The 72,089-nt window shown below is 38.1% G+C and overlaps 1 protein-coding gene and 1 pseudogene across 2 annotated transcripts; one reads left to right on the forward strand and one right to left on the reverse strand.

Annotated features, from left to right (window-relative positions):
* Window positions 1-38,558: 38,558 nt before the first annotated feature.
* Window positions 38,559-38,646, forward strand: LOC113931717 (annotated as a pseudogene).
* Window positions 38,647-45,034: 6,388 nt separating this feature from the next.
* LOC113931421 lies at window positions 45,035-45,723 on the reverse strand. Of its 2 annotated transcripts, none has more exons than XM_027609366.1 (2): window positions 45,562-45,723; window positions 45,035-45,365 (listed from the first exon to the last, which is right to left on the reverse strand). In XM_027609366.1, exons 1-2 carry the CDS (start codon window positions 45,700-45,702, stop codon window positions 45,168-45,170), a joined length of 339 nt encoding a protein of 112 aa, XP_027465167.1. In that variant the 5' UTR covers window positions 45,703-45,723; the 3' UTR covers window positions 45,035-45,167. The 2 variants fall into 2 exon arrangements, with proteins under 2 accessions (XP_027465167.1, XP_027465166.1); XM_027609365.1 differs by having other exon boundaries at window positions 45,035-45,371.
* Window positions 45,724-72,089: the final 26,366 nt, after the last annotated feature.

Consider the following 72,089-nt stretch of genomic DNA (forward strand, 5'->3'; position numbering starts at 1 on the left):
GAACACTGTAAAGGAAATCTCAAAATCTCAAGCCTGAGCTCATTAGTTATATCACTTAAAAACTGTGATCTTGACCAAAGTGCAAATAAAATATCAGTCTATGCACTTTATTTTTTAAAATATTTTTATTTATTTATTTATTTATTTATTTATTTATTTATTTATTTGAGAGACAGAGAGGGGGAGAGAGAGAGCGAGCATGAGCAGGGAGGAGCAGAGGGAGAGCAGATTCCCCGCTGAGCACTGAGCCTGAATCAGGGCTCGATCCCATAACCCTGAGATCATGACCTGAGCCAAAATCAAGAGTTGGACGCTTAACTGACTGAGCCACCCAGGTGCCCCTATATACTTCTAAACAGGAAAATTGGGGATAATGGATGATGAATAGAACACATAGAGATATTGCTAGAAGAAAAATAAGTATAATAGCCATGCATATGCTCTGAGAAATAAAAGCAATTGTAGGAATTTCACAGGAGACAGATCCATTCTGCTCAGAATCCTGTGTCTGACTGCTGTGGTTCTTTTTTTTTTTTTTTTTTTTTTGACTGCTGTGGTTCTAATGGACAGGGCTAGAACACGGACAACTCTCAGCTTTCATGAGAAAAAGGGAATGAAGAATCTTGGCTAGAGTAAAGAGGAAGCAATAATGGTCTTATGAAAGGAATAGTGAGCTGGGCAGCTGCCTGTGGACAAACCACAGGGCTAAGCAGCTTTGTGGAGGGAGGGGGGAAAGGAAATTAGTCACTGCCTTGTGATCACAGAGTAGTACGGGGGAAAGGATATCCACATTGCAGCTTATCCAGTCCCTCCCAGCCAATCCCCCTCTCCTTGGTCTAGGCAGAAAAGCCTCAGGGAAGTCAATGCGAAAACAGCAACCACACAGGAAGGAGGGGATGAGCTCAATGACCTATGGAGTAAGTCAAAACTTGGCAGGAATCCAACTTACTGTAATGATGATTCCTCTGGAAAGGGACCAGAATTCCCTCAGCTCTGCAAGTAGCGCACTTCCTCACCTCCATAGCAAGTCTTTGTTCAAATGTCACCTTCTCAATGAGGCCTACCCTGACCACCCTATTTAAAACTACACCTTTCCTCTCCATATCTTCCCCACTCCTTATCCCTTTTACCCTGTTCTATTATCTTTTTTTTTATTTTCCATAGCATTTATCACATTTTAATATACTGTGGAATTTACTAAGTTTGTTTGTTTTCTGTACCCCTCTCCCAATGAGGGCAAATATACTGTCATCTGCTTTGTTCACTGATATGTTTGTTCACTGATGCATCACAAATGTCTAGCCATGAGAAAGAGAACAGCAGGTCCTGACATCCAGGAACTGGCCTGACAGTCCCAGCTAGGCCTTGGTGTTCTGTTGAACACAATTTCACAGAATGTCAACATCCAACAAGGCAACTCTGGGGCCACAATGGATCGAGACAAAAACAAGAACACTCTGTAATCATGTCTGAACACAGACAGAACATGAACATTGTCCAGATCACAAAAATAACCAAACTTCTCTAATGTGAGTAATTGTGGCTTCTTCACCAATTACAGCTTTACGCTTGCTTCAGTTTTTTCTCCTTCTCTGAGATTTATTGACATAATCAATCATAAAACTGACCCTGCTTCCTGACATCATCCAACCCAGAGCAAAGCCCTGCTTCCTTTTTTTTTTTTAAGATTTCATTTATTTATTTGACACACAGAGAGAGAGAGAGAGCATGAGCAGCAACACAAACAGGGGGAGTGGGAGAGGGAGAAGCAGGCTTCCCGTGGAGCAGGGAGCCCGATGCGGGGCTCGATCCTAGGACCCTGGGATCATGACCGGAGCCGAAGGCAGACACTTAACGACTGAGCCAGTAAGGTGCCCCTCTTTTTTTTAAGATTTTATTTATTTATTTGACACAGAGAGACACAGTGAGAGAGGGAACACAAGCAGGGCGAGTGGGAGAGGGAGAAGCAGGCTTCGCACTGAGCAGGGAGCCCAACGTGGGGCCCGATCCCAGGACTGTGCGATCATGACCTGAGCCGAAGGCAGACGGCCAACGACTGAGCCACCCAGGCGCCCCATCCCTGCTACCTTAAAACATCCTCCAAATCACCCAATATAAGCCCAAATTCTATCAAAAGTCCTTTCTGACACTTACTGAGATGCCTTATAGTATGCATTCCCTCTCCTTGCTGCAATGAGCAATAAATAAGTGGTTCAACTAAGGTATATTTCTGGTGGCTTTTGAATGGAAGGTATTGATAGTAGGTACATTAAAAAAATATTCAGTGGGGGTGTCTAGGTGGCTCAGTTGGTTAAGCGTCTGCCTTCGGCTCAGGTCACGATCCCAGGGTCCTGGCATCGAGCCCCACATCGGGCTCCCTGCTCAGCAGGGAGCCTGCTTCTCCCTCTCCCTCTGCTTGCCCCTCCCCTTGCTTGTGCTCTCTCTCTCCCTAATAAATAAATAAAATCTTTAAAGACTATATTCACTTTATGGATATTCTGGGCTTCCTGTTTAAACACTAGGTGTCTAAAGTCATGGCTATTCCAAGATATAGGCAAAGTTTCAACCCCATGCTGTTCTGCACAAAGTGATGTTAGAGCTGTCCTGCCTTACAGATTGCATTTCCTCATCTAGCAAGTGCAGCCAATTAGTGACAACAACCTTTGCCATTGTCTTAGGAGGATTTTCAACTTTCCTGTAGTTCATATGTAAATCTATAAGCCAAGATATGTGCCAGTTGACATAATGATGATGGGCATAAATCAGGGACTCAAGCACTAAGCTGTCTTGTGAGCCAGGATCCTTCAATGCATATGGGAAATTCTGAAGGACCCAGGGGCAGGAAAATGGGTGGAGCAGGAGCAGTGTGTGTGTGTGTGGGGGGGGGGGTTCCAAAAGACAGAGACAGAAGGTTGCAATGACAAAATTGTCATTTTCATCTTTCTTAATAATGTTCTCCTCTATCCCATTTTCCAAACATGGATTATTGAAGTTTACTGTTGATGGGGGGCTGATGTGAGGAGCATATTGTATAATATTGTGCTAAAAGACACACTTTTTATGGCATATAAAATTATGTCAAATGTTTACCACTTGGAGTGACTGAATGAATAAACATCTGTATCCAGAGACCATGCTTCTCTAATATCAGCAGTTATCTTCTGAAATAATAAAATATGGAATAGAATCTGGAGGCATACAATGGGTGATATAATCACTGGGTCTACATTACCTGAATACTCACAATTGTATGTTATTTATTTTACATTTTTTTTTCTTGTATTCATTTAGAATTTTAGCTGGACCAGGGAAGGAGATATCCCTAAGTAGTGTGAGAACTGCTTTCCAGGGCACCTGGGTGGCTCAGTTGGTTAAGCAACTGCCTTCGGCTCAGGTCATGATTCTGGAGTCCTGGGATCGAGACCATCATCGGGCTCCCCGCTCAACGGGGCGTCTGCTTCTCCCTCTGACCCTCCCCCCTTCTCATGCTCTCTCTATCTCCCATTCTCTCTCTCAGATAAATAAATAAAATCTCTCTAAAAAATAAAAAAAAGAACTGCCTTCCAATAATAGATTGGCTGCACAAGAAAGAGGACACTAGTTCTCCAAGGTCTCAAGAGGCAAAGCTAGGACATTAAGAGAGAACATGTGGAGCCAGATTTTGGCTCACCAAAGGGAGAATTTTCTCACAGATATGTCTGTCTCAAGCTGGTTTAGGAAGCTTTCTGGATATTTTGGGCACCTTTTCCTAGGAGGATATCAACAGAAGCTAGATGACCAGTTGGCAGGGGTAACGCAGAAGCAGTTCAAACACTAAAGCTGGAGTTGAGGCAGATGGCATATGCTGGCCCTTAACAGGCCTGGAAATCTATGAGACACTGAAAAAGAACAAAATGAAAAGCAGCACCAATTGAACAGAAGTGAAGTGATTACCCTTTACACTTGACCTCCTGCAATTAAGAAGAATGACTTTGAGCAGAGCAGTTACTTTTTCAGTTTCTCTGGCAGCTCTCAGGTGTCTAATGGCCAGAAGGTAAGGGCTATTACAATGTCCACTTCACTGTGGAGTTAAACTTTTAAAAAATGAGTCACTGCTCTAACGTTTTTTGCCTGAGAGCACAGCAGCTATTTGACAATTTTCCTCTTTACTTTTCTTTGATTTTTTTTTTTGGACTTCATTCAAAATCACCACTTTAAAGTTAGTTTTAAAATTATAGTATGGTTGTTAATTCACAAAAGCAAAAGTACATGAAAAAAAGTAGTCTTCAAACAGAATAAAGAAGTGTGGAATGGGGTGGGAGGAGGAGTTGGTGGGCAATGGGATTATATATTTTTTTAAAGATTTTTATTTATTTATTTGAGAGAGAGAGCATGAGCAGGGAGGAGAGGCAGAGGCAGAGAGAGAAGCAGACTCCCCACTGAGCAGGGAGCCTGATGCGGGACTCTATCCCAGGACCCTGGAATCATGACCGGAGCAGAAGGCAGCCGCTTAACAGAATGAGTCACACAGGCGCCCGGGACTATAATTTTTTGAATGCCCATATTTTGCCAGACCCTGTGCTAGGCATTCTGCATACACAATCGAATTTGCCTGATAGCTCTGTGAGGTCAATATGCTTAACTCCATCTAACAGAAATATACACTGGAGTCCTAATAATATAGCTCATGTTTATTACATTCTTATTACCTGCTAGATGCTATTCTAAGCATTTTGCATGCCATTTCAATTTTCCTTCTCATGGTAACCAGGGAGGTAGGTGCTTTTAATAATTCCGTTTTACAGAGGAAGAAACTAAGATCCAGAGGGATTTGCAACTTGCCCATGATTGCACAGCTCATAAGCAGTGGAACCGGGATTTCAATCCAAACATTTGACTCCAAAAATTATTGGGCTCTTACAACCAATGAAATCAGAGGTTGAAATACTTCTATTTTAATGACTGACGTGTCTGTGATAGAGGAGGTCAGAAGGTGATGGGCGGGATAAAGTACTGAAATGGGGACTAAGGTACAAAGGCCAGTGCTTTAAGGAAAGACATTTTTCAAATATAGCAAGATCACCCCCAGGCAAAGAGCAGAGACATGTCCAAGTATGAAAATGAATGCCTTACATCTGGGTCCAAAATGGACTTGAGAAAACACTTGTGAGGAGCTCCTAAGCAATTGCAGTTTTTTTTTTTTTATTCCAACTTGAGAACCAGAGGAAACTACTGAAGAATACAGAGCAAATGGTAGATTTGAAAAGATGAAAACTAGCCTGCAGTGAGGCCAGATTCACCGAGGTGTACATTAGGAAGGTGCCGGCTCCCTGTCTTTGGTAGAGCACAGACTATGAACTGTAAGGAAAACCCTGTTCTGCACATTTGAAAAGCATGTTATCCTGTTCTCATGCTGTTCTTTTCAAAGTGGTCATAAAAGAAAAATCCCTAATGATAACCTAGGTCAAGAAGCCATAAGAATTGTTTGGTTTTATGAATTGTATAGACAATTCTGTGCAAAGGAATTCTTACAGCAACCACAGCTACAGATGGCAGGGCCAGGTAGGTGTTTAAGAAGCTGTGGGATGCAGCATATGCTAGTTGGCCAGAAAGGTTCTCCCACTAAGACACCACATCCTTTGGGAATGTAAACTATCTTCAGCTAAACCACCCAAACCACATGGAGTTCTTCCTCCAGCACCTTCTCCACTGAGAGCAAGCGGGTCTTCAGTGTAGTTAAGCCTCCAAGTAGAGCAGTTAAAATGATAAAGTTTTCCATGGCTAAGGTGGCAGGATTCAAGCTAAGCTTTGATGCCCAGGCCCTCAAACAGCAGGAACAGCTGGAGAAAGCAAATCAAAAAGCAAATCGAAATTGCAGGAGCCTTGTTGCACCGCAAATAATCAGGGTCCTAGGGACCAAAAGAGAAAAGGCAGAATAAGGTACACAAAATTGAGTGAGCTACCTTGCCATTATAATCAGAAAGAGAAACAGATGGAACTAGGTGGAGTTTTGACCTCAGGCTACACATTTCTGTCTCTGGGCTTTGGTTTCATTATCAGTAAAATGATTATAAAACCTCTCCTGTATTGGTCTGTCATCAGGCACAAATGAAAATGCGTGTTAAAACGCTTTAAAAATTGTAAAGTATGTTAACATGCTAATGAAAACACTTGATCCTTATGGTTTTGGTCTATTAATTTCTTCTCATAGTTGTTAGCAGTCTTTTTTTTCTTCTTTAAGTGGTAATATTTATAAAAGTGCTAAAATTAAGTGTTGGTATTATTTTATTAATATGTGAGTCCCTCTAAATTCAGTAAGTGAGTGGTTAAATTTGTAGTTGGAGAATAACTCCGTGAAAGTTCTGTCCTTGAATGCCAAGAGAAGGTAAGGGAAGAGCTGAGGTATTGAAAGGCACGGAGCTACTCAGGTGGACAACCCTGTTGCTGACTGAGGAAATGAGAAAACTCAGTGGGAGAACCCAGCATACCCTGAAGAGATCAATGCAATGGGGTATGGAAGGGGGTTCTAATTAAATACACACACACACACACACACACACACACACTCACACAATCTAGAATCTATATGCCAGTCTGTTTTACTTAACCCCAAAGGAAGAAAACTAAGATCCGTTGTGAGAAGCTATAGGTCAAAAAAACATGATAGTTTCATAGAAAAAAAAAAAAAGCCTAATAAATCTGGAGTTATCATCAATCCATTCACAACTGAGCTCAGGGTTAGAATATCTGAAACAAATCTATATGAGTGATTCAATGTGCTAGGATCAGAAGCAAGTTGCACTATCCAATCAGCTTAAAAATCACATCCCAAGAGAAATCTTTCCTGAATAATTGCTCCACACAATCAGGTCCCTTGTAATCTCTCATTGCAGAGATTGCTTCATATCATCAATCAGGGTGTAATGTTTTCATGTGATTATTCATTTAATATATGCCCTCTTCCCCCATTAACCTGTAAGCTTCTTGTGTTTGCTGAATGAATAAATAGACTAATTAAAAAATTAAAAAGCCATGACCAAGGGTTTATCTCTTTCGAATTGACATCTCCTGGTTGGCAGAGACTAGAAAATAGCACAGAGCCTAATGCTTGCAGAAAAGGCATACTGCCATCAAGTGCTAATTACTTGAATTGCAGGCAAAGGTACTGGTCAAAACAAGTATCCAGTTCAGCGCTTCCTAAACTTTTCTGAAAATAAAATCACTTGGAGGTACTTATTAAAATTCAGATTGCTAGGCCTATAATTGACGGACTCAGAATCTCCAGGTAAGGGCTGGAAACATATATTTATCAATCTCCCCAGAGTATTCTGAGTAACAAGGAAATTTGAGCAACCCTGATCTATGCTAAAGTCCTTCTAAATTTGGTCCTTGGACATTCTGCTAGAGAATCACCTGGGGTCCCTGTGAAATATACAAAGACCTAAGACGCACTCTATATCGACTGACTTTTTTGTTTTCTTCTTCTTATTATTTTTTAAGGATTTTATTTATTTATTTGCCAGAGAGAGAGAGAGCACAAGCAAGGGGAGTGGCAGGCAGAGGGAGAAGCAGGCTCCCCGCTGAGCAGGGAGCTCATGTGGGACTCCATCCCAGGGTCCTGGGATCATGACCCGAGCAGAAGGCAGATGCTTAACCGACTGAGCCATCCAGGCATCCCTGTATTATTAAACCAGTGCCACTCCAGCCACCAGATAGATAGAAACTGTCTCTCCCATTATAATTGCAAAACTTCTGTGGTAATACCTCACATTTACCCATCTTAGGTCAACCCTTGACCAACCAAGTGTGGTTGCTCATGATCTTCAGGTGTGTGGGACAAGTTTCTCCGGGGCGGGGGGCAGAGGTGTTAGGCCAACAAGAGAGGGAAATGAAATAGAAGTGTGTAAGGCCAAATAGTTGCTGTATTCATAGTATTCTCAATTAATTCCAAAGGGGGCTTCTGTCAGAAACGAGCCAATTCAAGTAACAGGTTTATAAGAGCAGGGTGGTATAGTCCAGTTGAGATCTTAAATATATTTTTGGATTTTTTTAGCAGTAAGAATTTGGACAGAGTAAGACAAAATTTAAATAATACAGCAATAATATTTCCATTTTTAAAATTCCTTCCTATTTTTATTAAACATTGGCCTTGATTTCAAAAACTTGCCAGCATTCTACTTCTTGTTTACACGGGTCCTATGGAAATAGCATTAAGCAATTTATTCCTGCCAACTACCATCTTGCTCTTAAAATTCTAACATGCAACAGTATGGTTAGTCTTTCAAGCATACCAAGTCGACCTAGTTATCAAGCTTTACAGACCTCTGATCACTAAAGTAAATCCACAGCCTCTAATTTATGGAATAAAATATTTGGCATTAAATGGCAGTACCTGGAAATTCAGGTTGGTTCGAAAGCTGGTTAAACAAAATAACTTGTAAAAACATTTCGTGATTTTTAATTATTTTGTTTCAATCTTTAAGCAAAATTATTTTCCTAAATTGTACAGACAGTAACAGTTACAAAGCTAGAGTTGACACTCATGGTTCTTTGACAAAGACAAGTAGATGTTAAACTAATTTTAATCACATGGTCTTACCTTTATCATAACAACTTTAATTTTTTTAATGAACAGAAAATAAATACATTTTATGTAAGCAGCCATTGTGTTTTCTGGCAAATATAATTAATGTCTGATAAATAAAATTTATGAACTTTATAGCAATAGATCCAATGACTTCCACCACCACCCAGATTCAAGTCTTCATCATTTCTTACCTGATTACCCACTGTGGAATAGCCTCCCCATTTGTCTTCTTGCTGACACGAAAACCAGAGTTTTGTTTTTAAGTAAGTGACATTATGATCTTCCGAAGCCCAAAAACCATCAAATGGCTTTTTATCTTACCAAGAATAAAACTCAAAGTCCTCAATCTGATCCATAAAGATTTGCATGATCTGGTCCTTAGCTAAACTTCTACTCCTCATTTTCCACTACTTCCCTCACTCACTTTGATCCGATAGCACTGGACCCCTTGATGCTCATTGAACAAGCCAAGCACATGCCTATTTCAGGGCCCAGGTACTTACTGTTCCATGTGCCTGGAATTCCCTTTCCCCAGGTAATCACATGCTTCATTCCTGAGTCCTGCTCTGATATTACACTTTCAGAAAGATGTTTCTTAATCCCTCCATACAAAATAGCACCTCCCCCTCACCTTCTATCCCCTTAACTGCTTTAATTTTGTTCATAGTATTTATAGCCACCTGACATATTATTTACTTATTTGTTTGCTTATTTGTCTTTCAATCCTAAAAGGATATAAGCTCCATGAAGAGGGGTTTTTGTCTACCTGTTTACTGGTATGTCCCCAGTGTTTGACACATAGGTACTCAATAAATATTCACTAAATGAATGCATGGATAATTCTTAAAAGGGCAAGGAAGATATCTCACAGTTGAAAAAATACAGTGTCACAAAAGGATTTAAGCAAATAATGAAATTGCAGGATATTATAGATTTAACTGATAAATTGGTTTAAATGCATCAAAAGTTTTAAAACAATCCAAGGGTAAAACTGTGGAGCTATTAGCCAAAAATGTAAATAGTCACTATAAATTTTGAAAGGATGACATTTGGCATCCATAGAAAGAGTTTTAGTGGGGATTCCTATAGCTAAAGACTGACAAATTTCACCTGTATATCAGACAAGCTAATGGAAGATAAATGATAGGTAGATAGATGATAAACAGGTAAAATAACTGAGTTACTCTACAAGATATATTCATTAAGGAAATGTGGCTTCTACAAGGGGAATCATGTTCAGCTAATCAGATTGAATTATTTGTGGATAACTAATATGAACAAAATAGAACAAGCAGATATGTTATATTCATTCGCAGAGTGTGTTACATAATCTTCAACCAGAGTTACCATGAAGTTGAGAAGACTATTTTTGTCATGAATATAGATAAAGAAACACAAAGTAGGGCAAAATTGCCCTAGACAGAAACTACAAATGGAGAGATCTCCCAGAGGTCAGCCTCATCCAACAATTTTTATAAGTGATTTGAAGGACACAATGCAATTGACACTGGCTCTTCTGGAGATAGTGAGAAACCGAACTGGAAGGGACAAAATGCAAGAAAATTATGTGAAAATTAGAGATAAGGGCAGGGGAAAAATATACTACTTTATTTCAAGCTGTGTGTTATATTATTACTGTAAGAAGATTTTTGTGGGTCGTTGGGCCCGTTCCCTAGAGCCAAAATATGTCTAGAAAATACTAGGCTTTATTAGAAAATATATTGTAATAAAACAAAATCCAGCATTCAACTGACATACAGGATTGTGGTGTGTTCACACCAGGAGCATTGTGTTATCACATCTCAAATAAGACATAAAAGAGCTGAAGAAAATCCAGAGGGAGGCAACAGAAATGATCAGTGAAAAGGAGGAACTGCCATATGAGAAAAGAATCAAAAGATTCTCTTTCTTCAAACTGAAAGATAAAAATACTGAAAGCATATCATTGAAGTCTATAAAATCCTGAACAGGGGCAGAGAAGGAGGATGTGGTCATGTTCATCACATTGTAGTATATCAAAATCAGTGGGGTTCTCTTGAAGCATGAAAAAAATTAATTTTAGGGCAAAGAAAGAAGAATTCTACTATAGATAGCAGATAGCAAACCTATTCATCTATGTGAAGATTTGATGAGTGTCTGTCATTCCCCAGATACCTCAGGTTATGAAAAAAAATTTTTTTTCATTAAATATTCCCAGCTGGGAGTGGAAATACAGAGACGAACAAGACGTAGTCTCTCCCTTTAATGGGCCTGAGGCTGTAAGGGGAGAAAGGCAAGTAAACATATAGTTATAATATTCCCCTAATCAGATATACCTGCAGATATTTCTTTAATCCATTCATTTCTATTTCCATGGCCTGTATCTTAGCCTAAGCCACCTCCCATTCTTTGCTTGGATCACCTTTTAAATAGGCTTTTAAGAAAACATCATCCTCCTTCAGTTCTTTCCTCCCTCTAATCTATTCTCCTTATAATATCCAGAATAATTTTAAGAATTAAATCATATCAGGATACATTTCTGCATAAAAGATTTCAATATCATTCCACTTTTACACACTGGCCTATAAGGACCTGCATGATCTGAGCTCCTGCCCTTCTCTCCCCTGTCGCAGCTCTGTATTTTCCCATTTGTTTGAACATTGGCCTTTTCCCCCTGGTCTTACCATATACCAATCTCTTTACCATCTTGGAATATTTCCATATGTTGTTTCCTCTGCCAGGAATATTCTTCCTTCTGCTTTTTGAATGGCTAGCTCCTCATCCTTCTGAGCTCAGCTTAAATGTCAGCTCTTCAAAGGGTACTTTCTCTGTCCACTAAATTAGCTGTCCTGCCCCTGTTGGCCTCTATCACAGTACTATGCTTTCTTCTTTCATCATTCTTAATAAAATCCATCTATTTGTAACTGGACCATAAATTCCATTGGGAAAGATACTATATCTGCCTTGTTTGTCATTGGGTCCCCAGTATATAGCTCTAGTACCTGGCACATAGTAAGCACATTACAAATTGGAATGGAAAAAAATGAATAAATGAATATGATAACTTCTATAAAAATGATGAAGGGCATTTCAGCTACTTAGAAAAGAGCAAAATTCATGGTATATCCTTTATGTATCCATACATTTTGAATAGTGTTTCACATAAATTAGCCTTAAAGATGGGAATATAGAAGAAAGAGGAAATTGACCATCTTATGAAATTGACCATCTTCATTAATTTAAGAGGTGACAGAGCCTGAAAATAACCATGAATAGTAACTACGATGAGTTATTAATAGAAACTGTGATGTTTGTGATGACATCCTAGTCTTTGAGATTGGTATTAGGAAGACAGCGACACTCTTAAGTATCACTCTCTTAGTTCCCCATGGGTTCAACCCAGGCAGGAAGAGAACTTTTTATGATCGTATGCTCCTATTATATTTGCTACATTTCCTTTAAATTTTCAATAATTGCTGATATACCCTCAAACATTCATATCCACAACAAAGAACAAGGTTTTTGTTTCAATATAACTCTCAAAAATCTAAGATTTAAAAGACTTCCAGTTCACACTGTTGTTTTTAATGACTAGAGTCCTATTAAAATCTTAAAAATGTTGTTTCAATATCACACTAAAACAGATAACCCCTGCTCAAAATTCAAGCCACAGTCTCTCTGAGCTAGAAGAAAGCTCTCACTTCTGTGCCCTCTCAGAGCATTTGCATGCTCCTATATTATGAAATACATGTGTTCATTCATTCAGGAAATAGTATTGCCTATTTAATAAATAGACTTAACGGGTCTACCATGTCCAGGTCTACCTGGCTAGATCCAGTGCTGGGCATACTTTAGAATTTATGTAGATGGCCTAGCTCTGTGGCCCCTCTCCTTGAGAGCAGAGCCTGTAGGTAATTCTTCCCTGCATCTCTGACAGAACTTCTCAGTGCTTGACACATATGAAGTGACTGATAAAGGAAAATTGATTGAATCAAAGTAGTCCCTCTAACAAGCCTCCTGTTGATTTTGATTTCTGCAACATTGGCTCTATACTTAAACTCTAAAAATCATGTGAAAAACATGTGAAGCCACTACTGGTAAGCATCCAGCCTCACATTCACCTCTCAGTAAAACGAATTGAAAAGCAGATTCAATGAATATGGAATCCTCACATTGACATTGCAATTGGGTTTTCTGCCAAGAGAAACTTTATGAAGCCTTATAAAACTGTTACCCTAGCACAGCAAAATTGTTATTGTTATTCTGAATAGTCCTCTCTTAACCAAGGAAATGGGCTGGACCAAATTAGACTATGTTGTAGCACATTAAAATGACAAGGAAAAACAGTTTTTAAAGGTTCCTAATACATCTTCGTATGATAATAGTTAATAGCTCCTAAGATACTGCTAGAGACCTTCACATTTACTACTTAAAATGACCTAAAATTTGGATTTACATTATAAAATTTAATGGATCACACGGGAAAATCAAAATCCTATAGGTAAGCTATGAGCTGTTTTAAAAGTCTCTTGTTACACGTTCTGTAAAATGCCAGACAGGCACTTTAATTACTGACATGGTGCTTTGGACAACTGTGTACTTTTTAATAAGTACATCTTAATTGTTCACTTGCCGCTATCATTTTTAAAGTATTTCACAAAAAATAAAGGATGATTCTCAAAGTATTCTAAAACTATGGAGCGCTCCCAGTTTTGGTAAATCAGATGAACAATTTCCAACCACTCACAGAGACAATATGTTATAAAAGGAAACAAATAATGTTTTTTCCCTTTACCATTAAATAATTATGTGTATTGTCTCTTTTCAGAAATAATTTTATCTAAATTTAGGTGACCAGATAATTAGGTATACAGAGATTTGATGTACAGGTATTATAGAGAGAGAGCTGATTTTTAATTAGGTTATCTATTTTTCTCTTTTTTAAAAAACATTTTATTTATTTATTTGACAGACAGAGAGAGAGAAAGAGAGCGCACACAAGCAGGGAGAGTAGCAGAGGGAGAAGCAGGCTCCCCGCTGAGCAAGGAGCCCAATGTGGGGCTCAATCCCAGGACCCTGGGATCATGACCTGAGCCGAAGACAGACGCTTAATGACTGAGCCACCCAGGCTCCCCTATTTTTCTCTTAATAATCTTGCTTGATTTTCATTATCTTGATGCTTTATCACAGCTATAAAGTGGAGTCTTCATACTTTTCCTCCTCAAGAGCAATTAGTTTTCTTTTTTAAAAAAATATAATCACAAAAAATCCAGCTGTGCAGAAAAGACTGAGCACACTTCTTTTATTTTCTGTTTTACGGGTTATTATTCAAAATTCATGTACCTACTCTGACTAGAATTTACCTCAATTAACCAGGGTAATGAGTTGAAACTTCTTTCTGTTTTAATTACACAATCTCTGGTTACTAATATTAAACCACTCTTCAAATCACTCTACCTACAAGCATTCTGTTTAGGAATATTAACTATCCAAGAGCTTTAACACATATCATTCACTTGAAAACACTCTACTAGATCAACTCAGGGAAGTTTGCTCTTAATCGACAGAAAGATTTTTTTTATATTATGGTAAAAACATTTAACATGAAACCTCCCACGTCAACAAAATTTTAAATGCATAATACACTATTGTTAACTCCAGGCATGATGTTGTACAGCAGATCTCTAGAACCCATTCATCTATATAACTGAAACTTTATACCTGTTGAATAGCAACTCCCTGTGTCCCCCTCCCCACAGCCCCTGGCAGCCACCATTGTGTGCTCTGTTTCTGAGTTTGACTCTTTTAGATATCTCATATAAGTGGAATCATTCAGTACTTGTCCTCTGTAACTGGGTAATTTCACTTAGCAAAATGATTTTGCTCCAATTTTTTAAATTACAAGTTGTACTACATGTAGTATTGCTTTTCAGAGTCCACTAACCAAACAATAAGCTGGCCCAGAATTATAATTGTAGACTAGGAAAGATATCTTCTTGTAAGATTCATGCTGAGGCTGATTAAAAATCACTTCCCTCTGTAGAAGATTTGCAAATAAAACTCTCTCAAAAGCTCTAGGAAAAGCTCTTTGGTAGAAAGAAAATTCCTCTGAAGATAGTTCCCTGATGAGCATGCTGGTTAGGTCAGAATATCCTTAGACCACATTCCTGAACAGTCCTGATTAGTTCCTAAGAAGAAACAAGTAATAAGGAAATTGATCATCACCTCATGAAAATTTATTTTCATCTGTCTTCTCTTACATTTTCACACCCTAAGTGATGCATTGTGGGGCACAGGGAAGCTTGTTTCCAGTCAACTTTCCATTTTTGTTTTTGGTAATTGTCATTGGAAAATTATGTCCAGGGGCACCTGGGTGGCTCAGTTGGTTAAGTGTCTGCCTTTGGCTCAGATCATGATCCCAGGGTCCTGGAAATTGAGCCCCACATTGGGCTCCCTGCTCAGCAGGGAGGCTGCTTCTTCCTCTCTCTCTGTCTCTCCCCGCCACCCCCACTTGTGTTCTCTCTCACTCAAATAAATAAATAAAATCTTAAAAAAAATGATGCCCAAATAAATGCCTCTATCTTCTCTTTAGCAATTTCTCAGTGGTCTTTTCCCTCCTACTACCTCCATCCATTTGTCTTCTACTCTTCTCCCTGCCCTCTCCTCCAGCCTCTGCCTCTTTTCTCATGTGGATCAAAATCTCATGGACGTTGGAAAGAAATCACCAGTATTCCAGGTGTACATGTAATGGTCATGCTCTGAAGTGAAATGAGGGACCGTAGTAGAACACATGCTCTCATAATATGCCCACACAATGGAGACATACCACACCCATGCACTCCACTTAAGTGGCTCACCTCTTATGACAGCTATGAAGGCAAGCCCATATCGGAAGAGACAAATTTAGTGACCTGCAAATAAGGGGACACCCAAGACAAAGAGTCTCTTACAAATATGAGAAACAAGATAAATCAAATCATTCAACAATGCATAAATATTCCACAGAAATTGGACCAATTATGAATGGCCTGAAAATAAAAGAACACCAGAGAATTAGAATGAGTGAAAATGAGAAATGACTTTCTTTTCTTGTCCATCCTTCCTATTTATTTTTATTATTATGTTATGTTAGTCACCATACAGTACATCATTAGTTTTTGATGTAGTGTTCCAGGATGCATCGTTTGCGTATAACACCCAGTGCTCCATGCAGTACGTGCCCTCCTTAATACCCATCACCAGGTTAACCCATCCCCCCACCCCCTTCCCCTCTAAAACCCTCAGTTTGTTTCCCGGAGTCCATAGTCTCTCATGGTTCATCTCTCCCTCCAATTCCACCCCCCTCATTTTTCCCTTCCTTCTCCTAATGTCCTCCATGTTATTCCTTATGTTCCACAAATAAGTGAAACCGTATGATAATTGACTTTCTCTGCTTGACTTATTTCACTGAGCATCATCTCCTCCAGTCCCATCCATGTGGATGTAAAAGTTGGGTATTCATCCTTTCTGATGGCTGAGTAATATTCCATTGTATATATGGACCACATCTTCTTTATCCATTCGGCTGTTGAAGGGCATCTGGGCTCTTTCCACAGTTTGGCTATTCTGGACATTGCTGCTGTGAACATTGGGGTGCATGTGGCCCTTCTTTTCACTACATCTGTATCTTTGGGGTAAATGCCCTGTAGTGCAATTGCTGGGTCATAGGGTAACTCTATTTTTAATCTTTTGAGGAACCTCCACACTGTCTTCCAAAGTGGCTATATCAACTTGCAAATGACTTTTAATATATTGCATTCAAAATTACTTTAGAATAATATGATGTGAAAGGTTAGGCTAAATGAATGCCAAGTTCTCTTTCACTTTTTTCATTCTGCAGGTGAGGTCTTGAGGTGATTTCACCAATGTTTAAGCTGTGTGATCTTGATCAAATGACTTAGTCTCTCTAGACCTTTGGCTCTACATCCATAAATGAAGAGAACTGTTGGGAGAAATGAATGTGATAAATTCCAGTGCTTGACAGGTCATGTTATGGTGTTGGTGACTGAATGGTGAGTTCATAAATAGGAAGAGGTTTTATGCTTTAGTAAATTATTGTTTAGTGGATTCAAGGGCAATAGTAATTGGAGGGGATTATACTAAATGAAATAAGGCAAGCAGAGAAAGACAATTATCGTATGGTTTCACTCATATGTGGAACATAAGGAATAGTGCAGAGGACCACAGGGGAAGGGAGGGAAAACTGAATGGGAAGAAATCAGAGAGGGAGACAAACCATGAGAGACTCTGGACTCTGGGAAACAAACTGAGGGTTACAGAAGGGAGCGGGATAGGGGGACGGGGTAGCCAGGTTATGGGTATTAAGGAGGGCATATGTCGTGATGAGCACCTGATGTTAAACCCAACTAATTAATTGTTGAACACTACATCAAAAACTAATGATGTACTACATGTTGGCTAACTGACAATAAAAAAAATAAAAATAAATAAAAGATGATAGCACTTTGAAAAAATAAATAAATAATTTTTAAAAATGCATTTAAATTTTGCATGCTAGTTGTTTCCTAAATGCTAGTCACTTTGCTGGGTTATTGAAATATAATTATAGATAAAATATAAGCCCAGACCTCATCTGCCTCATTCAAATCTCTGTTTTGTGTCCTGATTCAATTATTTCCTTCTTTTCTCGCATCTACTTCTTATTTTGTTTTTCTTTTGGATAACCTTTTAGTTGTCTTAAATCCTTGCTGAAATAAATTGCAATATACATAAATAAGGAGATTATTTAGTTTGTATATACATGCATACACACACTAACTAGCCCTTTTGTAGGGAAGCTACACCATAAACAATCACATTGTATACATTGGAATCAAGGTATGTGCTATGAAGCACAGAGAGGGGAATTAGCTCATTTTGTAATTGGGGGTTGTCCATTAGAGGCTTCCCCAAAGAGGTAACATTAGAATGAAGCCTTGATGAATGAGTGTTTATCAGAAGGAGCAAGGTTTGCTACCCTCAGGAAACAAAAGCAAAGAGGCAGGAAAATGTGCAGGGAATGAAGAATTGTTCAATGTGGTAAAGCACAGGGGGCAGGGCACTGAAGTGTGGTAGTCTGATGGTGAGGGCATGGTGACTAGTGGGGGGAGAAAATACAGAATAAAACCATTAATCAAAGTAAAGCACAACAGTTTCCAGACAATAAACTCAGAGCCATTTATCTTCAGTCATCACTGGGTATTTTCCAGTGGCCTTCCATGTCCACGTAGCATTGTACACTAAGTAAGTACATTCTTTATCAAAGTAATTATTTAAAATGCCAGGTCCTTTTGCTGTTTAGGCATGAAACACCCAGATTTCCAGCAAGAACTTAGAGATTTCCAACTGAAATATATTTTCATAGTAAAATAGATAAAAGTTTTGCTTTACTGACCCTAAATGAGGGCATTTTAAAGAATTCTGGGAATAGTTAGAAGCATTTATGCTCTAACACCTTTCAGTCAAAGCACAAGTTTCCTCTCACTACACAGAGCTGACAAAAGGCTGTCAGAGGTGCTATGGTGAAAAAGGCTTGCTTAGTTGTGTGCTGCTCAAATGTTTATTTTTATTTTAAATCAACATGATCTTTCAGTCCCTCAAATGTTCATGTCCAAGGAAATCACAGAAACATAGCATATTTTTCCTTTTTTCTGTATTTGTTAATAACCCTCTAGCCTAAATTTTTGCTGCAAAAGGCATTACAGTTGATAGGGTGGCATTTAGTGCCTATTCCACAGCCTTGGGTTATCAGTGACCCATACTCTGACTTCACAACCAAGAGGATGGCTCATCTCTAGTAGCTTACCTTTTTTTTTTTTTAATTTTATTTATTTGAGAGAGAGTGAGTGAGAGAGAGAACACAAGCCGGTGGGGGGAGGCAGAGGAAGAAGCAGACTCCCCACTGGGCAGGGAGCCCGATGTGGGGCTCAATCCCAGGACCTTGGGACCATGACCTGAGCCGAAGGCAGTACTTACCAACTGAGCCTTCCAGGTGCCCCTCTAGTAGCTTACCTTTAAAGTGAAATTCAGGGACACCTGGGTGGCTCAGTTGGTTAAGTGTTTGCCTTTGGCTCAGGTCATGATCCCGGGGTCCTGGGATTGAGTCCCTCCTCGGGCTCCCTGCTCAGAGGGGAACCTGCTTCTCCCTCTGCCTGCCACTCCCCCTGCTTATGCGTGCTCTCTCTCCCTGGCAAATACATGAATAAAATCTTTTAAAAAATAAAGTGAAATTCAAACTAACATCAGGAGAATTTCTGGTTCACATGCAAGATTATAGCAATTATCTGCCAAAATGATGACCAGTACAGTATCTGGCAAAACTTCTGTGCTCTGAATGGTAAGAGTATCTTGGAATCCAACTGGATTCCTCTTAGGTTAAGCCAATCTATGCAGGAACAAATGTGTTTCTTCAGCGAAGAATTCCACATAAATAAATAATATGGAGTTAAGTAACCAGGTAACTAATAATGATATAATTCCTTTTTGTATGAACTTTTAAGTAAGTCATTTAACCTGTGTTTCAGTTTTCTCATCTTTAAGATGGATGCAATGAAAGGTTTGGGGAGGATTTTATAAGGTAATCAAGGAAAGCACTTAGCACTATGCCTGGCACTTAGCATGTGTCATGATCACTATTATTGCTATGAATTGTCTAGAGTGACTCTACAGAATCACCAGAAACAAGGCCACTACAATTACTTAAAAATTATCAAACCACAATAAACTAAGATATTTTGAACACTACTTGATTCAATAAGCATTTACTGTGGGTTTATAAATGCTGGCATTTATGGTAAAGACAAATGATGCAGATGATCTCTATTCCCAAAGAACTTACAATCTAAGGGTATACACAGACACATGCATAAACAATTTGATACAATTTGTCTGTGAAGGCTGCTATAGTAGATATGGAGAGGGATTATGGGAATTTAGAAGCCACAGGTCTTGACTATGATGACCTATAAAGTGTGACCTTGAAAGAAACATTTATTGAAAACCTTTTATGGGCTAGGTTCTGTACGAAGCACCGGTTATACACAGCTGAAAACAAGATAGGCATGATCACTGCCATCATAGGATTTCTATTAAAGAATGCAAGAGGATTTGGCTTGGTGGGGAGAGATGAACTCACTTTTAAACATTTTGAGTTTGAGCTTACTCTAGAACATTTAGGCATAGATACCCACTTTCCACTTAAAATAATGGAGGTGGAGCTCAAAAGAAAGATAAAAACTGGAATCTTCTCTAAAGCAAGAACTTTGCCATGTTAACTGTTGTATCCTCAGCTACAAAAAAAAGCTTGGCACATAGTAGGTATTTGGTCAACATTTGTTGAATGAATTAGTACCAAAAGACAAAGATATTATTATTATCATTCTTCATCTTACTATTATTATCAGTATTATTTCTCTATAGTGATCTGACAAGATAACCAGAAACAGAGACACTAGAATTGGCCCTGGTAAAATCCTTAGATTTAATGAGATCACTGGGGGCATTTGATGCTTTGTGTATGTAACTGTGTGTAGCTACTATTGAATTTGTGTTTTCTGCATTAATGCTAGTCATTCTTGGGAAATCATTCTAATCTTTATTTATTCATTCATTTATTTATTTAAATAACATGTCATGTTTCACTCAAACAAGCCAAGGGAAAAAAAGAGAGAGAGACAGAGGCAAACCAGGGAACAGACTCTTAACTCTAGAGAACAAACCGCTGGTTACCAGAGGGGAGGTGGGTGGGGGGATGGGTGAAATAGGTGATGGGGATTAAGGAGGGCACTTGTCGTGATGAGCACTAGTTGATGTATGGATTTATTGAATCACTATATTGTACACCTGAAACACACCACTATATGTTAGCTCACTGGAAATAAAGTAAAATCTTTTAAAAATAAAAATAAATAACATGTCATGAATACCATTTTTTGCCAAGTACCATGCTAACTGCTTAGAATGTAATGACAAGCAAGTTATCTGTCTGTCTGCAGGAAGCTTGCACTTCTCAAATGACATTGCTGACATCAAGGTCAGGGTGGCAGGAGAATGTAGCCAAAATATACAAAGAGGTAACAACAACAAACAGTATTATGTCTTACTAAAATTATTACATCTCTGCTTATTTCCATGCACAGTGATAATTTTCAATTACCAAATATAAAATCACTCCATGTATAAAATCCTCCAATCTAATGTCCCAATCTTGTCATCCAAATATAATAGAAGACCATATACAAATATGTCTCGCTAGACCTGGAGGGAGGGCTGTTTTTCATATACTGGAACAGAGATTCATTCTTTGGAAGAGACTCAAGATTCATCACAATAAGCTTAAGTTAATGGACTAAGACTTTAAGCAAAGGTAACAGCATTGATTAATGAAAATGATGAAGTGGTCTTATGTTTTTGCACCAGCCTGTTAAAGATATGCAAGTGATGAAAATGAGGAAAAGTGTCCAGCCTCCAAAGTGACCATGTATGCAAGCTTTCCCATTATCTGTAAAATGGCAAAAATAAAGAATTGTTTCTATTCTTCAGCAAACTCCTGTTCCGTTATTTGGGGACGGGGATAGAGGGTATGGAAAATGAACAGTTTCTATGAGCCCCATGGGATGCATTAAAATTTTGGCTGCTTAAGATTTTCTGGTAGTTGGCCTTGAGAAATGAGCTCCAAAAATATGATAATATGGTTCAAAAGAAATTAAAATAGCACTTCTGTTTTCTAGAAAGCTTTCAGAAATAGATGTGATTTACAGAGATTTGGGGATACAAATGTTTCTGTATAGCATAGGATCTAACACACCTGAATCTCAATCTAAATATGGCACCTAGATTATGAGATAGGCATACATAAATATATACACACATACACAGCCTCAGGGATAGCATGACCAATTTAACCCAATTTTCTGGGACTATCCTGGTTTTAAAACTGGAAGTTCCATGTCCCAGAAACTCCTTTACTCCTGGGAGAACTGACAGTTAGTCACTCTACCCACAGAATACCACAATTATGGAAATCACAATGCTACACTAAATTGAAAGTCCAGCATGCTTTTAAAGTATAAACTGAACAAAGAGTACTATAGAAACTTTACAAAACTGCATGTGTTCATCTTCATTTTCTCCTTGAGTGTCCAACAGTTCAGGATCACTAGATGAGCAACCCCTCCATGCTGGTTCACTTTCTTTTGGAAACATATCAAAAGAGATTGCAAAAAATAGTTTACAGAAAATCATTTACACAGATTTGCTCAACAGTGGCTGACACAGAGTAGGCCCTCAATAAATATTTGTTAAATGCAATATCTTAATATTTCTACTTCCAAGGATTCAATTTGTGGTAATAGTAATTTTCAAGATCACTGCATTGGCTAATCCACATAATCTGATTTATGGGAAAATGCATTTTTGCAATAGCTAGCATTAAGCTTACTATGCTCTGGTTTTCCAGTAATTTCTGGCACTTTATCTGATATTCATAATGATAATAATTTCCTTCTTTAATCACTTATCGTGCTAATTAATGTGTCTGAACTTTTACATATTCTTTAATCTGTGCAGTGACTCGTGGAGGATAGTTATTGCTACCATCCTTATTTTACAAATGAGAAGACTGAGGCGCAGAAAGAGATAAAGCAACTTGTTCAAGACCACTTGGAAGAAATTAAACTTAAGTCGGCTATATTCACCTAACCATTTAGATATACTATATACTGTCTCTCTAATGTATTTCTTCTATCCACTTATTCATTCATTCAGTAAATATTAGTTGGGCACCTACTGTGTTTCCAGCACTATTATAGACAGTGGACATGTAACATTGACTCAACTAGATTAAGTCACTATTCTCATGAAGAGGGGGTGGAGGAAATCAGGAGAGGTTGGTAAAAGGGTACAAACTCTCAGTTATAAGATGAAGTTCTAAGGATCTAATATATCACATGATGACTGTAGTTGATAACATTGCATTGTGTAATTGAAATTTCCCAAGAGAACTAAATGTTCTCTCTCTCTCTCTCTCTCTCTCACACACACACACACACACACACACACACACACACACACACACACACACAAAATATGCAAGTTAATGGATTTGTTAATTAACTGGATGGGGGTATCTTTTCATAATGTACACATATATCAAATCATCATGTTGAACTCTTCAAACATCTTATAATTTTATTTTTCAATTACACCTCCCTAAAACTGGGGGCAAAAACTAAATTGAGCAGAAAATTTGAACCAAGGAATAGAAATTTCAATAGAGGGAAAAGTAAATAGAGTAAGGTATATCCATAATACAGAAAAATATTCAGAAGTTGTTAAAAAATGAAGTTATATACACTAACATGGTTTGTTACCCAAAATATAAATTATATATTTTTAAATAAAAAGCCACAGAAAAGACTATATATTTTCTATATTGTGTGTGTGTGTGTGCATGTGTGTGTATCCACACTGGTCTACATTTTATTCCTTGAACAAAGCAATAACACCATTTTTTGTTATTCTTGTGGTTCTTGCTTCCCAGAATAGCTTTACCCCACTCATCCATCCTTCAGTTCTTAGCTCAAAACCCACCTCCTCAGAAGGCCTTCCCTGGCAGCATAAAATAAAGTAGGATCCAACTTTCATACTATTATCATTATCTAGCCTTTTTGGATTTGGTCTTCATAGCACTCACATTTAGCATTTTTAATAATTATGTCTTCCTTTTTTTATGTGTCTCTCCTCAGTGGAAGGTAACAGAAAGGCAGAACTATATTCTTAATTGTAAATATCTAGCAATCCTGCACATAACTAAGCTTCAGAAGACAGATGCTACATCTCAGTCTTCCCCCTCTAGGTTAGACAGTTCCAATTCTTTTCATCATTTCTGAAAATAATTCCACTCTGAATAGTCTTCATTTTTCATTATTCCTCTTAAACATTTGCACCCCCCTCCAAAATGAGTAGATTGCTAATTACTGTTGAGCAGAGTGAAGTTACTATCTCTCTCATTTTAGACAAAATACTCTTCTTTATGCAGCCTAAGATAGCATTTGTTCTTTGGGAAAATGACATGAATTACACTGTGACTCATACTGAGTTTACCATTGACATTAAAACCAGATGTCTTCTACAAGTGCCTCTACAAAACTGTGTCTCTCAACATGGATGTGTGCATTGGGTTTTGATCCTAATGGCGTAGATTTACATCTATTTTTATTAAATTTCATTTTGAAATATCTACTCCACCATCTCAGTCTTTCAACACATTTTTGGATCCTAATTCACTGATCTAAACTACTTGTTGTCCCTTACAACTTTGTATTATCCATATATTTGATGACCAAATACTCAACTTCTTTATCTAAATCACTGGTAATAATGATAATCAGGACAGGGCTCGGGTTAGAGTCCTATGACATACCATTAGAAACCTCTTTCTAGCAGAACTACAATCAAATCAGGTATATTCAGCCACGGAGAAACCCAGTCATGCTTATATTTCCTCATGTTATCTACAAAGATAGAATGAGAGATCTTTTCCAAATGAGCTGCTGAGAGCATATGTGTTTTGTTTGCTGCATGAACCTCATATCAAAAGCTATTAAACTATCTTATAATAATAACAAATATAATAAAAGTGATAACAGCTTACATTTATTAAGTACTTATATGCTATGCAGTATGCTAAGAATTTTTTTTTTTATTTTAAAGATTTTATTTATTTGAGAGAGAGAGAATGAGAGATAGAAAGCACGAGAGGGAAGAGGGTCAGAGGGAGAAGCAGACTCCCTGCTGAGCAGGAAGCCCGATGTGGGACTCGATCCCGGGACTCCAGGATCATGACCTGAGCCGAAGGCAGTCGCCTAACCAACTGAGCCACCCAGGCGCCCAAGAATTTTATATACAATATTTCTTTTGATCCTCTGCTAAATCTGAAAGATAAGTGCTTTTTTATATTTTGAAGATGGAAAAACTGAGTCTCAGAGAAATTAAGTCAGAAGAAATTATAATTACTCTGAAACAACTTATTGTTGTAAATTCAAACAAGTGTTCATTGTTTGTAAACTTGTACTTCCAAAGCAATATATATTTGGCCATGTAGCATATTCTCAAAATAATTTGAAAGTCAAAATATTACTTTCTGAAACAACAGTGTTATTTACATTTAAATATCAGATTGCTAAGGAATAAGAGCATGAGACATATTGACACTATTAAAGGAGATATGATGTTGCCCCATCCTAGAGGAAATTTCTTGACATTTGTGAAAGCCCATAAAAATTTCACCATCCAGCTACTTCAGGAGTTCTAGTAAAGATAGCAGGAGGGGAAGAATGAAGGGGAGTAAGTCGGGGGGGGAGACGAACCATGAGAGACGATGGACTCTGAAAAACAAACTGAGGGTTCTAGACGGGAGGGGGGTAGGGGGATAGGTTAGCCTGGTGATGGATATTAAAGAGGGCACATTCTGGGTGGAGCACTGGGTGTTATGCACAAACAATGAATCATGGAACACTACATGAAAAGCTAATGATGTAATGTATGGTGATTAACATAACAATAAAATTTTTTTTAAAAAATCCATAGTCCGTCCTAATGTAATGCTTATGATTCCATGAAGCAGATGTATTCTTCCCATGAGATTTCAGTTTAAATCTTATCTCTTCCTACTATTTACTGTCACCACATCGGATTTTTTTTTTTTTTAAAGGGCAGCCTCCTTCTCCTTGGCTATCAGAACTGAGAGCTTTAGCTGTGGTTTATTGGTCCATGCAAAGCGGAGAAAAGGGACAAGCTCCAGCTGGAATGTGAGAGAAGTTTGAGGACAGAGCCATGTGGAACTAACGAGAATTGTCCTTTAAGAGCATAACAAATGTAGAAACACTGCTTTCCTAAAATCCTGTTTTATTAACCTTTATCAACGCTGAGAAACTGGGACATGATGGAATTTTTGAACTTTCCTGTCAGCAGCTAAAGGGTAATGCTTGTTATGATTGCTATTTGGCAAAAACCCAGGCTTTCATTCCAAAAGGTCTCAAATTAAATTTGTTCACAACTGATTAGAGAGCACAAAGACTACAGGGGTATTTTTGCCACCTCCGTGTCATATGTAGGTGAGAAATATTTGTTGCTCTTGATATAAAACCACCTATTCATGTTGTTGAATTGTTGGCACACTATTTACTACCACTTAGTTAATGCAGAAAGTTGCAGGGAAGTCATTGAGAATGCATTATAGTCTAAATGAAAATTATGAAATTTCACTTTTCCTCTGCTTTACTCATTAGAAAAGAAATTCAGTTTCTCTGTATTAATAGTTTTTAACATTCCCCTACAGTGAGAGTGCTTATTTTTAATCCTGTCAATGAGAACCATTGTTTTTCTTCCAAAGATAACACACCCTAATGTGTGAAGGTGCAGACTAATATGTCTGACTGTGGATATGCCTGAAAGATATATATATATATATATATATGTGTGTGTGTGTGTGTGTGTGTTGTATATATATACATATATATGTAAATATATATATATTTATTTATTTATCCATTTGAGAGAGAGTGAGAGCGAGTGAGCAGAGGTGAGGGGCAGAGGGAAAGAACCTCAAGCAGACTCCTTGCTGAGTGTGGAGCCCAACCCAGGGCTCAATCTCAGGACCCCAGAATCATGATATGAGCTGAAATCAAGAGTTGGACAGTTAACCTACCAAGCCACCCAGGTGTCCTGAAATATGTTTTTTTTTTTTTTAAAGGCCAAAGGCAAACTTCTGTTTCAGACTCTAAACATTCCCAAGCAGCATGTGTTATCTTTTTAGCATTATAGTGTAGAGTCTAGGGCTGAGGCTTTAGAGTCAATCTTCCAGGGTTTGAATTCTAACTCCACTGATAGTTATTTACTCTCTCTGCCTCTATTTTCTCATCTGCAAAATGGAGATAATAATCATATAATAGCTACATTATTAAGCTGTTGCAAAATTAAACACATTATCTAGTAAGAGTGCTGTTACTGTCATTAATGAGATGACACAGAAATGAGTAATCTAGATCTAGGTTCTGGCTCAGCTTTACAATTAGTAACCTATGTGATCTTGAATGAAGCATCTGACCTCACCTCACTGGGTCTTAAGTTCCCCATCCACAGCATGGGGATCATGATGCAGAGCTTCATGTTTGATAACATAAAATAACTCAGGTAAAGTGCTCAGCCTTGCATCTGGCACCAAGCAAACCAAGGGAATCACTTACTATTAATATCGTTTTGTGTGTGTATAAGAATGATTTATATATTTGTCAATATGAATGAGAAAAAATTGCATTTTCTAGGGCACAAATGAGTTTAAGTAACTTTTTAATGTGTTTGCTAGTCATCTGCATGCTTTTCCCATGAATTACCCCTTTATAACCTGTGTCTGATTATTTAGTAGCTTGTTTCTAGTTTCATTTTGATCTGTAGAAGTATGTATACACACACACACACACACACACATGTTTTATTATTGACTGAATGTTTGTTTCCCTCCAAAATTCATATGTTGTAGCCCTAACTCCAAGTGTGGCTATGTTTGGAGATAGGGCATCTAAAGGAATAGTTAAGGTTAAATGTGGTCATAAGGGTAGGGCCATGATCCATTAGGATTAGTGTTGTTCTAAGAAGAGACACCAGAAAGCTCACACTTTCTCTGCCATATGGAGACACAGTGAGAAGGTGGCCATCTGCAAGTTAGGAAGAAATCTCTCACCAGATTTCAACCATGCTGGCACCCTGATCTCAGACTTCCAGGCTCCAGAATTGGGACAAAATGAATTCTGTTTTTAAGCCACCTGGTCTGTGGTATTGTATTATGGCAGCCCAGGCAGATGAATATATAAATATATACTCTATTATATAAATATATATATTATATTATGTTATATAAATATATTCTAACCACATAATATATATTCTATTAAATATTATTGAAAATAACTTATTTTTCCTAATTTATAATCTATCTTTATTTATTAAACTTTATGGTATTTTGTAATCTACAGGGGTGTGTGTGTGTGTGCTTAATTAAGATAAACTTATTAGCCCTTTTCTTTATGGTTCCTGAGATTTTTGTCATTCTCAGGAATGTCAAAAGTTGTAACACTCATATTCTAGATCTTCTTCTAGTACTTCCATGGTTTTTAATTTTAATGTTTTGATATTTAATCTACCTGGAATGTGTTTTATATATGTTGTGAGATTATTATCAAATGTTTACCATCATATAGAAAACCAGTTATCCCACCACAGTTTACTAAACAGACTATTGTTTCACCACAGATTTGAAAATTCAACTTTAATATAAAATAAATATACTAAAGTCTGTCTGAATTCTTAGATATATCTGATAGATCAATCTTCTCTAGTAGCACATCACCTTTTACTACCATAATTGGGTAGAACACAATCCCATTCAAGTGTCTTAGGATATCCTAGTCTGGTATATTTTTTATTCCAGAAGAATATTATATTTATTTTATCAATTTTCAGTGGCTGTTTTTAAATATTCAAAGAATTTAAAAAGTATTAAAACTCATGGTCTAAATGAACAAGTAAGGAAATAGTTAAAATACTGTCTTCAACTCTTTAGCCTACAGAAGGTGATTATGGTGCCCACTTAATTTTCAAGAGAGTATTATACAATAACCACCAGAGAGTAGTAATTAAGAACATACACTTTGGAGCCATACTGTCTAGGTTCAAATTCCAGATCTTCCATTTGTCAGCTGTACAACTGTGGAAAAGTTATTTAACTTCTTGGCAACTCAATTTCCTCATCTATCAAACAGTATTAATAATACCTTTGTCTCAAGCTATAGATTAAATGAATTGATATATGGAAATCCCTTAGGAAAAGTTACTGACACAGAGTATGATCAATGGTAAATGCTGGTCAGATAAAATAACTGATTCAGAAAGTTATTTCTCCTTCCTGTGAAATAAGAAATGATCTCTAAGGGCACTGAGCATTGACTACAAATTCCAATTCTGTCAGTGATAGAATTTGGGGCATGAGCAGAGCCCAAGTTGGCATCCTTTGGGTTAACTTCTCTGGGCCATGTAGCAAACTGTTTCATTCAAATACTCCCTGGAGATTCAGAGCCTCAAACATGTTTGCCCCCAAAGTTAACATATTTATTAATATCTTTGTCATATTTTCTAGAAGCAGCAACTTCTAGCAGATCTTGCTCTACAGAAGGATGTATTTCTGTATGAAGTGGATGTAGGCCACTTCAGTCTGTCCTCTAATGCTCACCTCAGTATCACTCTATCTAGTTGATAATAGCTTTGAGGTCAACTTCCTGAAATAGTATTTTTTTTTAACTTTAGGAATATTGTAGAGTAAAAAGACTGTTAAAGATATAAGATCAGGGGCACCTGGGTGGCTCAGTCGGTTAAGCTTCTGCCTTCAGCTCAGGTCATGATCCTAGGGTCCTGGGATCGAGCCCCAGGTCAGGCTCCCTGCTCAGTGGAGAGCCTGCTTCTCCCTCTCCCTCTGCCTGCCTCTCTGCCTACTTGTGTTCTCTATCTCTCTGTCAAATAAATAAATAAAATCTTTTTTTTTAATAAATAAAATCTTAAAAAAAGAGCCTCTCTCTCCCTCCCTCTCAAAAGAAAACAAAAACAAAAACAGGGGCACCTGGGTGGCTCAGTCGTTAAGCATCTGCCTTTAGCTCAGGTCATGATCCCAGGATCCTGGGATCCAGCCCCGCATCGGGATCCCTGCTCAGCAGGAAACCTGCTTCCCCTCTCACACTCCCCTTGCTTGTGTTCCCTCTCTCACTGTCTCTCTCTCTGTCAAATAAATAAATAAAATCTTTAAAAAAAAGAAACAAAGACATAAGATCAAAGTGAGCCATGATGCACAACTAAATTGGGCTTATCAGCATTTCTAAATGTGTTTAAGGCAAAAACATTTCAGAGAGAGGTAAATAATACCCATCATAGCTATCATTTGTTGACCTCTGACTACATGCTGGTCCCTGTGTTTGATATATATTATCTAATTTAATTCTCATAAAACTTCTGTGATGTTGACATTATCTCTTTTTTACAAATGAGGAAATAAGTTCACATAAATTAAGTGACTTTCCCAGGGCAACAGCTAGTAAGTTTCAGAGCTGGATTTGAATTCAAATTAAGTTGGTGTTTTTTTTACTCTATTTTTATTTTCTTCTTAGTAATATACCATACATTTACTATTCATATTTATTAGAAAGGATAAAATAGAGGAAGATGGCAATGGAGTAGAAGGACCCTATGCTCACCTCCTCCCACAAACACAAGTAGCTAACTATCAAATCATCCTAAATTCCCCCCAGAAATAGATCTGAAGACTGACGGAATGAACTCCACAACTAAAGGCAAAGCAGAGGCCACATTGAAGAAGTATGGGGACATGGTTTAGGGGAGAAAGATCCTGGGTTCTGTGGAGGGAAGAGAGTCATGGTTGTGGAGAAGGGGAAGAGAGAAGCACACAGGAGAATGAACGAGATGAATGTTTCCCCAAAGCCACTGGCTTGGAAAACGAGAGGGGCTGAATTTCCTGAGTTCTTGCAACCAGTGGGGCTTAAGGCCTGGTGTTTTAAAGGTCAGTGGGTGTGGCTCAGATAGAGCACAGAGGGAACTGAGCTGCTTCTAGAGAAAAGGCAGGCAAACAAGTCAGGGGCATACAGCATGGAAACAGCATCTGAAGAGCACCTGGGGCACACAGTGGGGAGATTATGCACTCTTCTTGGAGTGTGCCTCTGAGAGGCAGCTTTCATGTAGACACCTCTCCAAGAACAAAGGAGTTGGCCAGCACCATTTCCCTCCCCAACCCTGCGGCATAAATACGGAGCCACCTGTGAGAAGCAGTGCAGCATTGACACTGGCAGCCTAACTTGCTAACACCAAGCACCACCCCTCTGTGCTCTGGTGGAACTGCCCTTCTCAGTCACACTTGCCTCAGTCCCAGAACAGTGGGCCCCTCCCCAGAAAACCAGCACAAACCCCTGCCCACACCATGTCTCCCAACCAGAGTTTTACAAGGCCTCAGTTCCAGTGGAGGTGGTCACAAGTTTCATTTTACAAGCAGACCAGAGCACACCTTGTTAAAACTCGATATATTCAGGCCAGGAACCAAACACGGCTCACAGCAAGCAAAGAGAGCCTCTGCAGATGTCTGGCCTAAAGGGTAGAGCAGCCAGAACACAATAGCAGACCACATGCAACACACACTGGAGACACTCCCTGAAGTGCCAGGCCATGGGCACTACATGACCTCTTCATAAGGCCATTACTTTCAGGAATGGGAGACATAACTGGCTTTTCTAACACAAAGAAGAACACAGAGGTTGACAAAGCATGAAGAAAGAGGAATTTCTCCCAGATGAAAGAACAAGATAAGGCCATAGCCAGAGATCTAGGTGAAACAGATATAAGTAACATGCCTGATAGAGAATTTAAAGCAACAATCATAAGGATACTCGCTGGGCTTGAGAAAAGACATCAGAGTGACCATTACCACAGAGATAAAAGAGTTAAAGAAGAATCAATCAGAGATGAAGAGTGCAGTAAATGAGATTAGAAACACTCTTTTTTTTAAAGATTTATTTATGTATTTATTTGAGAGAGAGAAAATGAGACAGAGAGAGTACATGAGAGGGTGAGGGTCAGAGGGAGAAGCAGACTCCCCGCTGAGCAGGGAGCCCAATGTGGGACTCAATCCTGGGACTCCAGGATCATGACCCGAGCTGAAGGCAGTTGTCCAACCAAGCCACCCAGGCACCCCTAGAAACACTTTTGATACAATGAACAGAAGGCTGGAAGAAGCAGAGGAATGAATTAATGCCTAGAAGAAAAGTAATGGAAAGCAGTGAAGCTAAACAAAATAGAAAAAAAAAAAAAAAAGAGGGGCACCTATGTGGCTCTGTCAGTTAAGCATCTGCCTTCAGCTAGGGTCATGATCTCAGGATCCTGGGATTGAGCCCCATGTGGGTGGGCTCCCTGCTCAGTGGGGAGTCTGTTTCTCCCTCTACCCCTCCCCCTGCTCATGCTCTCTCATGTGCTCATTCTCTCTCAAATAAATAAATAAAATCTTTTTAAAAATAGAGAAAAAAGAATTACCCAAAATGAGATTAGACTTAGGGAACTCAGTGACTCCATCAAACATAATAACATTCATATTATAGGAGTCCCAGAAGAAGAAGGGAAGAAAAAGGGGCAGAAAATTCTTGTGAAGAAATAATAGCTGAAAACTTACCTAATCTGGGGAAGGAAACAGATCCAGGAGGCACGGAGAACTCCCATCAAAATCAACAAAAGCAGGCCAACACCAAGACATATTGTAATTAAATTTGCAAAATACAGTAATAAAGAACAAAATCTTAAAAGCAGCAAGATAAAATAAGTCATTAATTTACAAAGGAAAACCCATAAGGCCAGCTGCAGATCTCTCCACAGAAACTTGGCAACCCAGAAGAGAGTGGCATGATATATTTAAAGTGCTGAATGAGAAAAAATCTGCAGCCAAGAATACTCTATCCAGCAAGGCTAGCATTCAGAATAGAGGGAGAGAGAAAAAGTTTCCCAGACAAACAAAAACTAAAGGAGTTCATGACCACTAAACCAGCCCTGCAAGAAATATTAAAGGGGACTCTTTGAGTGGAAAGGAGAAATCAAAAGTTATAGTATAAAGGCAGGAAACACAAAAACAGTAAAAATGAATATTTATGTAAAAATCAGTCAAGGAACTCACACAGAAAAAGGATACAAAATATAATTACATATATCCAAAACATGGGGAGGAAAAGAGAAAAGAATGGGTTCAAACTTGAATGACCATCAACTTAATAAAGACTGCTATTTGCAGAAGAGGTTATATACAAACCTAATGGTAACCATATATCAAAAACCACTAATAAACATGCAAAGAATAAAGAGAAAGAAATTCAAATACAGCAGTAAGGAAAATAAGAACAATATGAAAGACAGACAAGTAAGGGTCAGAGAAAATCTCCAGAAACAACCACAAAACAAATAATAAAATGGAAATAAATACATATCTATCAATACTTTGAACGTAAAAGGACTTAATGCGCCAATCAAAAGACACAGGGTATCAGAATGGATAAAAAAAAAAAGAGACTCATTTTATTTTTTATTTATTTTTTTAATTTTTTATTGTTATGTTAAGCACCATACATTACATCATTAGTTTTTGATGCAGTGTTCCATGATTCATTGTTTGTGCATAATACCCAGTGCTCCACGCAGACTGTGCCCTCTTTAATACCCATCACCAGGCTACCCTATCCCCCCACCCCCCTCCCCTCTAGAACCCTCAGTTTGTTTTTCAGAGTCCATTGTCTCTCATGGTTCGTCTCCCCCTCCGACTTACTCCCCTTCATTCTTCCCCTCCTGCTATCTTCTTCTTTTTTCTTAACATATATTGCATTATTTGTTTCAGAAGTACAGATCTGTGATTCAACAGTCTTGCACACCTCACAGCACTCACCATAGCACATACCCTACCCAATGTCTATCACCCAGCCACCCCATCCCTCCCACCCCCCACCACTCCAGCAACACTCAGTTTGTTTCCTGAGATTAAGAATTCCTCATATCAGTGAGGTCATATGATACATGTCTTTCTCTGATTGACTTATTTCACTCAGCATAACACCCTCCAGTTCCAACCACGTCATCACAAATGGCAAGATCTCATTCCTTTTGATGGCTGCATAATATTCCATTCTGTATATATACCACATCGTCTTCTTTTTTTTAAGATTTTATTTATTTATTTGACAGACAGAGACACAGTGAGAGAGGGAACACAAGCAGGGGGAGTGGGAGAGGGAGAAGCAGGCTTCCCACTGAGCGGGGAGCCCGATGTGGAACTCGATTCCAGGACCCTGGGTTCATGACCCAAGCCGAAGGCAGATGCCTAATGACTGAGCCACCCAGGTGCCCACCACATCTTCTTTATCCATTCATCTGTCGATGGACATCTTGGCTCTTTCCACAGTTTGGCTATTGTGGACATTGCTGCTATAAATATTGGGGTGCACGTACCCCTTCTGATCCCTACATTTGTATTAAAAGAGACTCATTTTAGACCTAAAGACACCTGCATATTGAAAATGAGGGGATGGAGAAATATTTTTCATGTAAATGGATGTCAAAAGAAAGCTGGAGTAGAAATATTTATGTTGGACAGACAAACACTGTAACAAGAGACAAAGAAGGGCACTATATAATAATAAAGGGGTCTATCCACAAGAAGATATAACAATTGTAAATATTTATGCACCCAAAATTGGAGCACCCAAATATATAAAACAATAACAAACATAAACATTATTATCATTGATAATAATACCACAATAGTAGGGGACTTTAACAACCCACTTACATCAATGGACAGATCATCTAAACAGAAAACAAAACAAGGAAACAAAAGCACACTGAGCCAGATGGACTTAAAAGATATATTCAGAACATTACATACTAAAACAGCAGAATATGCATTCTTTTCAAGTGTACATGAAACGTTCTCCAGAATAGATCACATACTGTGTCACAAAACAGGCCTCAACAAATATATAAAGACTGAAGTCATACCATGCACCTTTTCTGACCACAATCCTATGAAACTAGAAGTCAACCACAAGAAAAAAAAGTCTGGAAAGGTCACAAATCCATAGAGGTTAAAACATGTTACTAAACAATGGGTCAACCAAGAAAGCAAAAAAGTAAAAAAAAAAAAAAAAAAAATACATGGAGGCAAATGAAAATGAAAACACAGTGGCCCAAAACCTTTGGGATTCAGCAAAAGTGGTCCTAAGAGGGAAGTATAAAGCAATACAGGACTACCTCAAGAAGCAAGAAAAATCTCAAATAAACAACCTATCCTTACACCTATAGGAGCTAGAGAAAGGACAGCAATCAAAGCCTAAAGCCAGCAGAAGGAGGGAAATAATAAAGATTAGAGCAGAAATAAATGATATAGAAACCACAAAAACAATAGAACAGATCAATGGACCAGGAGCTGGTTCTTTGAAAAAATTAGTAAAATTGATAAAACCCTAGCCAGACTTATCAAAAACAGAAAGAACCCAAATAAATAAAATCACAAAGGAAAGAGGAGAAATAACAAACAACACCACAGAAATTCAAACAAGAGAATATTATGAGAAAGAATATGCCAACAAATTGGAAAACCTAGAAGAAATGGATAAATTTCTAGAAACATATAAAGTACAAAACTGAAACAGGAAGACATAGAAAACTTGAACAGACTGATAACCAGCAAGGGAATTGAATCAGTAATCAAAAAACTCCCAACAAAAAACTCCCAACAAACAAAATTTCAGGACCAGATGTCTTCCCAGGGAAATTCTACTAGACATTTAAAGAAGAGTTAATACCTATTCTTCTCAAACTATTCCAAAAAATAGAAAAGGAAGGAAAATTTCCAAATTCATTCTATGAGGGTAGCATTACCCCAATACCAAAACCAGATAAAGATACCATTAAAAAAGAGAACTGCAGGTCAATATCCCTGATGAACATAGATGCAAAAATTCTCAATAAAATACTAGAAAACCAAATCCAACAATACATTAAAAAAAACATTCACCACAATCAAGTGGGCTTTATTCCTGGATTGCAAGCATGGTTCAGTATTTGCAAATCAATCAACACAATACATTATATTAATAAAAGAAAGGATAAGAACCATATGATCATTTCAATAGATGTAGAAAGAGCATTTGACAAAATACAACATCCATTTGTGATAGAAACCCTCAATAAAGTAGGTTTAGAGGGAACATACCTCAACATAATAAAGGCCATATATGAAAAACCCACAGCTCATGTCATCCTAAATGGGGAAAAACTGGGACCTTTTCCTCTATGGTCAGGAACAAGACAGGGATGTCCACTCTCACCATTTTTATTTAACATAGTACTGGAAGTCCTAGCCACAGCAATCAGAAAAGAAAAAGAAATAAAAGGCATCCAAATTGGCAAGGAACAAGTAAAACTTGCACTATTTGCAGATGACATGATACTCTATATAGAAAACCTATATAGAAAATCCACCAAAAAACTGCTAGAAGTGATAAGCAAATTCAGTCAAGTCTCAGGATACAAAATCAATATACAGAAATCCGTTGTATTTCTAGATACCAATAATGAAGCAGCAGAAAGAGAAATTAAACAATTCCATTTATAATTGCACCAAATGATAAGATACCTAGAAATACACCTAACCAAAGTGGCAAAAGACCTGTAGTATGAAAACTATAATACACCAGTGAAAGAAATTGAAGACACAAAAATGGGAAGACATTCCATGCTCATGAATTGGAAAGACAAATATTGTTAAAAATGCCTATTCTACCAAAAGCAATCTACATGTTTAATGTAATCCCTATTAAAATACCAACATTTTTCACAGGTCTAGAACAAACAACCCTAAAATTTGTATGGAACCACAAAAGACCCTGAATAGCCAAAGAAACATTGAAAATGAAAAACAAAGCTGGAGGCATCACAATTCTGGACTTCAAGTTAAATTACAAAGCTATACTAATCAAAACTGTATGGTAGTGGCACAAAAATAGACACATTGATCAATCAAAATCCAGACATGAACACACAATTATATGGTCAATTTATCTTTGACAAAACAGGAAAGAACATCAATGGGAAAAAGAGTCTCTTCAATAAATGGTGTTGGGAAAACTGGACAGCGACGTGCAAAAAAATGAAAATGGGCCACTTTCTTACACCATACACAAAAATAAATTCAATGTGGATTAAAAACCTAAATGTGAGACCTCACACCACAAAAATCCTAGAAGAGAATACAGGCAGTAACTTCTTTGACATCAGCCATAGCAACTTCTTTCTTTTTCTTTTTCTTTTTTTTTTTTTTATGGTCAACTAATCTTTGACAAAGCAGGAAAGAATATCCAATGGAAAAAAGACAGTCTCTTCAATAAATGTTGCTGGGAAAATTGGACAGCCACATGCAGAAGAATGAAGCTGGACCGTTCTCTTACACCATACACAAAGATAAACTCAAAATGGATGAAAGACCTAAATGTAAGACAAAATCCTAGAGGAGCACATAGGCAGTAACCTCTTCGACATTGACCATAGTGACTTCTTTCAAGACATGTCTGTAAAGGCAAGGGAAACAAAAGCAGAAATGAACTTCTGGGACTTCATCAAGATAAAAACCTTCTGCACAGCAAAGGAAACAGTCAACAAAACTAAGAGGCAACCCACGGAATGGGAGAAGATATTTGCAAATGACATATCATATAAAGGGTTAGTATTCAAGATCTACAAAGAACTTCTCAAAAGCAACTTCTTTCTAGATATGTTTCCTGAGGCATGGGAAACAAAGCAAAAATAAACAATTGGGAACCTCAAAATAAAAAGCTTCTGTACAGCAAAGGAAACAATCAACAAAACTAAAAGGCAACCCACAGAATGAAAGAAGATATTTGCAAATGACATATCTGAAAAAGGGTTAGTATCCAAAATCTATAAAGAACTTATACTACTGAACACCCAAAAACAAATAATCCAATTAAAAATGGGCAGAAGACATGAACAGACATTTTTCCAAAGAAGACATCCAGATGGTCAACAGAAACATGAAAAGACGCTCAATATCACTGATCATCAGAGAAATGCAAATCAGAACTACAATGAGATATCACCTCACACCTGTTAGAATGGCTAAAATCGACAACACAAGGAACAACAGGTGTTGGGCGAGGATGCATAGAAAGGGGCACCCTGTTGCAGTGTTGGTGGGAATACAAACTGGTGCAGCCATTCTGGAAAACAGTATGGCGTTTCCACAAAAAGTTACAAATAAAACCACCGTATGATCGATCTAGCAATTGCACTACTAGGTATTTACCCAAAGAACACAAAAACTCTAATTCACAGGGATATATGCACCTTGATGTTTATAGCAGCAGTATCTACAATAGCCAAATTATGGAAATAGCCCATGTCCATCAGTTGATGAATGGATAAAATAAATGTGGCATATACATATGATGGAATATTACTCAGCCATAAAAGAATGAAATCTTGCCATTTGCAACGACATGGATGGAGCTAGAAAGTATTACTTTAAGTGAACTAAGTCAGTCAGAGAAAGACAACACATGATGTCATTCATATGTGGAATTTAAGAAACAAAACAAATGAACATAAGGGGGAGAAAAGAGGCAAACCAAGAAACAGACTCTATAGAGAACACACTGTGGTTACCAGAGGGGAGGTGGGTGGGAGGATGGGTGAAATAGGTGCTGGGGATTAAGGAGCGCACTTGTCCTGATGAGCACAAGATGATGTATGGAAATGCTGAATCACTATATTGTACACCTGAAACTAATATAACACTGTATGTTAACTAACTGGAATTTGAATAAAAACTTAAGAAAAAGAAAGGATAAAAAGTTTGGGCTCCTCTCTCACACAAAATAAATAAAATTCTTCATGGTTAAAGATGAAAATGTTAAAATAAAATTAACAAACTGAGAGTTGCTGGAGGGGAGGTGGGTGGGGGGAAGGGATAATAGGGTGATGGGCACTAAGGAGGGCACTTGTTGTGATGAGCACTGGGTGTTATATGCAACTGATGAATCACTAAACTCTATCTCTGATACTAATAAAATAAATAAAATTAATATAGATAATTTGAAAACTTATGTATAATCTAAGAGTCAAGAAAACTTTTTATTCAAGCTAGGTAACCTAGACACTATAGAGGAAGATTTGAAATATTTGAGCACTTCAAACTTAAAATATAATCATATGGCAAAAGTAAAGGTAAAACCAAAAGACAAATAATAGAGAAAAATATATTTGTAGTAGATATTACAAATAAAGCGTTCATATCCAACATATAAAAATATCCTACACAAGCTTTGCGCAGTGGCAGTATCGTAGCCAATGAGGTTCATCTGAGGCATGATTATTGCTAATTGAAAAATATCCTACACATTAATTAAAAAAAAAAACACCTGAATTGAAAGTGGTTAAAAGGTGTAAGGATTCACAGAGGAAGAAAGCCACCTTGCCAAAGAACAAGTGAATTTACTCAGCCTCACTAACAGAGATGCTAAAATTAAAATAACAGAGGAATATCACTTTAGGACCATTAAATATGTTACCACATATTGCTGGAGGGTGGTGGAAGTTAACATGTTATCTCATACATCTGCTGAGGGATATGTGATGTAGTAAAGGCATTTAGAATTCAATCTGGCAACATCTATTAAAATTAAGAATTCACATAAACTTTAACTTAGCAATTCCATTTGAGACCCCTTTCCATGGAAATAAAAGCACAAATGTATAATGATGAATATAAACAAAATATATTACACACACACACACACACACACACACACACACTCAGAGTAATTGTAATATTGTTTGTGGTGGCCAAAAAAACTGGAATCAACTTGAATGTCCTCAATAGAGGAATGGTTTAATAAGTTGTCTTTCATTCAAACCATCACACTTTACATGTCTACTTTAAAACATCTATACCAGATGATGTGGAAAAGTTTCTGTGAAGTGTTTCTAAGTGAGGAAAAACAAGATGTGGTAAAGAGTAAAATACTGCCCCTATACATTTGTATGTATATGTATATATGTTACATTATTGTGTGAACATGGAGAAAGATATGGAAAGGTGCACAGAAAGCTTTTAACACTGGTTATCCAGTGAAGGAGAAGGTAATGAAATGCAAAAATTCTATAGAGTTAAAGGTTTTCCCAGCATTATAAATATATATAAAGTTACTTTACTTATGTAAATGCACAGGTAAATGTTTAAATCAGTGTAGAGCCATGTACAGAAAGAATGTTGCCAAAATTGTGCTTATTGCAGGGTGTTTTAAGTTTTCAGGATTATGTTTTTTTTTTAAATTTTGTTCCTGATATTTTGAATTTTTAACAATAAAAATTTTAAATGATTTTAAGTTTAACATTTTCTAAAGCAAATATTACAGAGCAGATTAAGGAAATGATCCAGTATGTATACAATGATTTGATTGTTTACTCCTTCAGTCATTCATCAATGCATTGAGCAGCCACCATGATATTGTGTTAAGTGTGTTAGGGTGGTTGGGATTATAAAGATGGATGAAATATGCTCCTTGCTGTTGTATATTGTATATTGGGGGAGATAAATATGTAAATGAATAATTCTCATACAATGTAGCAATTGCTTTAAGGTATTTATACGACAACAGGAGCAACTAACTCTGCTGGCACTGGTGGTAAAGAGGCTTCAGAGGGGAATCACGATTTGAGCTTAGCCTTGAAGAATGAGTAAGCTTTAATCACTTACCAGCCCAAGGTGGGGAGGGAAAAGCAATCCCTTCAAAGAAGGAAACATCTTGTCCTATTTCATTTTTATCAAGGATGTGGAGGAAGCAGTAAACAGCTTATGAATTTTAGTCTTAAATGATGATAATGCACAAAAATGGGGAAATACCAGAGACCAAAAAGAGGAAAAAAAAAAAAAGCATCAAGGGAACAAGGGAGTTTGGAAGAGTTCTGATCAGCAAGTAATAAAATGAGAACCTTCTTCGAAAAATGCAAATAGATTTTTCTGAAGGAAGAAAAACTCAAAGCTGCATTTAATGGAAAGAAGCAATTTTCAAAGCAACCTGACTAAGCTCAGCAGGTTATGTTTGTAGTTAGGAAAGAAATATGGGTTGCTGTTCATTTAGGACCTTATGGAAGGAGGTTGGAGAGAAGAGGATAGATATTTAAGTAATGATTCTTTAGGTAGAGGTACAAAGAGGGAATGTTAGAAATCAGCCATTACTGGGCACCTGGGTGGCTCAGTTGGTTAAGCAACTGCCTTCGGCTCAGGTCATGATCCTGGAGTCCCGGGATCGAGTCCCGCATCGGGCTCCCTGCTCGGCGAGGAGCCTGCTTCTCCCTCCAACCCTCCCCCTCTCATGTACTCTCTCTCTCTCTCTCATTCTCACTCTCTCAAAATAAATAAATCAATCTTAAAAAAAATATCAGCCATTACTGCCACTTCATTGTATAAATTAATCACAAGCCATATATAGATATTTACTGTGAAGTATCTAAAGGTACCAGAATGCCTCACTGTTGCGGGAAGGTGCCCCAAAATACTTGAGTCTTCAAGAAAATCAAACAGGGGTCAGTAGTCGTAGGTTAACAGCAGCTCACACAAGACACATTAGTTCTTGGGGAATGGTGTGGGGGAGAGAAGCAAGAAGGAACACTTATTTATTCATTTATATTATTGATGATAATAACAGAAGCCATTTTATCAAATGCTGATTATGGGTTTAATAGTGTCAGGTGTTTCACATAAATTACCTCATTTAATCCCAGAATGACTCTAAGACATAAACACATATCATTTCCATTTCACAGGTAAGGAAACTAAATCTTAGAGAGGTTAAGAAACTTATCTGAGGTCAAATAGCTTCTAGGTGGTGAAGCTGTAAATGGAGGTTGGACTTCAAATCATATGCTCCAAATTGCTCTGCTCAACACCATGTTGCATCCCCCCCGCCCCCCGCCGCCACAACCCTAGTCCCAGCCATCATCATCTCACCCCTGTACTGTTGCAACAGGCCGGTACCTCTCTGGTGCTACACAGGCCACAACATCCAGTGAACTTCCTAAACATAACTCAGACTGCATCACTTGCCTGTATCAAACTGTCCAGTAGCTCTCTACCGCACATAAAATAAACTGCAGGTTCTCACCCTGCAAGTCCCTGTTCCCTGTACAGCCTCCTCTCTGCCAGACTCTCTGGTTTCAGTCACCACCTTCACTCTGCCCCTGTCTCTGTACTCCAGTCACACCCACCTCTTTGCTATTCTTCAACACATTGTTTTTGTTCTTACCTCATGGCATTGCTACTTGCTGTCCTTTCTACCAAAAATTCTCTTCTTTGAAGTCTTCACACAGCTCACTCTATCTCATTATTCAGGTCTCAATTCAAATATCAGCTCCTCAGATATTTCCCCACAACCGTTGGCTGAAGCAGCTGTCCTCTGCCCCACACCAACACTCTTAACTACTTCTTCATCCATATAAATGTAATTACTTGGCAGCAGGAACTATGGACCTTATGTTCTTCACTGTAAGCCCAGGACCTAGAACAGTGTCTGGTACATACTACACACTCAAGACATATTTGTTTCCTGAAATATTGGTATCCTTAAAGTGCCATACCCACATGCCTAATCTCTCTCTTTCTTTCTCTGTCTCCATTTATAGCATTAATTTTCTGTGGAGTATGTGAGCTTGTTGTCACCTTACAGAAGTAGGATGTATATCCTCCAATCAAAATTTGGTTTGAATTTCAAGACTAATGATGGCACTCATAGACCAAGAGGGTACAAAAAGGATTATTACTCACATAATGAGTTATACATCAAAAATAGAGTCAAACAAAAAAAAATAGTAACTACATGATGAATAATTAGATGGTTGTGATTATCTCACTTATATATCAAAACATTAAAGTGTACACCTTAAATATATACAATATTTGTCTATGAGTCACACTCTATTCCAATTCATCCCTCATGTTTGATAATGAAAATATTTCATGGTATATTTAACTTAATTTAGACTTATTTATGTAAGCTATTATGGCACCTGCAGCCTGAGACCAGTAGGAGAGGTAAATGTTCCATTGAATATTTTGTTCAAGAGCCCAGCATTGTGTATTCTGAAAACTGAAATGAATGCCTTGGTCACTATCAATGTGTGGAACTCCAAAGATGGTAAGCAGTGCCATGATGAGATCTTGTATTGTGTCTTTAATATGTGTAGAGAAATATGTGACCTTAATTTGTATTTTAGGTATCTGTGAGGCAAGAGATTCCAAGAGTTCTTTACCCCACATGAGTCAAGCTTGGGTAAGGAATTGTTTGCATTGGCCAGACCAGATGGTGAGACCATTGGCAGTGGCCCAAAGATCTGTAGAAATGTGCAGATGAGGCAAATTGTTGGCCAAGACATCCAGTGTTAAGTTGATTGCCTAAAGTTTGGCCAATTGAGCTAACCCTTGGGTCCTGTCCTACATCAGAAACATCCTGATTAAGGGATGAAAAGAAGCAGCTCTGAAGAAAGCTCCATTAAGTGTGACAGTGATAATATCATTGGTTAACTGAATGAACTCCCTGTGGCATTCACTCTGTTGATCCTAAGGGGCTCCCCAGGTATTCAAAGGTTCTAAGATACAGATGACCTCTTCTAGCACTATGGCATCTGGTAAAGGATTGAGCACAGGGAAGGTACCCTCTCCTGTAGGTGGGTTATGCGGAAAGCCCACTTTTGGTTCTATCCTGTAGCAAGGAGGCCTTACTAGCCACGCTGAGCTTGCAGAGTGCTGCTTTCATGACCTATGTCATAATGGGCAGCTGGATATGGAGAGTCACAGATTCAGGACCTGAGAAAGCCTGTATTTCTAGGAAAGTCTAGTATGCCATACTAATGGCATATAGCATTGGGCCAAGGAGGGCAGTTCCTTGTATCAGAAGTGCATGGCAACTAATTGACATCATGGATGTTCTAGGGACTCTAAGAGGTATGACAGAAGGTCGCTAAAGCCTCTACAATAAAGTAGTCTCTGCGGGGCCTAACAGGAGTGCCTTATTCCAAATCAATTTAGACAGGTTCTAGAACCTTTTGTGCAGGGCATCTCATTCGAGGTGGGCCTATTTGCAAGTAACAAAACAAATGGACTTAAATAAAATTTGTATTATGATTAATGTTGCCTCCAGAATAAAAAAAAAAATGTCTAAAAGATTTTAGGCTTGTTTTAACAATGTGTGTACCAAGAAGGCTAAAAGCTGTTTATTCACACTGTCAGAACTGGAGCAGCCCTTAGCTTACCACATAATTTTCAAGAACTTAACTGAGGTGGTAGGGCCTTGTACTATGTGTGGGAGTAATGGGTCCTCCTCTTTTGTGAGTTCCTTTATAAATGTTTTTATGTCCTGAATAAGCATGCCATATGAATCTCCTCAAAGGATGTCATCAGTGTGATGTCATACCTGTACATCTGGAAAAAGCTAGATGTGGTTAAGATATTCCCTGCAAAGATTATGTGAGATGACAGGAATGGGAGAGCTACCCCACCGAGTACCCAGGTAAAGGTATATTGTGACGCTTTAAAGGTGAAGGTTAACTATAGCTGAGAGACTGCTGAAATAGGCACTGAATAGAACATGTTAGCCAAATACATTGCTGTGACTGCAAAGTATTTATCAGGTACTTATTGGATGGAATCAGGAATTTTAATAATATTAGATATGGAGTTCTAATGGTTGGGACCATGACATTAAGGGCATGAAAATTCACACTGGGGCACCATTCATATTTTCCAGGTTTAATAACAAAGTCAAATTTGACTGTTAAATGAAGAAGCAGTGGGGATAATCACAACTTCTCTAAATGGGTCTTATATAATGGGTTTCAATCTTTGAAGTCCCTGTTTTCATTTAGATTGAAACTTTTAAAAAAATCTGGGGTAGAAGGTATTATTTTAACTAGGGAAGAAGGTCCATAGGGTCATATTTTTTCAAATTGATAAGTACCAGAGACTTAATTTTATTACTCTTTGGGTCAGACTGTCCATGTGCACTAGAGAATGTTTCAGGGCAATGAATGCTTTGGCAATGGAGAATTTGGGCAAAGCAATAGTTCTGATGGTTAAGGTTGCACATATCTATTTGTTTCTATTTTATGTTCAGTTAAATCCCTGGTTGTTTTTATCAGCTTGCCCAGATGTGGGCCAGAAGGGAAAGAAGGAATGAGGCTTAAAAGCTGTCAATAGTCAAACATCAAAAATGGGATCAGGGAAGGATGCCTGGGTGGCTTAGTTGGTTAAGCTTCTGACTCCTGGTTTTGGCTCAGGTCATGATCTCAGGGTCATGGGATCAAGCCCCGTGTCAGGCTCGGCGATCAGCATGGACTCTGCTTAAGTTTACCTCCCCCATCTCCCTCTGCCCCTCCCCTGCCCCACTCACATTCTTCTCTCAATAATAAATAATAAATTAAAAAATAATTAATAAAATATGGGATTAGATTCATTTTAACACACTGCTACCCCACCCATACACCACCCCTCTCCCTATCTAGGCCCCCCCAAACACACAGAAACACCAAGTTCTTTTCTCACTCTCCAGTGGGATAAAGTGTTAGGAAATTTATCTTCAGTCCCTAGTCCTCATCTAGTCCTTATTCCCAATGTCCAGCTAACTATGGAGTGGCTGGTCTGGGCCCCAAACTTGCAGGATTCCACCTCCCTCCCTTCTCATACACTTGCCCCTTTCTTTCCCTTCTCATCATCAAAGAACAGAGAGACACACATATCTCCTTTTTGCAATTTGTCAGTGTTTAATACATCAACACCCATGTCCTTTATTTGGTCTCCACACAGGTGATCATTCACATACGTTTTGATCTCTACATGAGCAGCCATCTCTCCAACCTTTTTCTGGAGAGGTAACAGCTACTTCAAGTCCGTGGCCCCTGGTGGGCTTGGGGCATTGCCTGGGGTGGAAGACATGCTTTCTTGATCCCTCTTTGGCTGATTTTCATTCTTTTTTTTACTCTGCCTGTGGTAACAGATTAGTATTCTTGACTTTTTCCCCTTCTTACGCTTTTCCTCACTCTGTTGAAGGGCTAATTTAACCTTCCTGAGTATCTTCTGCACCTGGTAAGAAAACAAAGTGAGTCCAGAAAGACACTGGTTTGGGGGAAGAGGATGGAAATAGATGGGAAGGGGGACTTTAAAAGAATGGGTACAGACTAAGGAGGGGTTTTGTGCCAGATAAGGGCAGCATAGGGGTCTCAGGTGGCCACCTCCAAGAAGAGGAGGAGGTGCATAAGTAGGGTATTCTGACCTTCTCACTTTCTTTGCCCTTGAGTCGATAAAGGGTCTTGTTGCTCTCGGTGACAGCTAGAAATTGTTTCATGTTTGGGGTACCTGTACGTGTACCTATATCTGAGTCAGACCCGGTCTCTTCCTCATTAATCTCTGCCATGTTGTAGCAACAGTGACTCACTCCGGGCGCCTGACCCCTCTATATATAGCCTGCCAGGACAATGAGGAGCCACACCCTTTAACTCTGATTGGTCAGTAGGAAATTCCTCCAGCCAATGGTAGCCCTGGAATGGCTTGCCATCACAAAGCACCACGCGTGAAAAACCATGGGAGGAGGGGATGCAAGCAGAGGAGTTCAGATGCTCTGGTTAGAGAAAGGGGGAGCTTTCTCAACACCCCTTAAAGAGCCCTCTCAAACTGATCTGTTATTCATTCTCATCTCCTCTGGTTCAATTCCTGTGGTACACATGGCAGGGAGAAGGTGATTTTTCCAACCCATTCCCCATGGCCACTCCCACTCAGTGGTTCATTCTGTCATCTCCCAGCGCTCATCACTACCTAGTATTTCGTATTTTCTTAATAAATTTTTAATTTTACAACAGTTTTAGATGTACAGAAAAATTCTGAAAATAATATCCATATATCCCATGCCCAATTTCCCTTATTTATTAATGTCTTATGTTAGTATGATACATTTGTTAAACTTAGTGAACCAACAGCACTGAAGTCTGTACCTTATTCAGATTCCCTAGTTTTTACCCAATGTCCTTTTTCTGTCATCTAGGATACCATATTAAATTTAGCTAACATGTCATGCCTTTTTAGGCTCCTCTTAGCTGTGACAGTTTTTAGACTACTTGTTTTTGAGGATCTTGACAGCTTAGGGTATATTTTGTTTTTTGATTTTGTTTTTTACATTAGTCCTCAAACATTATTAATCTTATAACTGAAAGTTTGTACCTTTTTCCCAAACTTTCCCTATTTCCTTCACTCCTCAGCCCCTGGCAATCTTTTCTACTCTTTGTTTCTATGAGTTTGACTTTTTTTTTTTTTTTTTTTTAGATTCCACATATAAGTGGTACCATGCCTATTTGTCCTCTGTCTGGTTTATTTCACTTAGCATAATACCCCATCAAGATTTATCCATGTTGTCACAAAAGGCAGGACTTCCTCCTTTCTCATGGCTGAATAATATATATAATATACCACATATACATTTCCTCATATTTTGGTCTTACCTAAAACTCCTTTGAGGTAATGTACCCATATTTAAGTCTCAATAGAGACATGAATTATCACACTTCCCTCCAACACTTGGCTCTACCAGGGAACTTTTCCAGGTTATGTGCACGTGTGTGTGTGTGTGTGTGTGTGTGTGTGTGTGTGTGTGTGTGGTTACTGGACATACTTCAGTGAGGTTCTTCTCTGCCCTGCTCATATTTATAAGTTTCTTCTTCTAGAGAACCCCAAATCAAATCAATACCATCAGGGTTATGGAATTCCCATGGCAATGGTTGAATTAATCCTTTGTCCTTATCACAGGAGTGCCATGGATATTTCTCTCTAGAAACCTGAGGATCAGTATCTCTCCTGTGTGTGTGTGTGTGTGTGTGTGTGTGGTATAAACAAGCAGCAGAAACATTTTTTTTGTTGTTGTTGTTTTAATTTTTATTTATTTATTTATTTGAGAGAGCAAGAATGAAAGACGGAGAGAGAGCACATGAGAAGGGGGAGGGTCAGAGGGAGAAGCAGACTCCCTGCTGAGCAGGGAGCCTGATGCGGGACTTGATCCCGGGACTCCAGGATCATGACCTGAGCTGAAGGCAGTCGCTTAACCAACTGAGCCACCCAGGCGCCCGCAGCAGAAACATTTTGTAAGGTCCTAGTGAGTTATCTGCTTTTATTTTTTTTATTATGTTATGTTAATCACCATACATCATTAGTTTTTTTTTTAAATTTTTTATTGTTATGTTAATCACCACATATTACATCATTAGTTTTTGGTGCAGTGTTCCATGATTCATTGTTTGTTCATAACACCCAGTGCTCCATGCAGAACGTGCCCTCCTCAATACCCATCACCTGGCTAACCCATCCCCCCACCCCCCTCACCTCTAGAAAACAGTTTGTTTCTCAGAGTCCATAGTCTCTCATGGTTCATCTGCCCCTCTGATTTCCCCCCCACTTCATTTTTCCCTTCCTACTATCTTCTTTTTATTTTTTTAACATATAATGTATTATTTGTTTCAGAGGTACAGGTCTGTGATTCATCGGTCTTACACAAATCACATCACTCACCATAGCACATACCCACCCCAATGTCTATCACCCAGCCACCCCATCCCTCCCACACCAAACCACTCCAACAACCCTCAGTTTGTTTCCTGAGATTAAGAATTCCTCATATCAGTGAGATTATATGATACATGTCTTTCTCTGACTGACTTATTTCGCTCAGCATAATACCATCTAGTTCCATCCATGTAGTTGCAAATGGCAAGATTTCATTCCTTTTGATGGCTGCATAATATCCATTTTATCTGTCAAAGGACATCTTGGCTCTTTCCATAGTTTGACTATTGTGGACATTGCTGCTATAAACATAGGGGTGCACGTACCCCTTCGGATCCCTACATTTTTATCTTTGGGGGAAATACCCAGTAGTACAATTCCTAGATCGTATGGTAGCTCTATTTTCAACTTTTTGAAGAAGCTCCATACTGTTTTCCAGAGTGGCTGCACCAGCTGGCATTCCCACCAACAGTGTAGGAGGGTTCCCCTTTCTCCGCATCCCCGCCAACATCTGTCCTTTCCTGACTTGTTAATTTTAGCCATTCTGACTGGCGTGAGGTGATATCTCATTGAGGTTTTGATTTGGATTTCCCCGATGTCGAGCGATGTTGAGCACTTTTTCATGTGTCTATTGGACATTTGGATGTCTTCTTTGGAAAAATGTCTGTTCATCTCTGCTGCCCATTTCTTGATTGGATCATCTGTCTTTGGGTGTTGAGTTTGATAAGTTCTTTATAGATTTTGGATACTAGCCCTTTATCTGATATGGCATTTGTAAATATCTTCTCCCATTCTCTTGGTTGTCTTTTGGTTTTATTGACTGTTTCTTTTGCCGTGCTAAAGCTTTTTATCTTGATGAAGTCCCAATAGTTCATTTTTGCCCTGGCTGCCCTTGCCTTTGGCAATGTCTCTAGGAAGAAGCTGCTGCGGCTGAGGTCGAAGAGGTTGCTGCCTGCGCTCTCCTTTAGGATTTTGAAGGACTCCTGTCTCACATTTAGGTCTTTCAACCATGTTGAGTCTATTTCTGTGTGTGGTGTAAGGAAATGGTCCAGTTTCATTCCTCTGCATGTGGCTGCCCAATTTTCCCAACACCATTTGTTGAAGAGACTGTCTTTTTTCCATTGGACATTCCTTCCTGCTTTGTCAAAGATTAGTTGACCATAAAGTTGAGGGTCCATTTCTGGGCTCTCTACTCTGTTCCACTGATCTATGTGTTTGTTTTTGTGCCAGTACCCTACTGTCTAGATGATTACAGCTTTGTAATAGAGCTTGAAGTCCGGAATTGGGATGCCAACAGCTTTGCTTTTCTTTTTCAATATTACTCTGGCTATTCAGGGTCTTTTCTGGTTCCATACAAATTTTAGGATTATTTGTTCCATTTCTTTGAAAAAAGTGGATGGTATTTTCATAGGGATTGCATTGAATGTTTAGATTGCTCTAGGTAGCATTGACATCTTCACAATATTTGTTCTTCCAATCCATGACCATGGAACGTTTTTCCATTTCTTTGTGTCTTCCTCAATTTCTTTCATGCGTATTTTATAGTTTTCTGAGTACAGATTCTTTGTCTCTTTGGTTAGATTTATTCCTAAGTATCTTATTGTTTTAGGTGCAATTGTAAATGGGATCGACTCCTTAATTTCTCTTTCTTTTGTCTTGTTGGTGGTGTATAGGAATGCTACTGATTTTTGTGCATTGATCTTATATCCTGCCACTTCACTGAATTCCTGTATGAGTTCTAGCAGTTTTGGGGTGGAGGCTTTTGGGTTTTCCACATAAAGTATCATATCATCTGCAAAGAGTGAGAGTTTTACTTCTTCTTTGCTAATTTGGATGCCTTTTATTTCTTTTTGCTGTCTGACTGCTGTGGCTAGGACTTCTAATACTATGTTGAATAGCAGTGGTGATAGTGGACATCCTTGCCCTGTTCCTGACCTTAGGGGGAAAGCTCTCAGTTTTTCCCCACTGAATATGATATTTGCTGTGGGTTTTTCATAGATGGCTTTTATGAAATTGAGGTATATACCCTCTATCCCTATACTCTGAAGAGTTTTGATCAAGAAAGGATGCTGTACTTTGTCAAATGCTTTTTCTGCATCTATTGAGAGGATTATATGGTTCTTGTTCTTTCTTTTATTAATGTATTGTATCACATTGATTGATTTGAGGATGTTGAACCAACCTTGCAGCCAGGGCTAAATCCCACTTGGTCATGGTGAATAATCCTTTTAATGTACTGTTGGATCCTATTGGCTAGTGTTTTGGTGAGAATTTTGGCACCCATGTTCATCAAGGATATTGGTCTGTAATTCTCCTTTTTGATGGGGTCTTTGTCTGGTTTGGGGATCAAGGTAATGAGGCCTCATAAAACGGGTTTGGAAGTTTTCCTCCCATTTCTATTTTTTGGAACAATTTCAGAAGAATAGGTATTAATTCTTCTAGAAATGTTTGGTAGCATTCCCCTGGGAAGCCATCTGTCCCTGGGCTTTTGTTTGTTGGGAGATTTTTGATGACTGCTTCAATTTCCTTAGTGGTAATACATCTGCTCAGGTTTTCTGCTTCTTCCTGGTTCAGTTTTGGTAGTTGATACATCTCTAGGAATGCATCCATTTCTTCCAGATTATCTAATTTGCTGGCATAGAGTTGCTCATAATATGTTCTTATAATTGTATTTCTTTGGTGTTGGTTGTGATCTCTCCTCTTTCATTCATGATTTTATTTATTTGGGTCATTTCTCTTTTCTTTTTGATAAGTCTGGCCAGGGGTTTATCAATCTTATTCATTCTTTCAAAGAACCAGCTCCCAGTTTCATTTATCTGTTCTACTGTTCTTTTGGTTTCTATTTCATTGATTTCTGCTCTGATCTTTATTATTTCTCTTCTTCTGATGGGTTTAGGCTTTATTTGCTGTTCCTTCTCCAGGTCCTTTAGGTGTAGGGTTAGGGCGTGTATCTGAGACCTTTCTTATTTCTTGAGAAAGGCTTGTATTGCTATACACTTTTCTCTTAGGACTGCCTTTGCTGAATCCCAAAGATTTTGAACAGTTGTGTTTTCATTTTCATTGGTTTCCACGAATTTTTTAAATTCTTCTTTAGTTTCCTGGTTGACCCACTCTTTAGTAGGATGCTCTTTAGCCTCAATGTATTTGAGTTCTTTCCGACTTTCCTCTTGTGATTGAGTTCTAGTTTCAAAGCATTGTGGTCCGAAAATATATAGGGAATTATCCCAATCTTTTGGTACCAGTTGAGACCTGATTTGTGACCTAGGATGTGATTTTTTCTGGAGAATGTTCCATGGGCACTAGAGAAGAATGTGTATTCTGTTGCTTTGGGATGGTATGTTCTGAATATATCTGTGAAGTCTATTTGTTCTAGTGTGTCATTTATTTATTTATTTATTTATTTATTTATTTATTTATTTATTTATTTTTAAAGATTTTATTTATTAGAGAGAGAGAGAGTGAGAGACAGCACATGAGCGGGGGGAGGGTCAGAGGGAGAAGCAGACTCCCCACCGAGCAGGTAGCCCGATGCAGGACTTGATCCTGGGACTCCAGGATCATGACCTGAGCCGAAGGCAGTCATTTAACCAACTGAGCCACCCAGGTGCCCTCATTTAAAGTCTTTATTTCCTTGTTGAACTTTTGCTTAGATGATCTGTCCATCTCAGTGAGGGGGGTGTTAAAGTCTCGTACTATTATTGTATTGTTGTCAATGTGTTTCTTTGCTTTTGTTATTAATTGGCTTATATAACTGGCTGCTCCCATGTTAGGGGCATAGATATTTATCATTGTTAGATCTTCTTGTTGGATAGACCCTTTAAGTAGGATACAGTGTCCTTCTTCATCTCTTATTATAGTCTTTGGTTTAAAATATAATTTGCTGATATAAGGATAACCATCCAGGCTCTCTTTTGGTGTCCATTAGCATAGTAAATGGTTTTCCACCCCCTCACTTTCAATCTGGAGGTGTCTTTGGGTCTCAAATGAGTCTCTTGCAGACAGCATATCGATGGGTCTTTTTTATCCAATCTGATACCCTGTGTCTTTTGATGGGGGCATTTAGCCCATTTACATTCAGGGTAATTATTGAAACATATGAATTTAGTGCCATTGTATTGCCTGTAAGGTGACTGTTACTGTATATTGTCTGTGTTCCTTTCTGGTCTATGTCATTTCGAGGCTCTCTCTTTGCTTAGAGGTCCCCTTTCAATATTTTTTGTAGGGCTGGTTTTGGGTTTGCAAATTCCTTTAGTTTTTGTTTGTCCTGGAAGCTTTTTATCTCTCCTTCTGTTTTCAGTGACAGCCTAGCTAGATATAGTATTCCTGGCTGCATGTTTTTCTCATTTAGTGCTCTGAATATATCATGCCAGTCCTTTCTGGTCTGCCAGGTCTCTGTGGATATGTCTGTTACCAATCTAATGTTTCTACCACTGAGGCTACAGATCTCTTGTCCCAAGCTGCTTTCAGGATTTTCTCTTTGTCTCTGAGACTCATACATTTTACTATTAGATGTCAGGGTGTTGACCTATTTTATTGATTTTGAGGGGGGTTCTCTGTGCCTCCTGGATTTTGATGCCTGTTTCCTTCCCCAAATTAGGGAAGTTCTCTGCTATAATTTGCTCCAGTATACCTTCTGCCCCTCTCTTTCTTCTTCTTCTGGGATCCCAATTATTTTAATATTGTTTCATCTTATGGTATCACTTATCTCTTGAATTCTGCCCTCATGATCCAGTAGTTGTTTATCTCTCTTTTTCTCAGCTTCTTTATTCTCCATCATTTGGTCTTCTATATCACTAATTCTCTCTTCTGTCTCTTTTATGCTAGCAGTTAGAGCCTCCATTTTTAATTGCACCTCATTAATAGCCTTTTTGATTTCGACTTGGTTAGATTTTTAGTTCTTTTATTTCTCCAGAAAGGGTTTCTCTAATATCTTCCATGCTTTTTTCAAGCCCAGCTAGTATCTTTAAAATCGTCATTCTGAACTCTAGTTCCGACATCTTACTAATGTCCATATTGATTAGGTCCCTGGCAGTCGGTACTGCCTCCTGTTCTTTATTTTGAGGTGAGTTTTTCCATCTTTTCATTTTGTCCAGAGGAGAATAGATGAATGAGAGAACAAAATGTTAACAGGGTAACAACGACCCCAGAAAAATATATACTAAAGAAATCAGAAAAGACCTGAAACCTGGGGAAAAGAAAGGGAAAGAAAGAAAAAAGAAAAAGAAAAAGATTTAAAAAAAAAAGCAGAATATGTTCAAATACGATCAGGCTGGTGAATAGATCAGTGCCACACACTAGATTTTGGGCGTATTTTCGTCTGTTAGAAGAAACGGCCTCCCAAAATTTTAAAGAAAGAAAAACTTCTGTATGTACGAAAATAAGGGTAAATATGATGAAGGGATGGAATATGACTATAACGATGCAAATTATAAAAGATTTTATAAAAGGAATTGATAAGATAAGAAGTTGGTTGAAAAAAGGAAGAAGAGGAATTAAAAAAAAGGGGGGAGAGAATGTGATCAGGCAGGCGGCTAAAACAAAGCCATACACTAGAGATTTAGGGTATCTTTTGGTCTGTTAGAAGAAACTGTATCCCAAAATTTTAGAGAGAACAATTTATACATATATACCAAAAATAAGGTTAACTACTATGAAGGGATAGAATATGACTCTAAAAATGAAAAATAAAAAAGATTTTTAAAAAGGGGATTGATAAGATGTTGGTTGATAAAGGGAAAAAGAAAAATTAAAAAAGAAGAAAATTAAAAAATTTATCTTTGAAAGACTAAAGAATCAGGGGGGCAAAAAGCCATGAATTCTATGTGCAGTATTCCCCTAGTGCTGGAGTTCTGCCATTCTCATTGATCAGTAAGCTTGGTCTTGGCTGGCTGTTCTTGCTGATCTTCTGGGGGAGGGGCCTGTTGCCATGGTTCTCAAATGTCTTTGATGGAGGTGGAATTGCCCCACCCTTACCGGGGCCGGGCTAAGTCATCTGCTTGGGTTTGCTCTCGGGAGCTTTTGTTCCCTGCAAGCTTTCTGTACAACTTTGGAGGATGAGAGTGAAATGGTGGCCTCCCAATCTCCGCCCCAGAGGAGCCGAGAACTCGGGGCCCCGCTCCTCAGTGCACCCCCAGAGAAAAGCAGTCAGTCACTCCCATCTCCCCGGTCTCCGGCCACACTCTGTGCTCACCCGGCCTGTGACCAAGCGTTTCTATCTCTGGCACACGACCCCGTTTGTGGAGTCTCCAAACCCAGCAGATTCCTGCAGTGCACTCCTGCGCCACTCCTCCCGGGGAGAGGAAGGGGAGTCTCCCTCGATCTACCGCTTGTTGGGTCCTTGCTGGAAGAGCAGTGGCCCAACTGTGCCATGGATCACGGTTTATGGCAACCCCAAGCTGAGAGCCCACTCCTTGGCTCCGTCTCTGCAGCCAGCTTCCCCGCTCCGATACCTGGAAGCTCTGCCGCACTCACACACCCCTGGTCTTTCTGTGACCCTGAGGGTCCTGAGACCACATTGTCCCAGAGAGTGTTCCACCCCCCGCTTAGCCACTGAAGCGATGTCCCTCAGCGGAGCAGACTTCTAAATATTCCGATTTTGTGCTCCGCTGCTCTATCACTTGCCAGTAGTGGCTAATGGAGTCTCTCTCCCCCCGCTGTCTATCTTCCCGAATATTGTCTCGGATTCACTTCTCTGCACATCCCACCTTCCAGAATGTGGTCACTTTTCAGTTCAGAGAGTTGCTGCTATTCTTTTCTTCAATCTCCTGTTAAGTTTGTAGGTGTTCAGAATGGTTTGATCCCTGTCTAGCTGAATTCCTGGGACCAGACGAAATTCAGGTCTCCTACTCCTCTGCCATCTTGCTCCTATCAAGTTGTCTGCTTTTAGAAGTGTGACTTTAGCATCCCACATAGTAACTGTTCTTCCCCCACATAAGTGACCACCCAATAAGCCTATATATTAAACAGACTATCAGTCTTTCCTTTTAGCTCCATATAGAAAGGGGGCCAACACTGGTTGAGACACAACCAATGTTTACAAGGTAAGAGTCATTCCCTTGAGCTTAGTGTCAGTCACAGAGTACTTGGGAATTGAGACACATGATTTAATCTGAGACCCTCAAATAGGTCTAGGATGAGACACATAATCCATGACTGCTTTAAGGAGGGCTCCAATCCAATCTTGTCACTATATGCCCATTTGCTAAACTGACATCTTGGTCAAATCTTTAGCAGACTCTCGGTAGAATTCACAAATGTAGCACAAAGGATAGCAGTTCAAAGTACAAGCTAGCCAGTTGGCAATAGCTCAAAGTGTATGCTCACCAGCATGCAGCAGAGCCAGTTAGGAAGCCAAAGCAAGAGAAGACAGACCCCTGGTGGTGGTGGAAAGTACCCTGATGTCCTGCTTACAGGGCCAATTACTGTGATCACTCCATAGAGACAGAATGGATCCTTCACCCCAAATTTGGTGGGATGTCAAGACTAATGACACATTCACCAAGAGAGTATGAGAAAGCTTGTTACTCACACAATGAGGCTTTCTGGAGAGAGCAGGACAGGCTCTCAAACAGGTTCAAGAATGGCTTGAGAGAGCTGAAAAAAGAGACTGGCTTGGTTTTTATGGTGGCAAGGGAATGACCTGGAGTGAGTGTTCCCACACATAGGTCAGGGCTTGCATGGTCTGAACTTCCTACTAACCCCATAGGAGGGAGTACCTGGGCTTTCTTATCAGATATAGATAAGTAGGCAAAGAGAAAGTGGTGGGGCTCTGGTATAAAGTAGTGCTGTGTAAATGAAAGATGTTCTAACACAATTTAGAATTCTCATAACCATTAAAAGAAGCTTCTCATATTGTTTTTAGTTTAAGCTGCTTTTCATTAGATTAGTATTTCCCAAATTATGGTTCTTTAAATATTATTTAAGGTGGCTTAGAATTATCCTGGTTCATCAACAGAGAAACTGTGTAAGAGAAAAGACTGCTAGCATCAGCAAGCCTGACAGTCTATAGGAGAGCAGACCTAACTGCACTATTTGCTGAATTATGTAGGGTTTCTTATATTTTCCCCATCCCAGCTGATTACTGTGGCATCCAAAGACTGTAATAATTTAGAAACTAACATATATTGACCATTAATTCTATGTAGGAATTACGCTAAATATTCATATCCATATTTAAAACTCATCACCACTCTATTGAGGTAAGTGGCAAAATAACACTTATTGCCAGCTCTGCTGGGACTCCTGAGGCCATCTCCATTCTAACTGGAGAAGCAGAAAAGAACATGGAGGAGGGTTCCATGGGAATATTTATGGGCCAGGTTCAAAAGGGGCATGCATTACTCCTACTCACTTTTCATTGCCAAAAACTCACATAGCCACACCTAACGTGCAAAAAGAAGAGGAGAACTTGAATGTGGGAGATCAGCTAGCAATCTCTGTCTCCACTATCCTCTTCATCACAATCTCCAGGATTAGGGTAGAGCCTAGCACATGGTAAGTGGTCACAAATATTTCTGTCAAATGAATGTGTTTGAGCTCTTTTGGTCAGTTATGGAGATTAGAAACATATAGAAGTTGGTTAAGCAATGGTTTCTTAGATATGACACCAAAAGCACAAGCAAGCAAGAAAAAGTAGATTGGAATATATAAAAATTTTAGAAATGAATACTATCAATAAAGTGAAAAGGCACACCAGAGAAAAACAGAAAAATATTTGCAAATCATATATTTGATAAAGGTCAGTTATGCAGAATACAAAAAGAACTCTCACAACAAAAATACAAATTACCCAATTAAAAATTAGATAAAGGACTTGAATAGGCATTTTGCCAACGAAGATATACAAATAGTCAACAAACACATGAAAATATGCTCAATGTCATTAGTCATTAGGGAAATGCAAATCAAAAACCATGATGAGATACCACTTCACACCCACTAGAAAGGCTATAATTTTAAATAAAATTGGGAGGGAGGTCCAAGATGGCAGTATAAGATCTTGAACTTACCTCCTTCCATGGACACACAAATTTATAGCTACATATGGATCATTTTCCTCTAATAAGATCTGAAAACTAGATGAACTGCTCTCCACAACAAAGGATAAAAGGACCACATTGAGACAGGTAGGAGAGGCAGAGACACAGACACACACACACACACACACACACACACACACCAAAAAACCCACCTGCCCCTGCATGGTGACACACAATAGAAAGGGATCTCACCAGACAGGTGCTTCTCCTGCATGAATGAAAGGTTGATGCTTTACATAGGGCACCTTACTCCCTGGGATCTGCACCAGAGAGATGAATCCCCAGAACATCTGGCTTGAAAACCAATGGGGCTGACATCCAGGGGCCCAAAGTGCTATATGAAACAGATTCCCCTCTTGGAGGGCTCACATGTGGTTTCACTTACCCCAAGACCCAGCGATAAAACAGCAGTTTGAAAAGTGCTTAGACTATATATGAGAGATTCATTTGCTGATCTGGGGGCATCTTCTGGAGCGATGGGGGACAGTTAAGATGCTCCCTGGAAACAGAGATATTGATGGATGCCATTGTTGCACCCTTGCATCCTCTACACAGCCTGCTAGCACAGACAGGTAAGCTCAAACACAGCACTCTCCCACCACGTGGCTGGGACTGGGAGGGACGAGGAGTCCCAGCATGTGCCAAGGCTGGAGAGTGTGGGTGATTGCAATGTTCTCCCGCTCCCTGGCTGGGGTAGGGTAGCACAAACAGTCATGGAGTTCTCCCACTCTCTAGCTAAAGTCTGTGAGTGTAGGTTGTTGTGACACTCCCCTACTCCCTAGCTGGGTCTAGCAAGAATGAGTAGTCATGGCATTCTCCTGCTCTCAGACTAAAGCTGGCACATGTCCATAGACAAGTCACTCTCCCAGTGCATTGTTGAAGCCCGTGGGCAGGGAGAGTCAAGACATTGTCCCACTGCCTTTCTGAAGCCAGTGAGCATTCCCTACCTACAACATTCTCCAGCTGCCATGCTAAAGCAGTAGGTGCACACAATTCACACAGAGGACACCCCTTGATTGTCTGGCCCTGTGGCCAATAGAACTGGTGTTCCAGAGCTGCATGAGACTGTAACAATTGGAAAGATAGTTCTTGGCAGGCCATCACACCCAGGGTACTGCATAGACAGCAGACTGAAAGATAATATCCCAGTCTCCTATGAAAAAGGCCTATTTACTTAGCCTGGAGCTAAATTCTCCAGTCAAAAGACAAAGAGTGACTGAATGGATTTAAAAAACAAGACACATCTATATACTACCTACAAAAAAAAAAAAAAAAAACTCATTTCAGAAGTAAGGACACATGCAGACTGAAAGTGAAGGAATGGAAAAAGATGTTCAACGCACATCAAAACGAAAAGATGGTACAGCTATCCACATATGCTACAAAAGAGACTTAAAAAATAAAGACTGTGATAAAAGACAAAGGGGGGTACTCCATAATGATAAAGGGTCAATCCAACAAGACATAAAATTTATAAATATATATGTACCCAACCAAAATATATAAAGTAAATATTAACAGACTTAAAGGAGAAATTGATAGCAATATAATAATAGTAGGGGTTTTTACATCCTCTTTATGTCAGTGGATACATCATTCAGACAGAAAATCAATAAGAAAACATCAACCTTAAGCAACACATCAGACCAGATGGATTTAATAGATATATACAAAACATTCCATCCAAAAGCAATAGAAAACACATTCTTCTCAAGTGCACATGGAACATTTTCCAGGATAGATTGCACGTTAATCTCTAGTTGGATGTATGATTTGCAAATATCTTCTCCAGTTTAGTAAGTTGCCTTTTTGTTTTGTTGATGGTTTCCTTAGCTGTGCAATAGCAGTGGTAGTAGTCCCACTTGTTTATTTTTGCTTTTGTTTCCCTTGCCTTTGGAGTCAGATCCAAGAAAACATGGCTAAGGCTAATGTCAAGGAGCTTACCCTCTATGTTTTCTTCTAGGAGTTTTATAGTTTTGGGTCTTTCATTCAAGTCTTTAATCCATTTTTAATTTTTATACATGATGTAAGACAGTGGTCTAATTTTATTCTTTTGCATGTAGCTGTCCAGTTTTCCCAATACCATTTATTGAAGAGACTGTCTTTTCCCATTGCCTACTCTTGTCTCCTTGTTGTAAATTAGTTGACCATACATGCATGGGTTTATTTCTAGGCTCTTTATTCTGTTCCATTGATCATATGTCTGTTTTTGTCAATACTGTATGGTTTTGATTACTATAGGTTTGTAGTATATTTGAAATCAGGGAGCATACCTCTGGCTTTGTTCCTCTTTCTCAAGGTTGTTTTGGCTATTTGGGGTATCTTTTGTGTTCCATACAAATTTTAGAATTATTTGTCCTAGTTCTATAAAAAAATGCCACTGGAATTTTGATAGGGATTGCATGGAATCTGTAGATTGCTTTTATTTTTCCTTTGATTTCTTCTATGACCAATTGTTGTTCAATAACATGTTTTTTAGTCTCTACATATTTGTAGTTTTTCAGTGTTCTTCTTGTAATTTATTTGTAGTATTTTACCATTGTGGTAGGAAAAGATACTTGATATGATTTCAATCTTCTTGAGTTTATTAAGACTTATTTTGTTGCCATAAAACACTAATTCAGAAAAGATATATGCATCCATATGCTCACTGCAGCATTATTAACAATAGCCAAGATATGGAAACAACCTAAGTGTCCACTGAGAAATGAATGGATAAAAAAGATGTGGTATAAATAAACAATGGAATACTACTCAGTGATAAAAAAAAAAATCTTACTATTTGCAACAACATGGATGAACATTGAGGGTATCATGCTAAGTGAAATAAGTCAGACAGAGAATGACAAACAGTGAATATTTTCACTTATATGTGGAATCTAAAACAAAACAATAAAACAAAACCTAGACTCATAAATACAGAGAATATATTAGTTTGTTGTCAGAGGGGAGGTGGGATGTGAGGGGAGGGCAAAATGGGTTAAGAAGTACAAACTCCCAGTTATAAGATAAGGCATGGAGATATAATGTATAGTATGGAGAATATAAATAATAATACTGTATTAACTTTGTAAGGTGACAGTAACTAGACTTATTGTGTTGACCGTTTTGCAATGTATACAAATGTTGAATCACTATCTGAAAGTAATATAATGTTGTATATCAATTATACCTCAATAAACATAAATAGATAAACAGAAAATAACAAGTATTGGCAAGGAGGTGAATAAAAACCCTCATACGCTTATGGTAGGAACATAAAATGGTGCAGCCTCTGGAAAACAGTTTGGCAGTTCCTCAACAAGTTAAACACAGACTTGACGTATCACCCAGGATTTCCACTCCTGGGTATATAACCGAAAGAATTGAAAACATGGGGGGAAAACAGGTAAATTGAGAATTACAAAATCAAAGGGCAGATCATGTTTCAAGAAGGAAAAAATGGTCAACTTTGTTAAATATTTTTCATAGGTAAGATGGGGACAGACAGAAGACTATTGAACTTACTAATATGGAGGTAATTGGTAACTTTTTAAAAAGGAGATTAAAGGAGTGGGAAATATTTAAATATAAACCCCAATAGTATGTATTAAGGAGATAATATGAGATGAGGAAGTGGGTGGTGAATAGGTAATTTCTTTTGCAAGATTTGGTGCCAAGGAGAGGAGAAAATGGGACTATAGCTAGAGGGGGATTAGGTATCAAGAGAATATATTTTTAAGAGGGTAGATTCTAGGGCACATCTGTATGCTGATGTGAATAATTCAATAAAATTGATAATACAAAAGATCAAGGGGATAATTGTTGAAGAAAAAACATTGAGAAAGCAAGTGGAGTATTCAGAGCACTAGTAGATGGGATACATAGTAAAAGTAGAAGGGTTGGCCTTACATGAGAACAGGTGATGTTTATATACTGTAAAGAAAAGAAGGAAGTGATTGTGGTATGATTACCAATGCAAGTAAGATGGTGGATTTGGTGGGAAAGATTTAAGGGAATTCTCTCTTGATTCTTCATTTTCCTCAGTGAGGAGGAGGCAAGGTCATAAAATGACAGGAGTTAGTGTGGGGTGTTTAGGAACTGAGGAGAGGATAAGGTGTTGAATATTCATTTGAAAAAAAATAGAAATGGGCACACAATATGGAAGTGTTGCTGATTTGAGATCTGTGGTCAAGAATTTAAGGTGATATGAGTCAGCTCAGTTGTGTAGTATAGTGGTATAGTAGGTGGGAGATGAAGGTTTATGAAAGTAAGTGATAATGATGATGGAATGTGCACTTTGCATTGGTAAAGAATGAGGAAATGAGGAATGAGAAGGGTGAAAATTAGTAGAGTTCATAAACTGGAATTCAAAGTTAAAGAATTGCTGGAGTTATGTGTATGTGTGTGTGTGTACATACATGCATGTGAAGGGGGTATTTTTGGCAGAAAGAACAACCAGTTGTAGCTGTAAGAGATGTATGCTTTAAAATCAAGATTTTAGAACTGGTACAATTTTTTAGAATGGCAATGTCTACATCATGAGAATTAAAATGAGCAGCTTAAGTATGATGGAAGAAAAATGTCATTGGACATGAGGACAAGAAAGATTTGCAAGGCCAAAAATGTTGGATGAATATCCACATTGATGGCAGATGTTGAAGCTGACAAAATGGTGGCAGTGATAAAAGTGGAGAGGTAAAAGAGACTCATGAACTGAAGTGTCTATTGAATGAAGGGAAAGGAATAAGGAGAGATAGCACATGATATTGTCTAATAATATGAACTACAAATGAGCTCTGGATTTCAAAGGAGAATGGAGCAGAAATGGCTTAGAAGTGATAATGAGGAGCAAAGCAACCAGCTACTCCACCTCTACTCCCTGGGATATATGAGGAAAACTAATGTTTGCCTAACAGCACTGTAGGGGAAGTGATTTCCTCAAGGCACAACCACATTCCAGTTGTAAAACACAGATAAACATTGAGAGAAAAAACTGAAGCTACTGGAGAGTTTCTTAACAATCAACTATCAGTTACAGAGGGCAGAAAAGAAGGGATTATGAAGATGGAGAGAGAAAGTAGTGTAGTGTCGTGTGTAGAACAGTTATGTGGATAAAAATCTAGGTAATGATGGATAATATGCAGGGTAGTGACTTAAGTATAAGTGATGAGACAAGATAAACCTTGTGACTGCATGGCCGTCTGGGAGGTAAGTAAAACCCTCCTGACTGGGGATTGCTTGAGATTGACCTAGAACCCAGAAGAATCCAGAAACACCAATAGGAACATGTTTCCTCAAGATATCATGTATCCTGCATGATGATGCAGCCTTCCAAAGATAGACTAGTAAGGACATCTAAAAGGGTAGATTTGAAAGAGAGGAGTGTGTGTGCTCAGGAGTGTGGGTGTGTATGAAATAGCATCATATTCTAATGTTAGAAGGTTGCTATTATAGGCATATGGAGCTGTGCACTATTTTTGGACAACCCAAGATGCCTGCACACATGTGGCCCAGATGTAGGTACTAACATTGTGCACCTGCAAACCTAAAACTGGGGAAGCAAAGAGGCCATGGAGAAGTCGTATTATCCCACTACAGGAATGCATTAACTGAGGCCTCCTAAATGGCAGATGGAAAAAAAAATGGAAGAAAAGAAAGTGAACTTTTTCCCCATAACATCTCTCTTTAAGAAGAAGTACTTGGAGTTGTATTTCCTACATAAATTCACCTGGGAGCTCATCATTGGGCAGATGTTCCCACCTAAGTTTGGTTACCAGCAAACATTTAATCAAAATCATGGCTGCATCTGGCTCACATTAAAAGGTTTCTCTTTGTCATTGTCTTTTAAAAGAACATTTCCCCACGCTTATAAATCCAGGCTCAGAATACCAATTCAACCTGCCTCAGGAGCTTTGTGGCTACCCCTTTCTGCTGGGAATTAGTGCTGTCCCCAAGTAATCAACTTGAGAAGTATTGCCAAAGTATTTTTCTTTTCAGTGTTTATCTACTGGAATGTCTAGGAGTAAAGCATAGACAGGGCGATGCAATCCTAAGATTGAGTTTCTTTCATCAAATACATACATTGTATATGAGCATCAAGGCAAGAGGATGGAGAGTTTTAATTGAACTTCTGATAAAAATTGGGGCTCAAATCCTGGAATCATCCCATATTAGCCTTGTGAGTTAGGTTAAGTACCTAACCACTCTGAACCTGTTTTCTGATTGCCAAAAGCAGTGGGGAATAATATCTCACAAGGCTGTTATAAAGATCAAATGAAATGATTCACATAGTGAATATAACCACAACAACCCACAGAATGGGAGGAAATATTTGCAAATCATATGTCTGATAAGACATTTTTATCCAGAATACATAAAGAACCCTTGCAAGTCAATGACAAAACAGATAAATAACCCAATTAAAAATGGGCAAAGGATCTGAACAGACATTTCTCCAAGGAAGATATACAAATGGCTAACAAGCACATTAAAGATGCTTGACATCATTAGTCAAGGAAATCAAAACCACCAAGAGTACTACTTCATAGCCACTAGGATGGCTAGAATAAAAAAAGTCAGATAATCATAAGTGTTGGTGAGGATGTCGAGAAATCAGAACCCTCATCCATTATTAGTGAAAATGTAAAATGGTACAGATGCTTTGGAAAAGTTTGGCAATTTCTCAAAAAGTGAAACAGAGTTACCCTATGACCCCCCAATTCTACCTATAGGTATATTCCTAAGATAATGAAAATATATGTCCACACAAAAACTTATACATGAATGTTCATAGCAGCAATATTCATAATCCTCAAAGGTGGAAACCCAAATGCCCATCAACTGATGAATGAACAAAATTTTGCATATCCACACAATGAAATACTTTTCAGCCATCAAAAGGAATGAAGTACTAATCCATACTACAACATAGGTGAACCTTGAAAACATTATGCTAAGTGAAAGAAGTCAGTCACAAAAGACCACATAGTATATCATTCTATTTATATGAAATGCTCAGAACAGGGAAATCTATATAGACAAAGCAGATTAATAGTTGCTTATGGCTGAGGGCAAAAGCTGTTGGGGAATGATAGCTAAAGAATATAGGGTTTCGGGGCACCTGGGTGGCTCAGTCATTAAGCGTCTGCCTTTGGCTCAGGTCATGATCCCAGGGTCCTGGGATCGAGCCCCACATCGGGCTCCCTGCTCAGTGGAGAGTCTGCTTCTCTCTCTCCCTCTGCTTGCCACTCCCATTGCTTCTGTGCTCTCTATCAAATAAATTAATAAAATCTTTAAAAAAAAGAATATAGGGTTTCTTTTTGAAATGTTGAAAATGTTCTACAATAGATCATGGTGATAGTTGTACAACTCTGTGACTATATGAAGAAAACACTGACTTGTACACGTCAAATGGGTAAATTGTATGGTATGTGAACTACATCTCAATAAAGCGGATTAAAAAGTCTGTGTGGTAGGCAGAAAAAAAAAGTACAGCATATCACCTGGAACATGTAAATGCTCATTAAGTGATAGCTATTATTATCCTGCCATCATTTACTGTATTCCTCTGACAAATTTCATTTGTCAGGTTCAAAATCAACCCAGGGCAAATGATTAATTACTGGAAAGGAATTAAATATGACTAATAAATCCTAAAGATTGACGGACTGATCTTTGGAGCCAGACAACCATGGATCTTTCATTACTAACATATGACCCTGAGCATATTATCTTCTCAGTTTCCTCATCTCTAAGCTGGAGGTAATAATAGCACCTGCCTCATATAAATATTGTTAGAAATAAATAAAATAAAGTATTTTATTGTGTTAAGGCCTGTGCTAAGGCCAGCACAGTGACTGGAACATAATAAGTCTCAGCAAAAATTAGATCTCCCTGTCTCAAGCAAATTTCCCAGATGTTCTAATTCCCCAAAAGATCTTTTAAATATTTATATACTACCAATTTTTATTTTAAATGTCAGACTTTTCCTGGAAGTTGCTTCCAATAATGGTTCACTGCTTGAATATTGTCAGCTGCCAAAATGTCAATTATTCCAAAAGGCTACATTCTTACTCTCATTGTCCTCTATTGGTAACTTGTTGATGGATACAAGTCACTAATGTTTGTTGAGTTAATAGATATTTTTCATTTTAATCAACCACTGGTGCATCTTTGCCATTCTTTTAGCTACCAGAAAGAAAATCATTCATTGTGATTCAATGAATATGGCTGCCAATGTTAGAAATGAAAACTACTCCCAGCTAATTCAAGATTCTGCTATTGTGAAGTCTTCTCCCAATGTTTTTTTTCAGATTTACTCAAAATCAGTGACCTTAAATAACTAAAGAAAAAATAAAACAAGATGTTAACATGTCAAGATGTGCTTGGAAATCAATACACAGTTGCTTTTAATATAGAGAAAGGAAGACACAACCTCTGCAAAAAATCCCTGCTGGAACAAATCATGTTCTTCGCTCTAGGGATTAAAGAGAAGAACAATTTTGTCACAACTATATATCATCCATCCAGATGTGTGATTTTTTTCAAATCTATGAAACCTGGAAATTTCATCCTATAAACTTGAAACACATACACTGAATTTAAAGATAACCATATGTACTTTTGTAATCAAGCTTAAATTATACTACAGTGGAATAAAATACATTTTTATGCCTTGCAACTTTATTCAGAAATTCAGCATAGGAATTGGCTATAAAAGTCTCAGACTTCATTTATAGCTTCCAAAGTTATGCTTTTGTTCTGGAATTTTAACTGTTTTAAACTAACTTAACAGAAACATTAACAAAAACAAAACACACATTACAGGCTATTTCAGGGAAAGGTATGCCCTGCAGCAAGTCCCTACACAGGGAATGGCACATGTCAAGTTCATTACCTTTTTGCCAAGGTGTGAGCATGTGACAGGCCGGTATGAGAATTTAAATCCTCAGAAGAAATATGATGCTACTTCTGAGAACAAGTTGACCTGAAGATCACAGAGATTGTTCCTAGGAGGAAAATCTCTTCAAAGTTTCACTCTGGTCTGCACAAGTCAGGAGCATTATTTCTGCCCACTCTTTCCGTCCCCAATTTTAATTCATAGGGGCACACTCATGGCCTTAGATTCACCCTACTCTCTCCTTGGTGTTGTCTCCTCTGAAATGCTTCTGTATGTTCTCTTGCTGGGCCATGCCAAGGTCAGTGCCATGCAGACAGCTTCTCTCTCAGAGTCCTCAGGGTTATCTCACCCTCCCCTATTACCAGGCCATTTCCTTGAATACTTTCTTCATGTTAACAGGTAATGTCATAAGAGCTAACATGTATTGAGTTTTTACCATGTGCCAGACCCTGTTTTAAGCACTTCACATGCATTACCTTAACTGATCCTCCCAACAATCCTAAAAAGTAGGTTTTATTATAAGCTCTACTTTACCATTTTACTGAATGTATGGAAATGTTTCTCTTTTCATTACTGTCAAATGCAATGAGAAAAAAATATATCAAGTAATGTGTCAATAATTAATCCAATTGACACCAGTAAAATTAGAACATCTTTCTTAAATTAATTGACCATATATGTATTTTATTTTAGGAGTTACCTAACCAAATCTTTGCCCATTTTCCTATTGGGACATTTATATTTTCCTTACTGTTTCCTAAAAAAATCTTTATATATCAATTCTTTTTTTAATATTTTTTTAAGATTTTATTTATTTATTCATGAGAGACAGAGAGAGAGAGAGAGAGAGAGAGAGGCAGAGGGAGAAGCAGGCCCCCAAGGAGCAGGGAGCCCGATGTGGGACTTGATCCCAGGACCCTGGGATCATGACCTGAGCCGAAGGCAGATGTTTAACCATCTGAGCCACCCAGGTGCCCTATATCAATCAATTCTTATATGATATATGTATCCCTTTTTTTCTGGTTATTTACCTTTTATTTTATATATGCTTTTATATAGAGAAGTTTTAATTATTTTTATGCAGGAAGAGCCTTGTATTTTTGAAGCACACTTAATCCACAATGAAAATAATAGTAAAGCTAAAATATCAATAATATTGATAATAACAGTATCAATAGATTTCTGCATTCTTATTTTACTTTCACAGCCCTTGTGGACAATGGTAGTGGTAGCAAGAACAATTTAATTAGCAGGCTACTGGAATTACACTGATTACAGGTCAATTTACATAGGGAACCAAAAGAAGGAATTTCTGCCTTTTTCCAGTTCAAGTTCCCTTGCAGAGATTGATGTCAAAAGATAGAACCATAGGGGAAGAGGGAAATCCAAGGGGGGAGAAATCAGAGAGGGAGATGAACCATGAGAGACTATGGACCCCGAGAAACAATCTGGGGGTTTCAGAGGGGAGGTGGGTGGGGAGAGGGGGTAACAGGGTGATTGGTATTGAGGAGGGCACGTGCTGTGATGAGCACTGGGTGTTATACTTAACTAATGAATCACTGAACACTATATCAAAAACTAATTATGTACTATACAGTGGCTAACTGAACATAATAATAAAAAAAGAACAGGTGAGACAATTTATATTTCTAACCATATAATTTCCACTAGCTTAAATCAAGTCAATGGATGAACAGGTGGGTCATTACTGCCCAGACTTAAGTTCATTCTTGTATATAGAACACCAATTGTGTTCCTTATAGCCTCATTGCTTTGTCAATGGCATAAATCCTATCAAAATTCCTCCTACTAGCTTTCCCCGAAATGGAATTAACTCAACCAAGTGCTGCTCTGCTTCTTACTATTCTTTACTTCCAGGAATAGCAAAATTTTCTGTAAAGGAAAGGATAGTAAATAGTCTAGTTGCTTCTAGATGGCCTCTCCTCCTCCTCTTCCACCTCCTCCTTCTACTCTTGTTCTTATTTTTCAAATCACATTTTTCTTTATGTAATGCCATGAGATTTTGGAGAGTGGAACATGAATAAGAATAGAAACATTATTTTTTAGTGGGCCATTTCTGTTTACCCCAGGATCATGTGTTCCCTGCTTTTACAGGCATCCCAGATTGGATGTGATCTGCTGACTCACAGGCAGTGGTGTCTGGTGCTGGCACAGACCTGCTTGAGAGAGTTGATTGTATGTGTCTCTTCTTAATTTTGTGTTTGATGACAGTATGTTGGTAGGCTGAAAATAGCCATAGTGGGAGTATTTGATCCATGGAATTAGGAAAATATGATAAATCAGGTGTATTAGTTTGCCTGGGCTGCTGTAACAATTATCAAAAACTAGATGGTTTAATCAACAGAAACTGATTTTCTCACAGTTCTGTAGGCTATAAGTCTAAAATCAAGACTAGTAGGGTTGGTTCCTTCTGAAAGCTGTGAGAGAAAGATCTGTTCCAGTCATCTCCTTGGCTTATAGATGGATGTCTTCTCCCTGTGTTTCTTCACATTATCTTCCCTTGATGTCTCTTTCTCTACACATGGCATTCTTTTTATAAGGTCACCATACTGGATTAAGGGCCCAACCTAGTCCAATATATATCATATCATATCATATCATCATATATCTGTAACGATTTAAAATTATATAATATGTTACATCTGTATAATAATTATATCTGTAATGTAACTGGAAATTAGGCCACATTTTGAGGTACTTAGGGTTAGAACTTTAGGATACAAATTTTGGGGGCATACAATTCAACCCTTAACATCTGGCCTTCATGTTTTTTCAGAGAACCACTTGTTAAACATTTACCAGCCAACCACTGCCTACAGGCCTGAGATCACTCTTTTCCTCAATTAGGACTGAACAGAGGGCTGAAGGAAGCAATTTCAAATGCAAAGGCAAACACCTGATGACTATAAGTAACTTCTTAGAACTAGTGGCACTATGAATCCAGTGTTCCCCTTTCTTGAAAAAAGGTACTAAAGAAAATGTAAAAACCTGAAACCATAAAACTCCTAGAAGAAAATATAGGAGAAAATCTCTGTGACATTGGTCTTGGCAATGATTTTCTTGATATGATACCAAAAGCACAGGTAACAAAAGCAAAAATAAACCAGTGGGACTACATAAAACTAAAAAGCTTCTGCACAGCAAAAGAAATGATCAACAAAATGAAAAGGCTCCCTATAAAATGGAAGAAAATATATGTAAAATATATATACAACAATAGGTTAATATCCAAAATATATAAGGAACTTGTACAACTCAATAGCAATAATAATAATCTAATTAAAAATGGGCAAAGGACCTGAATAGACATTCCTCCAAAGAAGACATCCAAATGGCCAACAGGTACATGAAAAGGTGCTCAACATCACTAATCATCAGGAAAATGCAAATCTAAACCACAATGAGATATCACCTCAAACCTGTTAGAATAGTTACTATCAACAAGTCAGAGAATAAGCGTTGGCAAGGTTGTGGAGAAAAGGGAACCCTTGTACACTGTTGGTGGGAATATAAATTGGTGCAGCCAGAATGGAAAACAGTATGAGGTTCCTCAAAAAATTAAAAATAGAACTACCATATGATCTAACAATCCCACTTCAAAGCATATATTCAAAGGAAATGAAATCAGTATCTTGGAGAGATATCTGTACTCCCATGTAGACTGTAGCATTACTTACAATAGCCAAGACATAGAAACTATCCAAGTGTCCACTGAAAGATGAATAAAGAAAATTATATATATAATCTGAAAATATAAATATATAATGAAAATATATATAATGGAATACTATTCAACCTTAAAGAAGAAGGAAATCCTTTCTTTTGCAACAACATGGATGAACCTGTAGGACTTTAAGTAAATAAGCCAGACAGAGAAAGATGAATACTTCACAATCTCAATTACATGTGGAATCTAAGAGCTGAACTCATAGTAACAAAGAGTAGAAGGGTGGTTACCAGGGCCCAGGGGAAGGGTGTTAAGGAGAGATGTTGGTCAAAGGGTACAAACTTTCAGTTATAAGATGAGTAAGTTCTAGAGATCTAACATACAGCATGGTGACTATAGTATTGTAAGCCTAAAATTTGCTATAAGAATAGATCTCGAGTGTTCTCACCATACACCAAAAAAATGCTAACTACTTGAGGTGATATATATGTTAATTAGCTTGATTGTGGTAATCATTTCACAATGTGTATACATATATCAAAACATCACATTGTTCACCTTAAATCTATAAAACTTTCATTTGTCAATCACGCCTCAATAAAGCTGGGGAAAAATAGTTTTTCAATATAAATGAAGTACCCTTAAAAAATAGAAAATGTAGAACTAGTAGATAAAATTCCCTCACAAGGTTAGAAAAGATTACCTAGGAATACACTGCATATGTCTCATCAAAAGGTCTCAGAAAAGGTGACTAAAGTGTCTGTGAGAGTTAAGTAGTTGGTGACCCTTCCTACATACCTGACTTCAGTTTAGAAAGTACACAGATTTAATCAATATTATTCAGTCATCATTAAAATTAGTTTTATTAACTGTGAATAGCAATAATGACATTATAGGAGTAGATCCACCTGAATCAAAATCCACCTTGATCAAAGCAGATCAAGCCATCTATCCTACAAAACTAAATGAATTCACAAAGGCTAAATCAGTGAAACTGGTAAATTAGTGCCTATCAATGGAATTTTCTAATTTTTAGCCAATTACTTTGATATCAGATTGGTCACAAGGTAAGACTCTAACATATGCTAAGTGAGTAGACTGAAATAGGGTACAATTGGCAAGGGATGGGCATGGGCAGACCTCATTCACGGCTAAATTGATTTTTTCAGAAATGGTGACTGAGCAAAGTCATGTAAGCTTGCTATGGCAACGAGAGCCTAAAATAACTTTGCCTGAATAAAATGAAGGCTTCACTTTGCCCTTCAGAGTCATAGGGCATTCAGTTTCTGAAAAAAGCCCCTAAGGTATAAAGTAGACACTGTGTGAAAGTTCTGGAGTCATATTCAGATAACTAGCAGCATTTTACCTTTTCCCTTTATGTAGTTTAGAAACACAAGATGACTCACATTTCTCCTGTAATGCCATATGTTTGTTCCACCAATCCATTAGCATATTTTAGAAATATTCTTTTTCTTGTATAAAAAGCTAAGACAACAACTTCCATAGCCAGATTGATGGGACTGGTTTGATATATAATCTAGTTGGTCAAATATGGTTTGGTTATGCTCATTAACAAAATAAGCATGAGCATGCTCAATGTGGTTTCTTTTCTTTCTTTCCTTTTTTTTTTGGACTGGCTCTTAGTGAATGGGCCAAAATGCGTTACCAACTCTGCTCATTTCAGTCATTAAGAATGATCACCAAAGAAATTTCTAGGATCTCTTTCTCTGAGGACTGTAAGCATCACAAAGTAGTAAATAGAAATTGTGTGTTTTCCCTCTCATCCTCCCTTTCCTTAATAGTTCTTGGCAGTTATTGATAATTGACAACCAATTGTAATTCATAACCAATATAAATTTTGAATAAATTGATCAGTTAAGCAAGCATTCAATAATCATTGAATGAATGCTTGCTTTGCCATTGCCATCACGGGAAAGTTTTCTGTCATCTTTGGAGCCATCCTTAAGCTCTAGGTTTCTTTTGTAAATTAAAAAAAAATGTTCAGCTTTATTAAGGTATAATTGATATATGAAAAGTAACCACACACATTTAACGTGTAAAATTTGATAAGTTTGGATAATACATACATATGTGATAGCATCACTACGATCAAGGTAAGGTTCCTTTGATTATACAGAGGAGATGAAAAACAAAAGCAAAGAGGCAGGTATTTACCCTAACATAGAGATATTAAGTCTAACAAAATAAATTACAATGTAAACTCAGAAATTGTCTCTATCATAATATATTTGGGGAAACGAAATACACAATGTTGGTCAAAGGAAGTTAAATTGTAAAGCATTTACAGATAAAGGTCAAATACAATTTCTCTTTTTAATAGGATGTATTAATAGGGTAATGTTTTGTTCAAAATTTTTTGTTCATTCAGGCCTTGCTGATAAGTGATTCCAACTTCCATCTCCAAAGAGATTAATCACATTTAATGTGTTCACTGGCACAGTGACATGCCTAAAGCAAGTAGGTGGAAAGTGATTTTGCCAATGTCATTGGAATGTGTTTTTGCCAAGCTCTGAATGATATTACTTAATGGCAATTCTAAGACAGATGATATATGTGTTTCATCTGAGGAAATTTCTTTCTCTCAACTTAAAATAATTAAATGTGTAGTCAAGTCTGTTTCCATATGT

Source organism: Zalophus californianus, chromosome X, assembly GCF_009762305.2.
Source record: "Zalophus californianus isolate mZalCal1 chromosome X, mZalCal1.pri.v2, whole genome shotgun sequence".
NCBI classification, from domain to species: domain Eukaryota; kingdom Metazoa; phylum Chordata; class Mammalia; order Carnivora; family Otariidae; genus Zalophus; species Zalophus californianus.

Bases quoted from the DNA above. Each gene is read 5' to 3' on its own strand.
- LOC113931421 (XM_027609365.1), bottom strand. From the start codon at position 45,702: ATGGCAGAGATTAATGAGGAAGAGACCGGGTCTGACTCAGATATAGGT. The intron at 45,372-45,561 runs GTCAGAATACCC...TTTTCTTACCAG, and splicing joins AGGGCAAAGAAAGTGAGAAG to GTGCAGAAGATACTCAGGAA.